Source organism: Cinclus cinclus, chromosome 14 (genome assembly GCF_963662255.1).
Source record: "Cinclus cinclus chromosome 14, bCinCin1.1, whole genome shotgun sequence".
NCBI lineage: Eukaryota > Metazoa > Chordata > Aves > Passeriformes > Cinclidae > Cinclus > Cinclus cinclus.
In genome coordinates, this window is record NC_085059.1 from 10,235,746 (window position 1) to 10,307,834 (window position 72,089).

The window sequence follows — 72,089 nt, forward strand, 5'->3', positions numbered from 1 at the left end:
AGAAATGGAAGTTGTATATCCATCTCTAGCTTTGAAATTTTCATTCTGTATACTAGATTGGCCCATTCCTAATTCAACCTGCCATTTTGCAGAATCCCTCATGGATTCCTGATGGGAACATTTCTGCAATTCATTAGTTAGTTGTTTTTTTTAAGGTTTGTTTGGCTTTTGCTTAATTCCGTGCTTATTTTCAAGACTGAAGTGGTGAGGGGCCATTAAAGACCTTGGAGATCCCAGAGACAAACAGTGTTTCTAACATGTGATGAAACTGTAGCTAGCTATAATAGTATGAAAATGTACATCACAGGCCCTTCTAAAGAAAAAACAGCATCTTAGTTAAGCAGCTGATTAGTTCATTCTGGACAAAGGAAAAGGAGAGTAGAGGAGTGAAATTATTAATCTTCCTTTGACACAGAATGCGGGTTGTTCATTAAGGAAAAGATACATTCTAATTTCTAACTACTTTTAATTTCTTTTATGCCTTTTCAGGCTGAGTAATCTTTATTTTTTCTTTTTGGTGGTTCTGAACAGGTTCCCACAAGTAGAAGTTTTCTGCAGGGAGGTTATGATGCTGCCTCTGGCTGTGGTGCTGTTTGCCACCATGATTAAGAATGCTATTGAAGACTACAGAAAATACCAGCATGATAAGACAATAAACCTCAATAAAACCAGGCTATACAACAAGTAAGTGAGCTAAATCAATTATTTGTTTCATTGCTTCTGTTGTGGTAGAAACTGCTCATCTGATTTTACAATAACTGCTTCACTGACTCTTCAGAATACTGTAAGTATGGGAAAAGCATTACAAAATATTTTTTCTACCTTTAAAAATACCTAATTTATCTCGCTTAAATCATCTCAATATCACTGAAGCTTTGTTTCACACCACAACAGTGTGTGCTGATATATGCAGGTTTTCATTCCAGGTTTTCAGAGCAGCTTGCCAACACACACAACATTCTCTCCTGATAGCAGAAGGATCTGGAGGATAAATGGAATTTACTCAAGTCTGGAACAGAAAACTGGCACTGTACAGAAAATTGGAACAATGTCTTTCAGGTGTTTCACACTAAAACCAGTTATACAGAAATTAATTATCAACTACATTCAAGGTGAATCATAATCAGGACATGAAAAAAGTTCTAGGATCTCCAGTAAGCAGAGAGATCAATACAACCCAACTTGGCTTTGGAGCTGGTGCAATACCTGCAGGAAGCTGTTTGCTCAATTCTGACTCAGAAGGAAGAAATATATTCACTGCAATGCTTATTGCAACATTTTGATTTCATCAGAGTTCCTTGTCCAAGTACTAACTTGAGACTGCTTAACTTGTCACTACATCATGAAGCAAATAGCAGTTTTCATTTAAAATAATTCATTTAAATCTTTGTGTGCTTTTCTTTTTTCACTGCCCTTAAGCCCAGGCCACAGAGAAAAGAGTTGCTATGGTTTACATACATGTCATTAGCCCTTCTGGAAATTAGCCCTCATCTGTGCTGACATCCTTATGTGTCAGAGGAAGAAGGATCAAAGGGGAAGGGGTATCTGGGTGGGAGAGGAAGGTTTGGGGTCTCCTGGGGAGAAGAATCAGGCCAAGGGACAAGTCAGGTACATTGCACTTCACTTGCTTATGTATGAGTCTTCTGACTACAAAATCATAAGTTTACTTAGCTTGAGGAAATGGGCATGAGGAAATGTTTGTTGAATAATAATCCATGTTATGGTCATGAAAGCAAGCAATAGATAGAGGAAATAAAAGAGAAATGCTGTCTGTACTGTGGCTTGTAGAAATCTTTTGTTGACATCTGGGACGCAGAGCTCTGCCCATTACCTTTGAGCTTCCTGGCAACTCCCAGGGTTATAAAGTGATTCTGAAACTCCTGGAGTGACCTGTGAAAATTGTGTGTATGTTCACAGCTTTGCCACTGCTCTGTGTTAAAGCAGACACACTTTATGAGAGCAGAGAGTTACTGCCAGGGAGATGGTCTGAACAGGGCCTCCAGGCATCTGCTGACAGGAAGAACAAAACATTCAGGATGCTTTTGGCATACGTGAGGTGCAGGGTGAAGCTGCCCCAGCAGGCTGTAGGACCTGGTGCAGCTGAGTCAGGATGATCCCTGTCCCTGGGTAGGTGGAAATTGGAGTGGAAGAGGCAGCCCTGGGCTTCGGACATCTCAACTCCTCTCTCAACCATTTGGGAGTTCATTTGGACTATGGAACTCTTCTAATTTCGTTTATTTTCAACTTGAAGCTACTTTTTGAAAGAAAATCAAAATGTCAAGGAAAATTGTTCCAGGCTGCTTCTCTACAATGATATGGAAAAAACATTTTTTCAAGGAAACCTGCTGCCAATGTGGTGCTCCAGACACAGAAATCCAAAATGAGGAGCTGGAGAAGAGAGGAAAAGTAAGGAAAAGAAAGAAGAAAACTGAAAATAAACGAGTGGTCATCTCCAATTTGCCCTTTGGAAGCAAGAAGTGGAAGGAAAATCCAAACAGATACTATGACTCCAATGAAATTAAGACCACAAAATATACCATCTTAACTTTCCTCCCTAAAAATATCTATGAGCAGTTTCACCGCTTCGCCAATATTTATTTTGTGTTCATTGCACTGCTGAATTTTGTGCCAGTGGTGAATGCTTTCCAACCAGAGGTGTCTGTGATCCCAATTTGTGTTATAATGGCCATTACAGCCATTAAAGATGCTTGGGAGGACTTCCGGAGGTATAAATTAGACAAAGAAATTAATCATATGAGATGCTTCATTTACAGCAGGTAAGATTTGTGTTGCTTTTATTACCAAAAAACACTGGCTCAAGGTCTTTTATCAGTGGTGAGGCTTTTTGTTTAAAAAAATTAATAAATAACTGCTGAAAAATTACAGTCACTAGGTGAAACAGGGAAAAGTCATGGCCACTATGTAACACCTGGTATTTGTTCTCATACAGGGAAAGTTTTTTTTAATTTCTTTTTAAGCATTTTTGTACTGGGAAGTTAAGTTTGAGTTTCATTACACTGGTGTGTCTATCAGCCTCTTAGACGTGCAATGCACTGAAAATAGGTGCTTGAAGAGCTACCATTTCTAATTTCTGAATTTCAAAGATATTTTCAAGAGGGTTTAATTCTAACGAAATAAGGTAGCACAGAACAAGATCTGTCATTGGACTTGTTTGTACTCTTAGAAGCTAAGAAATTGCATAAAAACATGGCCCTTTGAACTACATTTTATTTTATACTCTATATTGTTGGCTAGCTTTCAGGGTTTTTTTTCTTTCTTAGGCAGTATGTAAAATGAACTTGTAAAAGGAGACTAGAAATGAAAGATAGTAATATATGCCTCTGTTTAGTCACCTCTAAATGAATTAAATGCATGTGTCTGTGCTCACTTCTTCATAATGTTTCATGACTTCTTGCTTTTAGGACATTCAGAAGATTGAAAATTATGTTTTATTGTATCCACACTGTTCTCTCAGCAAAGTAGCAAATTACTCCTCCCTGATAAAATATCACATCTGGGAGTCAGTATTGCAAAATTTTCCATCTCCGTGAATGTGCCTGTCATCCCTCTAATCAACACTGCTTTATAAAACATGTACTTTAAAGAGTAAGATCTTACAGAACTCTGGCTTTTATCACACGGGGCTGTCAATTCTGTTTCTCCTGCATGCATTTGTCAGTTTTTTTATTTTTATGTCCTGCTGGTTAAACAGGAAAGCAATAGGTTTGTTTGTTTAGGGGCTAAACTTAGGCCCACATATAGATAATGATTTTAAAAAGCAGTCATTAAAAGGCAGTCATTAAAAGCAGTCAGGCACTCCTCTCCTTACCAACTTTAGGAAAAAAAAGCTGGCATTTTACAACTTTCTAAATATTGTGGATTAAAGATCTCCTCTGTGGTGAAGAAAGTAAATAATTGTAGTTCTTTGGGTAGGGTGGCAAACTGCCTCTTCTGCCTATCACTGAAATTTCAGTCTGGTTGAATGTTCTAGTTTTTCCAGTGCTGCATTAGCCTATAAGGCAGTGGATTATTCGTTAATACTTGTTAAAGCCAGTATGGGACAGAATATGTGGGGCAATAGGTGCTAACGAATAAATCCACAGAGGGATCTTACTTATTTCCTCTTTACACACAGAAATCATGTCAGTTTAGATCTGACAGCCTTTTACCTTGGAAACATGAGAAGTGGGGAATACAGTAGAACTTGTTTTGTATAAGGGAAAAATGTCCACCATGGAATTACAACATATATTCAGATCCAGATTCAAGATTGTTTTGCAGAAACACGAGACAGGCCTGACTTCAAATTCGTTATTCCATCCCATAAAAAAATTTTGATTTATGAATCAGTCTTGTCTAGGATCTTGATTTTCACCAGTTTTATGGCCCAAAATGGTGGTGTAAGGGAAAGGAAAATGAGAAGGGCTTCAGACTACAGCATTCATCCTGTCTGGAAAAACTGTGGGTAATAACAACTGCCATCAGATCAGTCACTGCAGCTTATTATATTATGAATAATTTCAATCAGGCTTCTCTGGTGCTTTGGGAAGCTGATATTTCTTGTTCTTCTTGCTAGCTGTAAAGTCATGGAAGGGCATGATGTCTTCTAATTTTCTTCCATATGAATAATGAAAATAGGTAATTGTTTTAACATAAGCGAAAGCCTTTTTGGGATACTGCAAATTTTGTTAGTGTTGTGGCAGCAAAAGGTTATTTCTAATAGAACAACTGATCTTCCACCCTAAATGAAATATTACTTACATTTTAACAGGTAATTTTGGAGTGTATGTTGTCTTTATTTCAGATGTTAATAAGGACTCTGGCACCTGTTCCAAAGGAAAACCAAACTTTTCCCAATACTGAATGTTCTCATAAACTTTCTTGAAGACCAGGGGAAATGCAGTAACTTGCCTTCTTTCAACACAGAGCAGGGGAAATTAAAATTAAAATTAAATAGGCTGGCCTGTAAACATATTTATTCTAATTTTCTTTTCAGAAATCAGTTGAAATGGGAAATCTAGTCTGCTAGTCAAATAAAAGACACTCCCAGTAGTGTTTTAAAGAATGTTTAATTGAAAAAATGAGAAACAATTAATATACACTGTGTATATTAAGTGTCCTGGGGAAATGCAATAACCTAGATGTTTGATTGAGGAGTTTGTACTTTTGGAACCAAAACTTTTTGGAATCATACTCTATAGATAAACTGCTGTGATCTTGGAATGAATCACACAACACCAAAAGGAGAGAACATAAAACTGGATTGCAGATGGTACAGACCTATGTTTAAATGCCTGCTTTCTTGTGGTGTTCTTTAAAATATACTTTGTTTACTTTAAAATTTTCCTAGCAAGGCAGACTTCCATTACTACAAAATGCCAAAGCATCTGATACTATGACACTCTACTTTATTACCCCTCTTTAATTGCATTTAAACTTTTCAAGTCACCTGATTTCATGGAACCATAATTAGTTAGACGCCACTCATAACAGTTAATTATAATCTTCAAATATGTTGGATTTTTATCATGTTCATTTTGTTGCATCCACATGTGGGTGAGGGTCTGTAATGATGCAGAGTCCCCAGGCAGGTGCAAAGGCAAATTGCTTTATTGCAGAAACCAGGCCTTTTTAAGCAGTTAAGCCTTTATCAGTTACGTAGTTTTAAAGCATAACAAACATAATTCAACCAACCACCATACACCACCATGTGAACATGCAGCAGTTATATAACTTGTTTTTCTACCTCTAAATCAGCTGAGTCACTTTCCCACAGTCCTTTTCTACTTAGCCAAAGTAGCAGGCCTGAGCCATGATTTTAAAAGGGTCTCAAGGCCCTTATTTTTAAGGCTTTACCTATATGCAACACCCAGAGACCTTTTAGTCAAGACTGGCACATAATGCTCTTTTCATCTTTCTTGTCAGTCCCTCCATACCTACCATGATTATTTTTCTCTAAACTCTCTTCAGTTTGTCATTAAGTTACTAACAGGGGCCACACTGAATGTGGTACACAAACCTGAAAGTGAATGTCAATGCAATAGCTGCTAAAAGCTAGCATTCAATTTTCTTGAAGTTCTATAATGTTCAAGGAACTAATTGATACATAATTATTATATAGCTTCCTGTGATATACCCCAATGGTTATATCAAATTCTGTAAATACTCCATCACATCCAGAGAGGTTTTTGCATCAATTTCACAATTTTGGAAGATTAAACCTATTTTTTTCTCAATGTTTTAGCAGACACTAAGATACAAATGCAAGGGCTATGCACAGCTCAGTATGGCACAGCAGCAGCCACAAAAACATCAACATTATTTAAGCTATTCATATTCCTTAATTTTAACAACCTAAATTCAGATATCTGAGACAGTGACTCAGAGAAACCTTGTTTATATGTCTTGAATTATCCTGTGGACCTGCCAGAGAAGTAGGTAAGCCAACAGGCATCCTAAATGAGGTGGCCTGATTACTCTTTCCATAGAAAGTTCCTCTGTAATGCTTTCAGCACTTGTGGTTTTCAGGTAGTTCCTAAAAGCATCCATCTCCTCCTCTTCCTCTTTAAGTCCACTGCTGTCTGTGGTACAAAAAATTAGGCTGGGCTTCACTATGACTCTGACTCTCTGTCTGCTTAGTGTAAGGCTTTAGAACATTTAAAGATTTTTACATCAGCACTAACTCTGGGCTAGCCCTAGAGCAGAGGTATAGAAAGAAGGAGAAAACTAAGTTCTCATAACTGTTACAGGAAATCAGAACTGCCAACAGCTGAAAAACTGAAAGTGGCTTAATCTGGACCCACTGTTTTGAAAGAGAATTAAAATTTTTCCGTCAGTTGAAGTACTGTTATTCTGCGCTGCAGTTTTCTCTCTGACAGCAATGGAGATTTGCTTGTCTACAGGTAACCTTACATACAGGGTACTTTATGTTTTCTATGGGAAGCTGGGCAGCAAAGGCAAAGGCTGCCTTTGTGTTTGAACATCCTTCATATGCTCTGTTCAGCTGGATTTCTGAATGGAGGAGAGATCGTACTTCCTGTGGATGTTCCCCATGTCTGGGATAGTGCCTGAGACTGGCCAGGGATGCAGTGATCAACAGAGGTATGGGGCATCTGGAAGAAAGCAGAGAAAAGGGTAGGGGACATGCTTGAAAACAGGAATTGACCTCCTGTCAAATCACAGAGTTTAAAGAAAAACAATTTTTCTCTGGACTCAGAAATATCATATGCAAGTCATTCAGCCCAAGGTGAACCTGAAAATTTGTGAAGTAGAAAGCAGGATGAGAGTAAAATCCCATTCTGCCAAGGGCACAGTGAGCAGAAAGATTTCTTGCCAACATTTTAAATTAAAGTATTGGTCAGCAGCACTGAGTTTTCACTTGTTAGAGAGCCTTTTCTTTATGATTTATTATTTTTTTTTCTGTTTTTGTTTTCAAAGCATAACTTTATAGACTAGGAGCCTGCTGGAGGCTTTAGTGAGTTCATTTTATACACAAAAAATAAGGTCTAAAGCCTGTGTCCCACTCAAAACCTCACCACGGGCAAAATTGAAATCAGTTTTCTTGAGCAAAACAATATCAAGGCTTCTACACCTCAGTGGTACCTTCCCTGAACAGTGCAGGAATATCTTCAGTTGGAGGCTGAAGACCTCCTGAATAAGTTCATTCCTGTGACAGCCACAAATCAACTACTTGGACTGGTTGCAAGCAACTACGCCCCTGCCAAATGTCAAATATGAGTGTGTTGTTCTCTGGCAATGGGAATGCTCTGCTATGTCACCCTTATAATTTTTGTCTGTACTTCATGTACTATAGAAATTTTGTACCTAATTTAGCTGTGGTTACCTGAATTAGCAGTGAGTTTGACTGAAGGCACAAACAGTCCCTTCTGCTTGAGGCATTCTTCAGCCTTCCTGTGAGCTGAGAAAATGTCCTCAACCAGTAGAGCACTCAGGTGTGTTATGTCACCATGACACTGCTTGAAAACAGTGGTACTAATATCATGAAGAAATTAAAACACCTTGTGTGGAATATGATGAATGTGTTGTGAATAATTATGGGACACGCTGAACTGACTAAAGGCAAACCAACTCTCAGCTGGTCCAGGCAGCACCACTTGAAAGTAGAAGAGCAGTAAGGTAGTCATTGTCAGTCAGGGTGTATTGGCACAGTGAGAATCCTTGGTGGAAGAAAATCCATAAAATACATTACTAAAGCTATCGCTGGTTGGTGTATTGCTTGAACAGAGCTTTCTTCAAGATCTGTTACCTGCCAAGGCATTTAAAGCTGCTTTACAGGAAAGGTGCAATGGCTTAGCAGACAGCAGCAGGACCTAATGACTAAACATTAAGACAAATAGAGACCTGCAGAATCATGGCCTCATGGCATTAAGATGCATTCTAACTGCCTGAACTTTTTAAATACCATTAAAATCTGGAAAGTGGAAGGTTTCTACCATGTGACCTCAAGAGCTACATGGTCATATAAGGATATGACTATCAAAAAAGCTGCTGTAGGCTGTGCTTTCCAGAAACTTCACAAGTTAATGAGAGTTCCTAGAAACCAATGCTAATGATTAGGAGACATTTACTGAGTGACCTTGAAATTATCTGTTCCTTCCAGCTGGTGCCAGGAAGACTTGTAACAATAGTATTTTGTTCAAGGCAATAAGAAAAATGACAAAAATGTTTCCCTACATGCAAGAGTCTACAATTTTGAAAATTAGCCTAGTAAGGTCTAAGCAACATGCTCTTTATGTCTATTTAATTTTATTTCTTCAAAGGCGAGTTAAAAGAAATCCAAAACTATTTATATGAACAAATAATATATTTATTAAGTTCTGGGACTAACTTAAAGTTTATGTAAGCTTCAATTGGTTACAGAAGTTGAGCATAGGGTTATATCATTGAGAAAATAAATTACTTGTTATGATGCTACAGGCAGTTTAAGCACATAAGCATATAGGATCTGTTATTAGCATTGAGGAATTTGGAATGCCAGTATGATATAAGTGTATGTACTTGATGAGACTTCAGAAAAAATTGTTCCAGTCATTTTTGAAAGCTGCTTTTACTGTCTTAACATAGTAACTCTCAAATCCTTAACTTTAACTCTTAAATCATGAGAGTTTGGTGCTGTGGGTAAAGGCTGGGGCTGGGTACAGAACCGGTCACTGCTAAATGATGTAGTTGGTGCTGCCGGGCTGATGTGCTGACACAAAAAACCCCTCCTGCTCTGGGATGGGATTGTGGCAGGAGCCAGTGACAAACCCACAAGCACACTATGGCACCTTCCTGTGCTCAGACAGTATCTGCAGCTCAAGAACATTATCAGCCAATTGTGCTGTACTCTGACCTATGGGCAGTTTTCAGAATCAGTTCCTGTCTGATCTGGTGCCTTCCTTGAGTCCTAAATCTGCTCTTTTGTTGTCATTTTTTTTGTTTTGTGGCAGTGGCTCCAAATGGTGAGGTCATGGACATGAAGTGGTCTTTGAAAATATTTTGTGAGGGGTTTGCATATAAAGGCTGATATAATCTTTGATTGCATGAAACTGTGCAAGAATTTTATTTGCAAAAGCAGGCTGTGAAGGATAAGCAGCTGTGTGATTCAACCCATTGCCCATGTAGAACCAGGATCCCAGAATACTGGTGTTTTTTATAAAACAGGTGGTGCTTAAAGGAGGCTATTTTCAAATACAACATTCTAGCAAATTTACATACAACAAAATATAAATATGTAGGTTTCCGTACTGACGACACTGATATGTTTTTCTACGTGCCATGACCTGGTGACAATTTTGGGGGGTATAGTGCGGAACAAATAATATCTTTATTTTGAACTGCAAAGGATCCGAAGATGGAGCTTGCAGTAGTTTTAGGGAATAAGATTCACTGGACTAATTGTCTGATAAAATGTTTCTGGATGGCAAAGATTTCTGTAAACAATCTAGGAGACACACATGCCGTGGAGTGAATGTGAAAAATTGCTTTTATTTAATCTTTTCCATAAAACAAAACAATAAATTTTATTTGCCTCCATTCACCATGTATTTTGATCCAGTTTTTGTTCGAAATTTATCTTTATTGAATCCAAGAAAGTGAAATGAAATTGTTGGCACAGTCAATAATTTATTCAAGTTCACCCATGACCTCCAACTGCAGCAGGACTTTTTATAGTACATTTTTTTCTCCAGAAATTACTCCATAAAATCTGTTTAGTTCAGGCCTTCTGTTCAGATTTGATGAGTTTAATAACAGTTCTGGAAGACATAATTTTGAGTGTTGAAGGCCTCTTCATTTGCGGTGTCCTTTGAGGGGCATAATCATGATATTTATTAGCAAGGGAACAGTTTTTGAATGTACATTTCATAAATTGCCTGGTAAAAGAGAGAAGGGACTGAGGAACTTTTATTTTACATCTTGTCTCCAGTGTGCCATGGCCCTGATACCACATGCTATAAGAATTAAGTATCCAGATTCCCACATATTGAAAATCACCACATCTTGTTTATTTTATTGGTTCAATACATTTACCCTTTTTGTATGTTTCTTGTCAGACCATCTTGGGTTTATTAAGATCCTCTGTTTATTTAGCAACTAGAGCTTCTGCTATTAACTTTAATCACTGAACAGAAAATGGGCAGTGTTCCCAGTTACAGGGATTTCTGTAAGGAAACTGCTTCATCTGAAAAATCTTGTTAGACAACTCGGACAGAGCTGCCATGGGGTGCACCATTTTGATCATTAAATACTTCTCTTCCTTTCATCCACTGGCAATTCTCTACAAAGTTGCAGAAAAGCTTTGTACTATTTTTAATATTTTAAATTATTAACAATATAATCAAAATTTTAATCTTACAGGTCCTGATGAAGAGTTTCGTCAGGAGCATAAAATGTGTATTCTTTGAATACTCATTGGGATAGAGTGACAGTTCACCTGAATGCAGGCTCGGGATCCTAGCAATCCCTGAACTGTAGTCTTTGTGCTAAGTATGGATTTTCCTTGAATCTGAAAGAGGGCATTTGGCTTTTCTGCATCACTGTCTCCTCTGTAATAAGTGATTGGGTAGAACTTTGAAGCTTTACATGTAATGTAGGTTTCATAGGGAGTTATTGAAAAAAATTACAAATCCATGATTACTCTGGCTTTTTTTTGGCTAATCTGGTTTCTGTCAACTGATGTGGAACACAGCCAGCTGGACAAGGCCCTTCTATAGCATTTTATGAGAGGAAAAAATCAGAAATCTGCTCTGTCAGCTTCTGAACTGTGCAAGAGTTGACATATAGAGAGGTAGGATTGCCCTGCAGAAGCCACAGTAAACATTATATGCAAACTCTAAATGACATTCAAATCTCTAGGATGGCAAGACATCTTCTAAACTGATCTTGTACTCTCTTTTATGTTTTAAACAAACAAATTAAGAAGTCCTATTCAAAAGGTATTTGGCACAGAAAGGATTGATACTTACATAGTTGATTTGTTATACTTATTTAGTATCTGCTTTGTAGAGGATTAAATACTGAGCATACACTGGCTAAAATACTTTTCAAATAGAAATATAGCTAGTTTTTGGGTTTTTTTAATGCAGAGCAAGATCTAATTAACTTACAACAAACCTCCGTTCTTCAGTATGGTCTTCTTGGGTTGCAATGCAGGATGAAAACAAAAGTATGTATTCTATCACCATCTGTTGAAACCAGGTGGGGCAGTGATCTTTATCTCCAGGGGGATGTCTTCTGCTAATGGGTCATCTGTTAAAACTGGGTGGCTCAGTGTTCTTTATCTTTTCCATGACCCAGCCTCCCTCCAGGGAGGTATCTTCTGTAAATGGCCCATTGAGTCCTACATTTATGCATGACTGATAAAATTATATCATCCCACTGTGAGATGCCCTACCCAGGGGGAGGAGCCAAGCATTCCTACCTAGATAAAATCTGAGATTTGGAACATAACAGTCAGCCTTTATCCACTGGGTTCCCAGAGGAAGACCAGGGCCATCTTCATCACCACTGGACCGTCAGAGGAAAACTGTACCCTTCTCCAGGATCATTACTTCAACAGAACCACATCTGTCACTTCAGGAGGACTACAACCACCCCTTAATCAGACTGCTACCAACACCCTGACCAACAGGGTGTCAGGTTGTATTCTGACTCTATCAGCGTTTTGGGGTTTTTTTATATAAATATTATTGTATTTTTATTTTATTTTTTCTAGTAAAGAAGTGTTGTTCCTATTCCCATATCTTTGCCTGAGAGCTCCTTAATTTCAAAATCGTAATACTTAGGAGGGAGGGGGTTTACATTTTCTATTTCAAGAGAGGCTCCTGCCTTCCTTAGCAGACACTTGTCTTTCAAACCAAGACAGTGGTCTTTTATGTCTGTTGTTGTGCAAAAGAAAAAGGACATGCGAGTAAGTGGAATCAGAATGAAGAAAAAAATATTGCTACAACCCCATCGTTTAGTAAATGCTTAAAAAGCAGCAGTAAAGGGATTCAAATATTTAGTCTGGGGGGTTGTCTTTTCTAATAAAAAATTAATACCACTGGGAAATGGGCAGAATTTAACTTCTTGCATAACCTGTACAGGTAACTGGTAGTCGATGTTGTTTTGTGGATAAGGGCATAAGCCAAATGTGAGGGTTTGCCTAGAGGCATCATGGCTGGCTCTGCTTTGCAGAAAGCCAGGAGAGTAGGTTGTCAGGATGCAGCCCTTGGCATGGCTGTGAAGCAGTGCTTGGATGTCTGCTTTGAACTGTAGCAAAACACTCTATCCCTTCTATCACTGCTCCCCTTCTCATGATACAAACACTTCAATGAAAGATAATATTCTCCATGTAATAAATGAGGATGATTAAAAACTTAACCAAAAATGAGGCTCTGAGTCATTACAAAAGGACTTTTATTGTCTGTCTGGTAAAGCATCATGAGCATTTTTCCTCTCAAAGAGCAAGGCATAAGATAATTCATTTATTTATACTGAAAAAATAATTTCCTCTCAAGGAGTTAGATGAACCAAGCAATTGTTGCTGTGCATTTTTTTCCATTAACTAACTTTCAAGCTTATTTTGTAGTTTCTGGTCTGCTTAGATGGTTAAGAGTTGTTGAAGGATTAATTACTGAAAATGCAATGCCAAAAAAAGTCTGCTTTTTGCTGAACTTAGTTCCTTGGTGAAACAGCAATTTCTTTTCCTTGAACCCCATAGGCTCTTTTTACTTTATTTTTTTTTTTAATATTTTGTGTTAATTTAGAAGCATTTTGTTTCTCACTTTAACTTTTCCATTAAACTTCGGCTCTGGTTGTATTTTTTTTTTTTTTTTTTTTTTGCTTAATACTAAGGAATCATTTGTCAGTTCTACTACCTTTTGAAGTTGTTTCTGTGCATTAAGCTCAAGATTTGTAACTGCATCTTGCAAATTACAAACCGGAAAGACCTTAAGCAAGTATGGCTGAGGTATCAGTTTGCTTCTTTCAGGATGCATATGCTGATGTTGGAAAGAATCTAGGAAACAGTCACAGTCAAAAACAATAACCTAATTTTCTTCAATAAGATTCTTGAAAATACCTCTGTCAGTCTGAGTTGCCCTCTATATTTTGCTGTGCATATTATAGGACTAGTGCTAAAATGAAAGGGAACTGCTCTAAATTTTTTATTCTATGTAAAGATTTTGTTTGAATGTCGCATGTGGTGAAGTGGTGCTATGGACATGTCTGAATCATTAATTTCTAGTTTCTGTGCTGTGTTCTTTTAAAAAAGGTCAGTGTGCCCCTGTCCCCTATTTTCTCTTTTTGAAGCCCCACAACCCAGCAGTCCTGCCTTCCTGATGTCACTCATCACCCATGATATGCTTTTAATGCCACAGGGAGGAACATGCTTACGTGGAGAAGTGCTGGAAAGATGTCAGAGTGGGAGACTTTGTGCAGCTGCAGTGTAATGAGGTCATCCCAGCAGATATCCTGCTGCTCTACTCCTCCGATCAGAATGGGATCTGCCACCTGGAAACTGCCAACCTTGATGGGGAGACCAACCTCAAACAGCGCCAGGTTGTGATGGGGTTCAGCATCCAGGTCTGTCAAAATGCAACCCATGGGCACATTTGTTTCCAGCTGTTGTCATTGTGCCACAACAAAGCTACTACACCCAGGGATTTATTTCAGCTTGGCAATTTGAAGAAATCTTGTGGTCTCCTGCCAAAGCATCCATGGGTTTCCTTATGGATTCTGTGTCTCCATTCCAGCTGACACACCACACTCACTTCATAGGCAGGTGGAGGTGTGGTAGCTCAACTGGGAGCTGCTCTAGGGCAAACTGGGTTGGAAAAATTTAAAGAATGGAATTCTGTATAGGAGTACATTGAGCAGTTTAATAGGAACTCGAGATAAATTAATTTTGTTTAAGTTATATGTTTGACATCAGTTTCTGATTGATTTTGAATTCTTAAAATCACCATTTCTTTTTCATAGACAGGATTTATTTCTTTTCACACTTTCATGTGGCTTATGTTGGAGAAACTTGAAGTAAACTAGGAAACATTAATTAGGGATAGTTGTTACATTTTCAAGTATCTTTAAAAACAGAGCAGGGCAGTTTTCTAAGTAACTCAGACCAAGTTTAAGGAGTGGTAGCATGTGAGGAGGAAACCTTTGTTCCATTGGAATCACTCCAGCAGACAAGAAATGAAACCTCACAGATAATTCTAGGAATTACCTTAATTTATTTAGTAATTAGTACCAGTGCCACTAGGAAGATCTTTTGGGGTTACTGGTATGTGGGACATAGCTGCCAGGGAGCAACCAGACATTAAATAAAAGCGCATCATTTCCATGGCCAGTTGAGATCAGCTGCTATAATCCAATGTTATTGGCTTGTTGTTCAAATGGAAATCACTTTATAAAGACAATTAAAGGCTTTTTCATAGTGTGGATGCCATAGCATATAGCACAGGCCTTTTCCAGTGCCTTCCAGTGACAATTAGGAAGAGGTTTTGTTCCTGAGAAACACTGGAAATTTTATATGTAGAGAATTAGCAAAGAAACAGTAAACTGGCTACTTAACATTTTTCAAATGTGGCATTTTTGTCATGTAGTTCTAATTTACATGTTAGGTTTTCTATCTATGTTTCCTTTAAGAAGAGAACAGGGTGCTCTACCATTACACAAAATGCAAATTCTTGCCACAGTTGTTTGTAATGTGAGGAGGTCTTCCATCATATCAGAAAATACCCAGTGCTAAATTATGATCCAGATTGCCTATTAATTGTGATTTTCTTTAGACTTTGAGCTGTTATTGAGATAAATTGTATGCCTATGATTGTCTATACTTAAGAACTCCTCTGTTGCATTAACAGAGTGGAATGCAGTTCTGACCATGGTGACAGCCAGAGCTCAGGAAGGTCAGAGCTGACAAAACCACCTGTATCACCCTGTTATTGTGGTGTGTTTGTGTAAACGGTGCGTTGGATTAAAAAAACAAAAAAAAACCAGAATGTGTAGTATCACATGTGCAGGTTTTAGTGTGCCAGCTTCTTCCTTGTTCTTTGAGCTTTGCTTAGTCCTGTGATTTATGAACTGCATAAAACCCCCTCAGATGTAATTCTGCCTATAAAGTGACTCTTTAAACAGGGAGGAAATACATATGAACCGGGAGAAGTTCTTCAGCTTAGGATGCAAGAAAGGTGGAGAGAGACTATTAACAAGAGCATGGAGGGACAGGACAAGGAAAATGGCTTCAAACCGAGAGAGAGTACGTTTAGATGAGATATTAGGAAGAAATTCTTCCCTTTGTGGAGGGTGACGTCCTGATACAGGTTGTCCAGAGAAGTTTTGGGTGCCCTATCCCAGGACGTGTCCAAGGCCAGGTTAAACTGAGCTCTGAATCAGCCTGGTCTACTGGAAGGTGTCCCTGCCCATGGGAGAGGTTTTAACAAGATGATCTTTAAGGTCTCTTCCAACCCAAACCATTCTGTGATTCTGTGATTCTATTCAGCAATACTGAATACAACTCTCTGTAAAGACTGAGAGAAAGGATTTTTTTTCTCCTTCTATGACATTTTCTAAATTGAATTTTCAAACATAAAATTCTTGTCATCAAAAGACAAAAAATTTGAGAAAAGAAACATTCTTCTGTACTCCTTTCTATCTAGAAGCCTAATAGTTTTCTTTTTTAGCAATGAACATTCTAGATGACTTTTTTATCTTTCTGTTCTCCTGTTGTACAAATACTTCTAGCAAAACCAAACATGAACTGATTTTCCTGTTGAGTTCATGGAGTTGAACAAGATTCAGCAGAGGTGTAAATTCTCTCTGAACAGACATTCAAAAATTATTCAGCCAGATGGGTCAGAAGGTATTCAAAATGCCATTATATTCCTGAAGCTTTTATATTTTCTCTGACAATTTGTTATCATATTCTCTACTTTTTTGTATTTACATACATATATATATATTTAAAAAAGGAATATATGTATCATTTCTGAAAAAATAACGAGAGAGAAAATAATATAAAAATTAAAGCACAGTGCTTGATTTAGAAAAAGGTAGGGAGGCCCAGTAGCAGATTTGATTTCCAGATTTACTAACAGAAGATTTTGTATTAAGTGAGCCTCAGTTCTTTTAAAAATTCTGTGCAATAATTATTACCTTTCACATTTCTCGCATCCCATTTTTACTACAATTTCTTAATCAAAAATTAAACTTCTGTGTATTTTTCAGTTGAGACTAAATCACCACTTGAGAGGTCAAGTACCTCTCCTTCTGTCTGCTTTCTGGACTGTTTCATGCAGTGCAAACACTAAGCCGTTTCCCTGAACACTCCAGTAAAATCGTGTGACTCAGTTCAACTCCAAACTCTGAGTGAGCCCTTAGCCTGAAAAGCTTTGTCTCATTTTGTCTCTCCTGGCAGTGTGGGTTTATTCTACTGCCTTCCCTCTTCTGGATTTGTTCATCCATTTTAGGGTTGGGTGGTGGAGGTTTTAGGCTGTTACTATTGCTTTTTGTTTTCTTTGATTATAATACATTAATTCAAATATGCGGTCTCTTTATGATTATACCATCCTGGACAGTAACATAAGTCTTCTAGCACAATCAAAATTCCTGTTAAATCCTGAAATTATTTTCAATTGACCTTGCTCTTGGTTGACTACTGTTTTTTCTTTTATAAGGAATCTGAATACTTCATAGAATTATAGAATCCCAAAATGGTTTGGGCTGGAAGGAACCTTGAAGTTATTTTGTTCTAGCCCCCTGCCATGGGCAGGGACACCTTCCACTATCCTAGGTTGCTCCAAGCCCTGTCCAACCTGGCCTTGAACAGTTCCAGAGATGGGACAGCCACAACTCTGGGCAGCCTGTGCCAGGTATTCACCACCCTCACAGGGAAGAATTTCCAAAAATTTAATCTAACTCCACTATCTTTGTTATATTCACTTTAAATGAAGACAGATGTTTTCATTAATTGGCATGTGTGATGTCTTGTCCAATACAACAGCATTTTCTTTTTTAATTTAACCAGTTGTTATTCCAAGAGGAGGAAATATTCAGCCCTTCTGAAACTTTGCTTCAGGCTGAATGAGCTAAAAAATCTTTTTCTCTCCTAGGGCAAGTGCTCCAGCGCTGGTGGTCTAAATTAAGCTTTTCTTAGTGCTGAGCATTTCAAATACTCATTGGATTTGACACCCATTCTTGGTGTGTTTTCTCTTGTAGGATACTGTGTATGAACCAGAATTTTTCCAAAACACCATAATCTGCGAAATGCCAAACAATGATCTCAGTAAATTCAAAGGCTATATGTAAGTACTTGTTATCCATAAATACGTTTTGAATCTCTACTTTGATATTACTCTTGAAGGAATTGGATGGAAGTGACATATTCTGAGGAAATTGCTGGTTGTCGCTATTATCTATTCCTAGATTTAGAAGTAAATATAAAATGTAGACCTGGACTCTGTTTTGTGGCAAGGTAGAACCAAGGCTTGGCATTATATGTGCAGTTGTTTCATACAAACTATTTTCACAAAGCTTCAGCTCTCTTCAAAACTTCGACATAAGCTCATTTATGTTTGATCTGATGATTGTAGGTGTAGAAGGAATTACAGGCAACCTCACCCCTGATAAGTAACAGTTGTACTAATTACCAAAGAAGCGGAACAGCCTTGCCCTTAGTGGGTCACAGCTGTGACTAATAAAGATAAGTGTGATAAAAGGGTGGGTTGGGTGATCAGGGGGATCTTGGAGGAAGAGAACCTGGAAGAGGTAGAGGAGCCCTAAGGAAGAAGGAACAATCCAGAGAGACACAAAGAAAAAAGTAACTAAGGGAGGGAGTTGCTGCAGTAGAAGATCTGCTATGAGGTCAGTCTGGGTATAATGGCATTAGAGCCTGCTGTCGGTGTCTGCAAACCAATTCCTGCAGTCACAGTCCAGCAAGAAATAGCCAGCAGTCAGACTCTGCAGTTGGACCCTATAGTAGGAACTTGCTTCAGTCAGGATGGCCAAACTGTAAAGAAGCATGAACAAGTACCCTTTTCATGTTGTTGAATGAGAGCCTGTGTCTTGGCTCATTTCTACACTGATGAGGTCTGCTGCAACCGATGACTAGACTAAGGTAGATTTTAGATAAATCCTTCCAATTGTTTAAAGGTATTCAGCTGCATGGCTCTAGTTTTCTTCACATTTACAGCCACAGGGAAGAGGTGTCCAAGGTCTAATAAACAATCCAGGGCTTCATCCTACTAGAAAGGTAGGAAAAGCAAACATGCATGCAAAATGCTATAGAACAACTGCACTAGACTAGTATAAAAAAGTAGGGTATTTTTCTTTTTTGTCTTTCTTCATTAAACAATTCTGGCACAGGCCTAACAGCAAATTAATCAGATTCAACCTCATTCATGAATGATAAGGCAAATTTCTATGTCATGGGTCATGCCTTAAAATTCTCTTACCCTTCAACACAAAGCAACTTTTCCCAAGGACCTCTTCAGCTTATTCCCACAGCACAGAATTGTCCAAAATACCTACTGCCCCAAACCAAATGCATGCCCTATTATTAGTCAAATAATTTAACTGCATGAATGTGACAGTATCCTCATCTATGCCCTAGCTTTGCTAAGTTTGCTAGTAGCTGAAGTAGGAGTTAATAGCGCTGCAAGAAGCAGTGAAAATGTTGTACCTGGAGGAGCTGCAAAGGGCCAGCTTTCTGACAGAGTAAACCAGACAGTTCTCTCCCGTTAGCCCAGACCATATCTAATCTGGTTTTGAGGTTGTGCTCTGTAGGAATGGTGTCTCTCTTAGCAATACTGTTTCTCCTCTGATGCAATATCTTACAAGGGAAAAAGAGGTCAAGTTTGTGTTGATTGCTGGCTGCAGGGACCACTGGGTATGATCTAAACTGAAGAAATCCCTCCAATTAGCAAAGAACACCGAGATTATAGAAATGTAGGAGATATGTCACAAGAAACACACACAAGTACACACCCTTAAGACACAAGACTGGCTTCAAAATATTCAACTCTCAACTGGAAGTCTGAAACAGAATTATCTTTGGTCCATGCCTACTATCTGACTTGCCTGATGGAACATGGAATTAGCTGCCTTTCTCTCCTCTTCAGGGATAGAAGAAAAAATTTGTTGGGGGAAATTACTTGCTGAGAGTTAGTGGAGTTTCTTTTAGTCTTTGGTCTACTGATATTTGAGTTATTTTATAAATACAAATTACTTGGAGCAGGCTACCTTTTCCTCCAAGAATCTTTAATAAATTATTAAGGCTCAATTGTTTTGCTGTAAAATAGGAGGTGTACTCTGTTAATACAAAGAAGAAACAACTTAGTGACATCCATCTGACATGTCAGAAAATTCTGTTCAAGGAGCTGCAAGAAGGTTTCTATTAAATGAGTTCCCCAAGGCTCAATTTAGATTCCATGAAAAACAGGTTCCTGGCATTAAGTTTTTACAATTCCACCAGCTGTAGGTTGTTGGCACTTATACTTTTTCCCTTGTCTAGTTTATGTAATCACATGCTGCTGTACTTACCTCTGATATAACATCTAGCCTTGTCCTTCACTTGAGAGATGAGACTATTTGCTGGTAAGTGAAACGCAAAATGCCAAAATAGCAAGAGAGGATTATTCTAGGAAAAAGTCTTTTTCCCACCCTGACCTTTGCATAACAAAACAAAGTATCTGAAATAGAATCAGCTTTGGTAAAGATCACAGGAGGAACCTATCAGTGTAAAATAAAAGCTGTGGGTAGGGGTAGGTGTGTGCCATCAATTTGTGGAGGCAAGTAAGAAATTCTCTACCTGATGGAGCACTGACCTTATGGTTTTCACCGGTTCTGCAAGCTGAAGGATCTGGTATGTGTTGGGGGCACCTTCAGTCAGGATGAGAAGTCTTCTATCAAAGCTGTGAATAAGGAAGTGCTGTTTTTGCATTAATTGGCATTTAGAAAAGGGCATCCACAGAAGTTTTCTCCTTGAGAACTTCCTCTGTGAGTTGATGGGACCACTTGGAGGCTGGTTTGGTTGTCGACAGCTGAGAAAAACAATTGGAGGATTTGGTCCACCTCTGCGCATTCCCATTTTGAAGCAAGCAAACCCGGGAAGGGCCCTTTTCTCTTCTGGCAGGAGTGCAGCAGCACGGCCCGGGCCTGGCTCCCCTGCGGGCCTCCCGGGGGCAGGCCCGGGCCCTGTCTGGGGAGCCGGCGTGTCCCGGCACGAAGGAGGGGTGGCCATCGGCCATCGGTGGGTGCTGCAGCTGAGCCCCCGGGGGGCTCCCTGACATCCTCGCCGTCCCCACCACCCTTCCCAGAGCGGCCGCTGCCGTTCCCGGCTTGGGCCGGACCCCCAGCGCAGCCGGAGCGTTCTGAGGTCCTGGCGCAGCTCCGGCGTGGCCTGGACGCAGCTGGTGCATCCTCCAAGGGAGACTGCAACCCCTCCAGTGCTCCGATAGGACTTGCAGACCTCCAATCCTCCCTTGAGCGAGAAGAAAAAGAACAGAGAGGATGCGCCAAAGTCAGTGAACCGCGAGTCGGGTTCCAGATGGAAGGAGAATGAGGAGACGTCGTGAATTTGGGCTGAAAATCCTTTTGTAAGAATAGGGATGGACTGTACCACACTAAGAATTCCTATAAACCCTGGAAAAAGACGTGGGGGGTTGGAGCGTTCAAATTGATAGATCATTGAGCAAAAGCATGTGTGTTGAGGATCCTTTGCCCCAAGGGAAGAAGGGGATCTCTGTTCCTAGGGTTGAAGTATGAATAGAGAGAAAGAAGTGAACTTTCACTTTTGAACAATTCATTATCAAAAGTAAATACCCCATGAGTTTATCATGGCCCATAAGCCACAACTTTGGGGGAACTGTGAAGCTGGGAGGAGTTCATGGAAAGTGAAGCCACAAGAGAAGGGTTTTTTTCTTCTTCTTTTGGAGAAATCCCTATAGCCTGACAACTCCTTTACTTAGAGTGAACTGAAAAAGATTATTTAAGTTGGTAACTGACTGAAGTTTTTCTGTATATAGTTCTTAAATGGAGGAAGTAGGGGGTGGTCTTAAGGTTTTATTCTGAATTTATTATTTCTTGTTAATCAAGTTTTTCTCTGTACCCTTTAAATTTTAAGCCTGCCTTACTTTTGCTCCTAATCCTACCTCACAGCAGAAAATTAGTATATTGAAATTGGCAAATCTAAACTGCTGCACTAATTAGTGTTTCTGCCCAGTTTGGAGCTGAAACTAAGACAGCTCCTTGGCCTAAAGACTGCTTGAGTAAACTGAGGTTCACAAAGACCTTTGGTGGCTGGCAGAGTGACAGAGGCTCTTGCAGGGTGTAGATGTGTTTGCCTGAACCTCTGCTCATCTTTCTAAAATAAATTCATTTGTAAGCAGTTGCAAAATGACTCTCATTTTCCTTCATAAAATGTTGAATCTGCCAGGTGAGGTTCCATCTGAAAGCCAGACTTTCTCTGTATTTGCATCATGACACATACTATGCAAGTGGTCTTTAAAAGAGCCTCAGACTTCTCTGTAACTTTTTGATGAAGTCTTCCTTGAAACTGAAGGAAATAAATTAGGGCCTACAAAATTACGTGACACACAGATTTTCTTTAATACTCCATTAGAACAGAAAAATTAATTGCTCTATTTGGTTATATTTCTTCTAGGGAGCTGCCAAACCATGAACAGGTATGTCTCAACATTGAAAACCTCTTGCTTCGTGGATGTACTATCAGAAATACTGAGGCTGCAGTAGGAATTGTTATATATGCAGGTAAGACATACTTTTTAATTAGGTAAACCGTAAGTTTCCTTGTAAAATCTTTAAAAAAGAAGTGTAGTCTAATATTGCAACATAACTTGACATATTGTTTTAATAACTGGTAGTGTATAGAAAAAGTATATAACTTTTTTTAAGTGAAGGTATTATATCCATATCCGAAGCCAGCAAGTCTTGCACTTGGTCTTTGGCAAGTGAGTGTCCTTGTGCATGTCAAATATCTTAAAATATTCAGACAAGTGAATTGCTCAGGTGTATTTAACCCTCAGCACTGGCAATATGACTAATTCCATCTGTCATAAAATCCACTTAGCTGCCCTAAGGGAGGTCTTACTGGCTCCCCAGGGTAGAAACTGGAGCAGCTGAAGATCTAATTAGGAGAAAAAGTAATATCTGAATCTCACTCATCCATTCAGTCTGTGCCAGTGCCGGCACGCAAGAGGTAGTGAGGCAGCAGCTGGACATGACAGAAAAGGCAGCAGCAGCAGTATAGGTTTATGCTGACATAAGCGTAGTGTGTCTGTGTAACCATGAACTTCATGCAGGAGACGCATGGACAAAGAAAGATAATGTTGGTGCCCAGATGCAATGCAGCACTGTCAGGTTTGGCAGTGGGTCAATTCAGCTGTTTCTTGGCATCTTTTGTCTTTGGAGTGTTACCAGTGCTTTTATTCAGTAAGCATGATTTATCACTGGGTTTGCTAGCTGTGCCCTTTCCTGCATCAGATAGTGTATCAGCTCCCCTCTTCTTTGTAGATTAAATAAAAGTCAGTTCAAACACAAAATTAATCCCATTAGCTATTATATTTCCAGTAGAGTTATATTAACTGTTTTATGTCTAATCAACAGCAAGGGGTTCAGTGTTGAGCTACCTAAGAAAAAAGAGAAGTCACATCTTTACAAGTGTCATTTATTACCTGTCAACAGACTATTTCACTACTACACAACTGCACTCTCTGTCCCTCCCATACGTTTCCAAGGTAGCTTTGCAGGTCTTTCATTGCGTGTCTCTGTGAACACCACATGCAAGGGTGGTGCCCACCAGGTAGACGAGGAGAGCCAGAGCCAAACTTGCAGCCATTTTTTGGGGTGTTTTTTTTTTTTTTTTCTAAGTAGCTTAATCTCAGTAGGGATCATTCCTGATGTAATTGAAGTAATTTATCTTCCTTTCTACTTTTGCAGTTCCTAATTTTCTTCTGTTTAGCTCAGATTTCCCAGTATGTTTCCTTGACCACTGGCACAGATCCTAATGTGGATCTCTGCTTATGTTGCCTAAGCTGCCAGTAGCAAAGGTTGTGGTTTTGAAGTTATTCCCAAGCTATGGTGATTTTCATATGAGTAGGTCTGCAGATCAATTTCCTACAGAGTTCTTATTGTTAATGTCAGCATAAAAGTGGATGTTTCGGTTTTTTTCCTAAAATTAGACTGGCTTCAGTCAGTATCAGCTTCATTTTTAGGATTCTCTGACACTGATTATACTCCGGCTTTTAATCATGGTTTGTGACCTTTCCTGTTCAAGGTCAGTCACATAAGATAGCACACTTTCCATTTTTATGACTCTATTGCTCCTCAAACTTTCTTCTAAGGGAAGCCTTTGTGAGGAGTACAGACAGTCATCTCTTAGTGAGATTGTTTGGTCTGTTCAGTTCTCATCTGACCCATGGCTACCCAAATTGTTCTACACAAAGCAATAGCACTAAAATAAAAAAAACTCATTACAGAGTGACAGCCAATATAGTTTTCTTATTGTGATTGGCACAGCAGTAAGAATTATGTTTTTCATATATTAAAGTACTAGAAAAATGTTTTAGATGAGCCCATCAGCATCTAGAAATGGAGAGACAAGGTACCATTGGGGTGGTAGGTAAGGTGCTATGTTTCACAACGTAGCAAAGTGTGAGGATTAGAGAAGAAAAAAAAAGCCGTTTATTCCTCATATTTCTGATTTTCTGTCCTTACAAGGTGATAACTGTGTTACAAAAGTGTCCTTTTCCTGATGATCACCTGAAGTGGAAAGGAATGGTAGAACTAATATTTGGGAAGAAACTCATCACTATTCCTGAAATAAATTCATCAATGTTTCCTTGAGGGTTTTCTGGGAGGGATTAGAGGGCTTTGGCTTGTTTCTATTTCAATATAAAGCATTCTGTTATGCCTGACAGAAAAATGAGGAATAAGATTCATGCAGCTGCTGGAGGAACAGAAATGCAACCAGCAGTGCCCTGCCCTTCACTGTAGCTTGGTGGTCAAGAGATTTTGTTCACCAAAGGGAAGGTTTGGGGTTTGTTCCCAGTTCTGCCTGTATGGGAGTGAACTCACGTTTCCTGCTTAACAAGCTGTACACTGAATACCTGCTTAAGTGGAACAAGAGGGTTTGTACTTATGGGTGAGTTGTAAAGGCAGGAGCACTGGTAGTATAAACTGGTCCCACTGACACAGCTCTAGGTTGTGTAAATAATTATATATTCATTGGAGTAGTAAGCTAGGAGCCCCAGCTCTTGAGTGAATGTCCTGAACATAAGGCTGGAGAGAAGTTTTCTCTCTACCTCTCTTCTTAACAACTGCTCATGTAAACCTGGAATTAATCCAGCAGGTGTGATTGAACTGCACTTCCAGTTTTTGGGAAAAATCACTTCCCAAGAGAAAGCTAAAAGGCAGCTTGGAAAACAGTCCTTGTCGCATGTATCATGCACATACAAATGAAAATTAAATAGAAGTCTGCAGGGTCTGTATTTTCTGGGAAAAGGACTGAAGAAATAAACATAAGATAGCATTCAGTGTAACAACAGATGGTGTCCAGATAATCCTGCTTGTGGAGCCACAGTTAGACAACATTAATAGAATTGAAAAAGTAATTTCTGCTTCTTGACTTCTTGCAGCACCCCTCTTTTTTCATTATTAGTATAGCAGCTCAATTCTAACTCACTAAATTTTAAGGATTCGGGTTTTTTTTCTCATCCTACTGTTTTTCCACGCTTTACAACCAAATAGTGAAAAAGCTAAATATTATTAGTTTTCACTGACTTGTTGAATTTTATTTCATATACAAAATCTATCTAGTGGCTTTTGAATTGCTGATGAAAAACATTCAAATGTTACTTCAGGAATCTGTATAGCACCTAAACAATTTGTTCATAAAATGCAAAAATGTAATACTATTGTTTGTTTTCTTTTTCTTCTCATGGATATTTGGCTTTTGATAATTTATGTAAACCTTACGATCCTACTAAACCTGCTGTGATTGGGACAGGAAAGTATAGGACAACTGAAACCTGTGATATAATGGAGATTTTTGGTAAACCTCAATATTTAGACTCTGATGTAGTCAAATAGGAAGATGGACAAGAAAAATTCTGAATGTCAATATTAGTCATCCTGCTCTCATTTGGAGAGAGATACTTTTGACAAACCAAGTCAAATTACAAAATATTACATAAACGTGATATTAATTTGTGTTTTGAAGGTCATGAAACAAAGGCTATGCTGAATAACAGCGGTCCTCGTTACAAGCGCAGCAGGCTAGAGCAGCGGATGAATATGGATATTTTCATGTGTGTGGGACTCCTGTTTGTGATGTGCCTTGTTGGAGCTGTAGGTATGAAGCACTGACAAAAATATTTTTCCCGAATGGTGACTAAAATTGATGTTACAGACGTGAGTGATATCTATAGCTGAATGTTCTTGGGGTGTTTAGGTACCTTGGTCTTTCCAATAGGTGAGTTGAAATGGCAAATCTTAAGCAATTCATATGAAGACAACACGGCTATAAATATTTCAGATAAGATTCATCCCCATCATGGTACAATACATATAAAGCAAGAGAAAACCATCCTGTGACTGCATTATAGGAACTGATATTTGTCAGCTGAGATCTTTCCTTCCTGAGTGCTTCCTGAGGGGGTGTTTGTTCCTTGTGCATAAGAGCAAAAGTAAAATGGTTTTGCTTTACTTTCATTTCAGTAGCATCTTCCTCTAATATGTTAGGGAGTGATGTTAAACAGACACACACAATTTAGAACCCATGAGCTGCTCATAACTAATTAATTCAGTTTGCATCCTTCATGCCTTCCTTTTCAAATGCCCCTTTACATCAGGCTGTGAAATGGAATAATGGCTTACAGTGGAATAGCCTGCATTTTTCTGAGGTCCTTGCAGGTGAGTACATGTGATTTAGTGTAATTTAGTAACTGGTGTTTGTTAACTGACTGGAGTTTACCAGATTTGGAATCTCAAAAAGATTGTCTTCACTGTGTGAAAGCACTGCTTGCCTTCCAGCTCTGATTTTAATCTGTCCCAGGCAGGCCAGAATTAATAGGATCTCATATTCTGGAGCAAAGGACCAAATTTGGAGTCTACTGACTTTTGAATGGGGCAATGCTTTAAAGAGATAATAGGGGCTCCCATGAGCACCTTTTTCTTTTAATGGATTTTGTTTCAGTGACAACGTGTTTAGTGCTACTGCTCTGATTAAGTGACAGTCAAATCAAGTTTTCCTGTGCCTGTCCTGGAGGTATGTGATGTGGCACACCAGTCAGTCATCAAGTGTAATACCATGGGAAGTAAGGAACATCCAAAACAGATGAATAATTGAACTGACTTGCTCAGTTCTTTAGTATTACTGCTTCACGTTGCAGTGGGGCTTTTTGGCATCAAAATGGGATTTCAGTTTCACAACTGAGCTCTGTGTGAGTGAGAGATTTTATTTTCCTTGTTCCCTGGCTGCTGTCATGTGGATTTAGAGACTTGCCTTGTGTGGTGTGTAGGGGCTCTTGAGTAATGAAGTCCTTCAATTTAAGGTTAAAATAAGTCTCAAAGGGGGAAAAAAAACCCCAGCATTTAAAAAATAATTTATCTGCTCAGGTTAAAGAAAGAATTCATAGTCTAAGCAAAACATGTAGAAGAGTAAAAAGTCCAATTTCTTTCATCCATCCAAAAGGTCCAGAGTATCTACCATTCTCTTGCAACCTTGTCATTCTCATTCAGCCTTGTCTGAATGTAGGATTCTAAGAAAAAGTATCACTGGTGGATCAATTATCAGGATTGTGCTTGCATACAGGGATAAACTGGGGTAAAAAGTGACTTGTAGAGCAGAGGTGTCCATGTAGAGATGTAACTCTGGTCTGAAGCAGCCAAAGAGCATTGCTGAAATAATTTGAATATTTTTGGCAAATGCTGCAAAACAATTACTTGGTGAACTGGTGGTAATGGAAGTTTTATTTAAACTGGGTATTTAAAGTGAACTGATAGAGGTCTTTGGCATCTAGACAAATGATGCAGTGAGGGAAACCAAGTTGTTTGCCTCTGTGGGAAGCTTTTGCTACTAGACAAAATTTATTTCAATAAGAACAATATGGAAAGTGGTAAAGCATTTTTTACATGATGTTAAGTCCTGAAACAGAGGCTCTGTTTTAGCAGTGCAATGATATCTACCAGTATTTAAAACACCGAGGAAGATGCAGTTTGAGATGATTTAATTGACGGAATGTAAAGATGAGTTGCCTGTCCAAAGTGAATTTAGGGGGTTTGTCAACTCTTGTTAACAAAGACAGATTAAAATCAAGAAAGGTCAGGAAGAATAAGAAATATTTTAGTTTGTTTATATTCAAAGGTTCTAAGGCTTAGTTCTGTGAGTCTTCAGCTCTGAGGATTTTTATGGGTAAATGATAGTCTTCCAGTGGGGAAATGCAGAATGAGAAGATCTGTGCAGAGCTAAGAGTCATGGGAAACACCTGATGAAGCAGAGGTGAATGAAAATATCCCTGAATACTTATTTCTCACTAGCATAGCAATTGTGTGCATGTACTACAGAGCTCTGCAGGTACTTTGCATTCTCCAAAAGATTTGCAGCATTGCTTGGGGAGCCTTATTTTAGAAATGCTCTGTTTTATTAGGAGAGTGGTCCATACCTGCACATTGCAGAAGCTTTGTCACTCAGTTCGTTGCTCAGCTAATTTCAATCTTGCATATCATTCCTACAGGGCATGGCATTTGGACAGGAAACTTCAGGGAGCATCCACCTTATAATGTCCCAGATAGGAATGGCAATTTTGTGTCTCCAGTTCTTGCTGGTTTCTACATGTTCCTGACAATGATAATCCTGTTGCAGGTAAAGGACAAAAACCTCTCTCTTACCTCCAAGGAAGAAGCAACTGAAATTTGAGTATAATCACTAATGAAGAAGTAATATCAACTAGTAGCTGTGTGGTGCCTTCTTAATCCTATTTGAAAATATTGCTAGGAGTGTTCAAATAGTCCAAGTGTGAAATAATGTTTTTTTCCTAAGTGCAGATTTTTTTTCTTGCTATTGAAAGCCCACAAGGCTATAGATTGAATGTCTATAAAGTTATTATAGGATGTATAATAACTTTAACTCAGAATAATAGCAGATGCAGCAAAGAAGATATTTACATCCAAATGTCAACATTTTTTCTGCCTGCATCCAGAATTCCAAAATAAGAAAGCCACTTAACATCTCAGAAAAACAGTGAACCAAAAATTGCCAGTTTTCCAGTGGGGAATAATAACTAGATATGGTTTGTCTGGTAGAGGAAAGAAGCTAAATTAGAACTAGGATACTTGTATATGTGGATGTGATTAAGCCTAATTGGGAAAGAATATTCTATTGGGTGAGGAAAAAATTACATTTATTTTTAATTAATTAAAATGTAATTAAATTAAGTTTTTCTGAATGTCAGTGCTGAGACTTAAATGGACAGAATTTCTTTAATAGGAACAAAATCTGAATATAAGTTTCGGACCTGCTCATATTTCTTGAGGGATTAGTCATCATTACTGAAACAGAATATTTGTGCATCATAAAATGGGAAAATCCCATTTGCCCATTCTTACTTCAGGGCAAGGAGACTTGTGGGTGGGAAGTGTTGTGTGCAAAGTAATGGTTTGTGAAACTTTTCTGCACTAAGAGTTAGTCTGTGCTACTCCTTAGTTTCAGAAGGGTAAGAGCAAGCATGATCCTGTCTCCAGAAGTTTGTAAGGGCATCCTTGGAAAGACTCACTTTTGAATTTAGTACTCTAGAAATTTAGTCTTAGGTTTGCCACTTATTAACCCTGTTTCTCCATTGCTATTGTGTGCAGGATTTTTTTCACCCAAGTTATTATTCCTCAGTCCTCCAATATTTCTCTATGAAGAACTGTTTCTTTTGAAATCATTAGTATATCTGTGCCAGGACATTTCTGGTAGAAAGCAGAGAAATGTTTCTCACCCCTCACGAGAATTTAAATTCTCTTTCAGATTTTAGTCCCCATATCTCTTTATGTGTCAATTGAGTTGGTCAAGCTGGGCCAAGTCTTCTTAATTCACAATGACCTTGACCTGTATGATGAAGAAGCAGATTTGCCCATCCAGTGTCGTGCCCTCACTGTTACTGAAGACCTTGGACAAATCCAGTATATATTCTCAGACAAAACTGGGACACTAACAGAAAACAAAATGGTATTCCGACGCTGCACTGTTGATGGAATTGAGTTTTCTCATCAGGAAAATGGTGAGAGACATTCTTTTATATTTGCTTTTTGTCTGAACGATTACATGTTATTAATTTAAATATTAATACCTAAACTTACTAAGCCCTCTGAATGTAGAGTTTTATGGAATAGTCACTATTTTGTGAGGGACTGCTTTTACAGTGATTCACAAAAGTGAAGGCATTTTAAATTATTCAGAAGTCAGATGGGAAAGATTTTCCAGATCCCTCTGCAGGCACCTCCAGGATTTGCTCCGCATTCAAAGAGCATGCAGAGGGAACATTAACTTCTAAATGAACACCAGAAAACATTTTATAAGCTCACAAACTGATATTAGTTAATATTTAAACTCATTGGGTAATTATTTCTGTGAATGTGTAAATATACACTTCTGTGTGATATGAAAAATACAGGTACTCTTTTCCTGGAGTGGATCCTGGTGCAGTCCAGATCTGAAGGATCTTTGCACTCAGTGCTCTCAATTCATGGTATTGACTCAGGCCCCTCCTTAATCATTACTTTCATGCTCTATGTAGTGGAAAGGATCTTGTTAAGCTAGGAAACAGCTGCTGAAAAGATGTCTGTGTTCTGTGACTGAAAATATTAAAAAAAATTTTGAATTACCATAATTCACTCTCCTGTTCCAACTGCAAAAAGCAGCTGAAGAGAAAACATTAAAGAAGCCTGTAAAGGTGATTGATCACTTTGAAGTCACATTTTCATTTTCTTGCAATAATAACACAGGTAATCCCAGAAACTGCTGTGGACAGTGAAATTTTTTTTGGTGATGGCTTTTGAAATTCTTTGGCTTTGTTTTAATTTTTTTCAGGTTTTTTTAACTTATCAAGGAGTTCCTCCCAAACAGTTTTAAGAAAATATAGAATCAGAGATAAGGTTTCACTTTTCTTTTACAGACAGGCGGCTGAAAACACAAAAGGAGCTGGATTTAGACAATGAGGATTTTGCAAAACTCCAGAATTACACTCTTCCTCCCATGAATCTTGAGAGATCAGCCACTTATAAACACAGCACCATAAGACCTTTGAGGAGGTGCCAGAGCGACCAGGCGCGTTTTCAGGGGCACAGAAGGAACAGGTCAGTCGGTCGACGCGACAGCAACGGGTCTCAAGTGGCATTCAGCAGCCCCATTGTGAGTACCGGCAGGCCGAGCTAACACCTTCTAAGTTATCCCTTCTATTGCATTTTGTGATGTAAAGTCAGTAGGTAGAGAAGAGAAACCCAAGCCTCGTTGGAGTTGAGAGGGAAGGGGAAGACAAAGAATCAGTCCTCAACTGGAGCATGCAGTCAGGGAGGAGCAGAATCTGTTGCAATTTAGGTCTGAACCTTCCCAAAGTTGCACACAGTCTAATTAAATCAGACTGTTTTGCTCTTCCCCAATTTTTAACAGAAGTTTCAGACAAGGCTTTTGTGAATACTGAAAGATCATGCACTCTCAAAATTAGAACTCCAATTAAAATTAAAGGCCTGGGAAACCTATTCAAATCTTGATTTTAAAAAATAGTCTAATAGATGCAGACTTCTCAGAACTTTATTTGCTGCAGCTGTGAGAAGATCCTACTTATCTCATTCAATACTGCTGTCATGTAGTAAGTACCACTCAGAATTCTTACTATTCTTGGAATATGGGAGTTTTTAAGTTGTTATCCTAGTATTTTCCAGCCCAAACCTCTTTAGTTGCTGAGAATATCTCTGTGGATTCTTGAGAACCTATGAGTCATGACTTCTGAGAGCTTCTTATAGGTCATGCTATTGAAGGATGATAAAGAAATTTCTTGCCAGTATTTTCCAGTTACATTTTTTTTACCACCAGGCCTTTTTCTTTAAAGAAACATTTTTTTAATTCACTGTAAAGCAATATCTGAGGAACTAGTATCAAATGCCTCTTTGGCTGAAGAAGATTAAGATGCTGTTATGAGCAACTAAGGCTGCTTATTTCCATAGATGTCACTCTATCTAGATAAATTGTTAAAACACCCTATGACAATTGTGAATTTGTTCTAAAAATAGAGACATTTAGATATTGCACAGAACCTGACCTGTATGACCTTTAAATGAGACATAGTAGTATCCTTCTTTTCTACCAGAGCCAATTCTCTATTAATAAAATGCAAATAATAATGGTGTCACTCCTGCCCTTTGGCACTTGCATCACCTCATCTGATGCATTTTTATTCTGCTACAAGTCTACAGCTTCCTGAGTACTCCTGGTATACAAAGTGTGTTTGTAGACCTGTGTGTATGTCAGCAGACAGGTTTCTAAGAAAAATCCATCTTACAACAATGTAATGTGATAGAAAATTAACACTTACTCTCTCTACCTTTAGGTGGTCTTATGAATTAAGAGAGTGACAGTACATTTCTTTCTAGATTTAATAGTTCTGATAAGTAGTGCATTGCTATTAGAAACACTTAATGAAGATTTTCATTGCCCCATGGTCATCAGGTTTTCATGTCATCAAGTAGAAGAAATGCTATCAACTTAATGAGGAAACCTTAAAACTGAATGGCACTAGCATTTTATATCAGCATTTTTGCTAACAAAATTAACAGTGAAAAGGTGGAAAATTTAAGTGATCAGCATCATTAGTGCTGTTTTATTCAGTTTTCTTTTTTGCTTGGTTAGGTTTTTTTAATATATGCTCAGACTAAAAATTCAAGTCAGTGCTGTTTTCACTTAACCTGGAAAAGAAGGTGAGAAATATTTTCTGATAAATACTGAATTTTTGTTTTGTTTTTAAAACAGGTCTCTGAGGCCACAATTAGACTGACAATTTTCAATTTTTCCAGAGGAGACAACTTTGAGTTCAGAAACTTGCTGCTGGAGTTAAATGCCCAGTAGTACATTGTTCTTTTTGAAAAGAATTTGCAGCAGACATTGAGGATATAGATGAAAAAGAAATTTACTGGGATGATGGCAGATAGGAGAGGCTGAGATACACATGAAATAATTTATTTGTGATGTTTATTCTAATTGTGGCAATGTATGAAGAAATTGGATGAAAAATTATGCAAGGTGTTGGTGAAATTCTAATCTTTCATGTTTCAAGTTTAATAGAATTCCCAACATAACTATTTGACATACCTGTTTGGACAGTTTTATCTGTACATATGTTTTCTTCATTGGAATTGTCCTGTTAAGATGTTTGGGATTGTTCTATGTACAAAGTACAGTATTGGCATAGTCCCATCACCCACAGAACTACTGCAGTGCAATACTGTGAAATGGTTCCTTAAAAGCAGCAGCTTTAACTTTTCAGCCTCTGATTCTTTTTAGAAGACCTGAGAAGATAACTTACAAAAATCAGACTTTTCCTTAACGCCTTTTTGTTTGTCAAAGGACTGCATCAATATTGCAAACGTGTCCCTGTATGTCAAGTAAAAATGCATTAAAATACTGAGACAGAAGAACCAGAGCTTTCTGCACTAGGCAAGGTGCAATGCATTTTTCCAGCTTCGGATTTTTTGCAGTAAAGCTGCAAAATGAGCAGTACATTTATTTGCAATTATTAGGATAAGAACTGCTTGTCACGTTAGCATGCAGGAGATGGAATGTAGCATTCGGCTCAGCACAGTGTAGCTGAAAAGGTGCTTGGGTGACTTGTGTTCCAGGTTTACAGAACTTGGAAAAACTGTGCCAAATTAAATGAGGTGAAGGTAATAGCTGAGATGAACTAGGAAGCCACTAAATAACTTTGGCGGTTCCTTAAAGAAGGAATGCTAAACTGTTGGCTCATGGGAAGGCATATTTTAAATTTGGAATTCCTTGTTAAATATAGCCCTAAATTTAACCCTAACAAGATTCTGCTAACATTAAATTTCTACTAAAAGTAATACTCCCATAGCTCTACATATAGTTAAATTGTAGGGAAGTAGCATTGTTAAGTAGTTTGGCTTGCAAATGTAGGTTAGATTAGAGAGTGGTAGTAAAATTACAGAAGTGTTTCAGGAGCAAGTAACCATTTATTTATTGCAAAAGCTGAAGAAAAGTTTGAGAGCACTTTTCTTTCTGCGTGCAAAGTGAAACTGCTCTGGAAACAAAAAGTGGTACTACTGTAACTAAACCATAAGCACAAAACATTTTCTGTTGAAATAACTATCAGCTTCCACACTGAACTGGGAGACCCCAAGTATAGATTCTTCTGGAATGCCCTTTAATTCAGGAGTCAGCCACTTTAAGGGATACAGATTTTTCTGATTTTTTTAGTAGATAGCAAAAGAAATAAAATTGAGATCCTTCTCCTTTTGGAGACTGCTTTTCTTCTAATTATCTAGTTGCAGCTTTTTGCAGGATCTTTTTTTCCTAGATGTTAAGTACAAACAGCATATTCTAGGTATAAATTCAAGAAGTCTATGAAGTTGCCAGTTATTCCTTGAGGATAACAGTAAATGAAAATAATCCTCACTAAGTAATTTCTCTTCCAGGAAAAGGACGTGATTCCTGACAGCAGGCTGCTGAGGCGAGTGCGGGAGTCTGCCCTCCAGACTGAAAATTTTTCTCCTTTTTTGCATAAGAAGACTTCCACATCCTTTACTGACTTTTTTCTTGCTCTTGCCATTTGCAATACAGTTCTGGTTTCCACAGCTACTGAGCCAAGACAAAGGGTAATCTTACTTTAAATACATGAGGAAAATGTATCATGCTTCCATTTAACAATGTAGAGTAGTGTCCAGTGAAAAATGGTTTGAGAGTTGTCCTCTAGTTTCTTTACACTTTCTGTAATATATACTGCTTCCCTGCCTGTGCATGCCTTCCTAGCTATTCTTTGTTTATAAATAGCTATGCCTACCACAGGATCTTTACTTTTTCTTTTAGATTTTGTATAATACATGCTATAAGAAGAAGTTTGTTGAACACACTGGGTTTTCTCTGATCTGCCAGGCAATTGGCAGTACTACAAGGGCTTCAATTACATCTTTGCTTCAGAGGTAGAGATACAAATCACAATCAAATTTGGATGCTATCTCATATATGACTTCTCTATTGAATCCTTCCACCCCAGTTAAATGACAGGAGAGGGGAAAAGGGGAAGTTTCAGTTATTATTACTGTCATTTAGATGTAGAAAAGTAGAGAGAAGGCTGTTGAAATTAATTTATTTATTTTTTAATTTTTTTTCATATTTCTAGGTCACAATCCCACCACCAATAAAATCTTCAGGAATCACCCTGGAGAGAATTCATCAGATATTTCAAAGGCTAAAATTAGCAAGCCTTAGTCAATCTTTTTCATCATCTCAGTCTAGTTCACACCTTGGTGCCAGCTTCAGTGCAAAGAACACTGAGGAACCTCTTGCTGTGCTGGAGAGTTGTGACAATGAAACCAACTGTTCTGCCAGCAGTAGCGGCCAGGAACTCCAGGACAAGGGCAGTATAGATATTGGTACTGCTTCCTTGGATGAAGTTTTTGGGTCTGCAACTAACAGGTCTCCACCAACAGACTTTTGTTACGAGGCTGAGAGCCCCGATGAAGCAGCCCTTGTCTATGCTGCCCGTGCCTACGGCTTCATTCTTGTGTCCCGGACACCTGAACAGGTCACTGTGCAGCTGCCACAGGGCACGCTCCTGACCTTTGATATCCTCTACACTTTGGGATTTGACTCAGTCCGGAAAAGGATGTCTGTAGTGGTGAGACACCCTCTAACCAAGGAGATTGTTGTCTACACAAAAGGTGCTGACTCTGTAATAATGGACCTGTTGGACAGCTCTGCCGAAGGTAATTAGCCAAGGAGCTATTTCTGTTGTGTCTCCTAAAAAAGAAGTTTGATGTACTCTTTTCTGCATTAAATATTTTATCTAGTTATTAGAAGTATTAAAAAAAAAGCTTTGTCTAGTATCATCCTTGCAGATAAAAACAGAGGTATTTATTTAACCTCAGAAGTGCTTTGAATATGGAATAGGATAATTAAAATTCACTGATAATACTAACCGATGTGGATCGTGTACACTTCAATAATATTGTCATAAGGGCCTGACCATCATTTTTCAGTTTGTCAGCAAGAGTGCTATAATATTAATACTTAAATTACTTAAGCTTAAACATTTAAAGTATAAAACAAAAACACAAGTAATAGTCTTATAGGAAACAAGATTTTAGCAAGATTTCTACTTCTGCACAGCCAACACTTTTGAGCTGTTGAAGGACTTGATATTATAATGGAATACACTTTTCCCTAGTGCCCACTCTTTTTTTAATCTTAGGCCATTAGATTGAGAATTATCTGTGCTTAAAATATGGAATATTTCCCTTGTGTTTCACAGGCGACATTAGCACAAAGAGACTGAAAAGAATAAAAGAGAGAACACAGAAGCATCTGGACTACTATGCCCATGATGGACTGCGAACTCTGTGCATAGCTAAGAAGGTGGGACAGCACCAAGTTCAGTACATGTCAATAGAATTACTAGAAAAATATAGTGGTTATAATCCTGCTTCAGATAACCAGCCAGATTTTTGTCCCTCTGCTTGACTTGTCTGGAGTCTTTTTTTTTTCCTCAGCGTGACAAATAATGGATTTTCGTCACTCTCAAAACATTTACTTCTGTTTCTTGTATAGTAACTCCAGCTGACCTACTCTACAGTGCTTCCAAGCAAGAAACAAAGTCTGCAGAGCAGCCAACCTTTTTCTTTTGCTTTTGCTTGGCATTCAGCTTTCAAAAATCTTGCTCTTAGCCTGAGTTAGTGTCATACTTTCATACAGAAGTTGTCAGTGTGCAACAAATAGATCATATTCAAGCTCTGGAGAAATGTAGATCAGCCCTTAGAAATTGTGTGCTCTCAGCTAAGCAAGAGTTGTGTGAGCAGGGGTTTCTCTGCATTGTATTTTTGAGTCTCAGCTGTAGGTCATTTGTACAAACTACTTGTTCTTGCGGTTTTCTCTTGGCAAAGTCTGCGTTATTTTAAAGATGACAGTTCTTTACCAGTTTGGATAAGAGTTAAGTCTCTGTGATCCAGAATGTTGGCATTCCTCTCTTTAATTTCCAATAAGCACTGTTTAAATTGTTATGCAGGTCTTGAATGAAGATGACTTTCAAAAATGGGACAATTTTCGTCGGGAGGCAGAGGCTGCGATTGACAACAGAGAGGAGCTGTTAATAGAGACCGCACAGCATCTGGAGACCAAATTCACCCTGCTAGGTAGCTAAAAATAAGAATTGTCATTACATGAAGTATCATTTGCTCTCCTGTGATAGTCTCGGCAATAAGACAGACAACAGCTTATAGTAATTTATATCTAAAAGACTTCCTCTGTGGTTTGGAAATCTCCAAGCTAGGGAGATAAAATCCAATGACTGGGTTTATACAAGTTCTCACACACTTTGGGCAGCAAAACTTTGTAACTTTAGTAAAAAAAATTCACTAACTTTGAAACAGTGTACTGAAACTATTGTGTGCCTGAGCAAAGAACATGCGCATCAGCTGTTACTGTGGTTTAGCTGACACAGTAGATAATGAAGTTCCCACAATTCAATTGTGCATCCACACCCTCAGATAAACCCATAAGATACTATTAAACTCAGTTTTGAGTATTAATATTGATGGAGTTGTAGTAATTGGTTGGTATTATAAAATCCAGTAACAAAAAATGGAGGTGTTTTGCTGCTGAGTTCCTGCTGTGGTTGCATTGTTGTGCATGCTTTGTGCACGTTGTTAAAAGCTGTTTAGTATTAAAATTTACATTGATTGACATTTCTGCATCATTCATCACCATCATATCTAACTACATCACTCTGTTAAATTATGGAGCACTTCAGTGCTTTCTGTTTGTCCTGGTTTGAAAGACAGGTATTTGCTAAGAAAGGCAGAAGCCCCCTTCTGAAATGAAGGGTGTGATCCCTCCTTCCTACAAATTATTATAATTTTGGAATTAAGGGAGTTCTCAGGCAAAGATATGGGGATAGGAATAACAGTTCTTTACTAGTATATCTAACAAGACAAACAAGAACAACAGCAGCTATGAAATTAGGCACAAGCAGAGCAGTAAGTCAGTGCCAGTCCCTTTCTGGCTGCAGGCACCTTTTCCCTGAGCTGCAGTTCCCGGTGCTGGGGGCGGGCAGGTCCCGCAGAGCTGCAGGAGGGCTGGGGGTGATGGCAGCGCTGTCCCAGGGGAAAGAGAGAGAGATGGAGAGAGCCCTCCGCTCACGGTGTGGGTCCCAGTGCTCAGCAGAGTGCTGGATGAGGGCAGGTTACAGCGAGAAGGCAGCAGGGCAGGGTCCCACAGCAGTGAGGATGGCTCCCGACGCTGGGATGGCAGGGATGGGGCTCAGGCGGCGATCGTCCTTCTCGTCCCAACTCCAAGGGGAAATGGGGAGAGCCAGAGCCTCCCGTCTGCTCTTCTGCCTGTTTGAATCTCCAGGGGTTTCCTTCTTCCCTCCCCTCTCCCCTTCCCCCTGTTATTAGGGCCTAATCAACAGGTATCTTAGCATGACAATGGGGAAAATTCCACAGAGGGAAAAGGGAAAACCAACTCCCTACATTGTTCTATTTTGTTTCCAAACATTTTGTTCTTTATGACTTTGATTTTTGGAGTGGTCTCAAAATTTTCTGACTGCGATTTTTGCCCATACTTTGTTGAATTTCTGCTATTGCAAGCATTAGCTTGCATTATGGTTTCTCATGCTCTCTGTAGTGATTTAAAAAAATTTGAGTAATAATGGTAAATGCCATAATCTGACCACATAAGAGGCAATATAGATCGTGTCAGAATCTGTTACCTTTACTAATTAATAAGGCTCTGTATGCTTTCACATTTTTAGTTATTTTAATTTTTAAGAAGTGTTCCCTTAGCCTAAACCAATATCTATCTTTAGTGTATAACAGTTACAGCATCTTCAAACTGACCTCTAGTGGAATGGATAAGGAGCACTTCAACATTCAGATGGCAATCTCCCAACATCATCAGGCTGAGTGTTGGCATCTGCTTCTAAGTTTGTGCATGTTCATAAAGAAAATGCACTGTATTGTTTCTTCTGCCTTTGATGTTTGAAGCATCTGACTTGAAAATAGGGACTTTAAACAAAGTTCATCTTTTCTGGTTGCTTTGATGGGACTTAATGCAGTGTTTTTAAAATGCATATGGTGTGAGTCCTCTGCCAGTACACTGTCATTTTGGATTATTTTGGAAGAAATGAAATGCATTGTTCTTGCATTGAGCGGAATGAAGGGACAGAACTTACTGCTGACATATTCAGACCTTAATCCAAATGCAAATCATGTGCCTGCATGTTTATTTGTTGGACAAAACCTTGGTTCAGTTCTCTAAGTTCAGCACTGTGATTGGAAAGCGAAGAGCTTTTTTTAAACAAGAAAATAGCAACTTGATTTCCAAGAAAAAAAGGATTATTTCTCTTCTTTTCCTGTTTGCCCAGGAGCAACAGGGATTGAAGATCGCCTGCAAGATGGAGTACCTGACACTATTGTGTCTCTCAGAGAAGCTGGGATAAAAATTTGGGTGTTGACAGGAGACAAACAGGAGACAGCAGTTAACATTGCATACTCCTGTAAACTTCTGAACCAAAGGGACACTGTCTTCACCATTAACACTGAAAATAAGGTGAGTAAAAAAGACAAAATGCACAAAATTTGTTATCTTACCCCTTCTTTGTGTCTTGTAACTTGGCATTCCTTTGCTTTAGACCTCACTTAACAACGAACAGCCCAAAAAATAAACCCAAACAGCTTTAGGCCAGAAACTCTGTGGACAGCACATAACAGGATGAATTGAAATATAAGACACTAAAGTAGAATAGGCTGATTTCTTTTCCAAATGAGAATATTGTTTTTAATAAATACCTGAATTGATAAGTATTACCTGAATTAGTATCTTTAGGAAGAAATTAATATGCAATTTAAGTCCCTAATTCCTTAATAACATGGATATATGGCTTTCCACCTTACAATGGAAATTTCAGTCTAACCCTAAGTGGTATCTGTTAGAAGACATTTGGAAAGTGCTGTATGAGTCAGCCAAGAAAAAGTATGAAGTTGTAGATTTAAGTAAATTCAGAACTTTCTAATTGCATGTTTTGTAGCATGATTAGCTGTAATCAGAAATTTATTAGCAAAAAAATGAATCCAGTATATCTTTAAGCAAGGGCCAATAACAGTCACTTTCTTAACATTCCATGGTGGCAGACACAGTTGCTGATGTGTTCAAAAATTCCCTCAATTTCTATGGGCAACAAGAAGGGCAGGCTGTAGGCAAAGGGAATATAGTCCAAAATATGGATAAATCACTTCTAGGGCAGGTCTGTCAGTTCTTGTGAGCCACTGAAATACAATGAGCAATCTGTAGTGCAGTCTATGGCTCTTCCTGACATCTGAACAGAAGAGAGAAAATAGTCCTAACTTCTAAAGAGGGAAATGCCATTATGGATGGTGAAAGTGAAATGCTTTAGACAAGCCAACTTGGCTTTTGCTGGATGTGGAGCAATATAAGCAGCCTACCAGGAAAATCATGCCTTAATATCAGAGAGTGAGTTGGCCTTCACTATGCACAGCCACACGCCTCATCCCTTCAGGCATCTGGGAGGGATGGGTTGCCCAGTGGATGGATTATGGGGATACCATGTCTAACCATCTGGTTAAACCAGATCCATTTGCTAAGGAAGGTCAGTCCTGACTATTTCTAAACAGAAAAAGGTCCAAAATGCCATTTTGATGCCCTTTCTGCACTTTCTTACTGGTGGCCTCTTACTTCCTATAGAAACCTGGAAGCCCCTGAGGTGCCTCCAGAGCAGCTTTTCCCTGCTCATTTTTTTTTTTTTTGTAGCATCACTCATGGCCCTCACTCAGCAGGAACAAGAGGCACAGTGAGTTCAGCTCTTCCAAGGGCTGGCATGAGGCTGTGGAGGGCAGGCAGGGCTTCCTTGTGTGAGCAGACAAGTCACTAATCTGGGTTGTATCAACTTTTCTCCCCAGGGATCCAGGGTTACTAATACAAGCTTTCTTTTCTCAATAAAGCTGTTGTGGGGGATAAATAAATATTGTTAAAATACTGTTTTCCTTATGGTAGGCAATTGCTTGGAGTATTGAAATAGCCTGCTTTGTAACAGCTTTTGTCTGCAGCTAGTAGCTCTCCAAATGAGAAAAAATCCTATACAAATATGTCTCTTTTAATGTCATGCAAATAGAGAAACATGCAGAGATATAGAATCTGGCACAAAAGCATTCCAATGTGTAATTTCATTTGAAATGCTTATCTGCTTTAACAGAAAGCAGAATGAATACATTTAGGATAGAAATTAGAAGGTGGTTCCTGCCAGAGCAGAGGTGCTACAGGTGAGACCACCCTGACTCCTGGAAATGCTGGCATGGGCACTTACCCACAATAGCCTCTGTGGCAACCTGCATATACATAAGGAGTTGTGGGAATCCCTGGGGTTCAGGGACACTGGAATTTCTTCACAATAAGATTTAGTTCCCTCACTTTCAAAATTAAACCAAAGACAAACTTTTGAAAGATGCTCCCAACAGCAGCAGTGAGGAACACAAATAATATATACAAAGCATTTAACCTGTTAGCTTTGCCAAACTTATGTCGTGAAGTGGCATCCAGTGTGAAGGGCCTCTCCTTACGCTGAGCCCAGCAGATTATTCAAACACTGAAAATGAAATATCTTCCAAGAAGATGCAACATAATTAGGTAGCTTGGTGGATTTGTTTCAAAAGGCAAGTCAAGGCAAACCAGGAATTTCCACTACTGTTTTTGGTTGGTTCACAGAAAGATGATTCTCCTTCAATATTTTTGGGGGTTAAATATACAGGCTAGGTGCAGGTTTTTGTTAGATGTCAGAGGTACACTTGATTCCAAAACCTCCCACTTAAGTGTAATTTAAGTCTTGCAAATATCCTACACATATACCTTATGCTACATAAAGTGAAAACAACATTATAGAACTCAATCATCACTAAAGCTGGCAGAGAAAGGAGTGATTAGCTCCTCAGATGGATGGATGTCACAGAAGGATGACTTTCAGTACTAAGAGGGAGCAAAATAACTTCATCATTTTGGATTTTCTGTGATAGTGATGACCAATTTATGAGATCTAGATGGAGAGGTAAGAATTTCCCCCTTCAATCTGTTTCTGTCTAGTACTGAGTCAATTCCAGTTGTTGGCATTTAAAAGGAGGGACTTGATCCAACATAAAGCAGACTTGCTAAGACAGAAGGACTTTGAGGCAAAGCACTGGAAAATATGGAGGTTTATTGCTGTTCCTAATTGGGACATACGTCTGATATGTGACTTAGAAAAGACAAAATTCTGAAAGTTACTGGATAATTTTGAAAATTTGGAGCTCTTGTTTCTCTTACGCAGTTTATTTTTCATGGAAGCCAATGCTGCAATATCTCACCTCATTCATATCAGAACTATATTTTTCAATATTTTTGAAAGAAAATAATTTTAATTTCTGAACTCTCAGAATAAATGCACCTATGCCTTTCTGATGTAAGGATTTTTATATTTTTTCTTTTAAAATAATTTCTTAGTTAACTGGCTGATTAAATGTGCAGTGTTTTCACTGAGGGATTGGATGGTGTCATATTGAAATAATCTCCAATCAGATTAATCAGTGCATTTTTCAGTAAATATCTCCTAATATTTAGCTGACAGGCTTAAACCCACTGGCATGATTATACATTTGGCAAGGCACTGTGATGTAAAGGGAGCTGGAGATAACTTTCTAGAACCATGTCTGTTTTCTTACAGGAAACTTGTGAATCTCTCTTGAATTTAACCCTGGAAGAGGTGAAGAAGAATTACGAGTGCAACAAACTGAAGAGGAAATTTTTTGGCATCATCCCATTGTCTTTTTCAGTGTCTGAGACCCCCAGCCCCGAGTTTGGGTTGGTGATTGATGGCCAGACACTGAATATCATCTTCCAGGGAGGGCTGGAGGAGAAGTTCCTGGAGCTGACACAGCACTGCCGCTCTGTGCTCTGCTGCCGCTCCACTCCTCTGCAGAAGAGCATGGTGGTCAAGCTCATCCGGAGGCAGCTGAAAGTGATGACCCTGTCCATAGGTACCTCTACTCTTGATCTCATAGGAGACAGGCTCTTTCTTTAAGAGAAATGTGTGGAGCATATTGTACAGGGCAGATTTTTGTGCCTCAGATGCAGTAAGCAAACAGCATTCATTTATCTTTCCTGATCAAAACCCATATAATAGTCCTTCTTCAGCTTTCAGTAAGCAAATCTGCCCCTCTTTAAACAAGATGAAGGCACTCCAAATTCAGAGTCTCCCAGCAGTCCCTTTCATGCACATCAGTACAAACACACATATTACCTCAAAAATGTCCTTGTTTTGGGCCTGGAAATCACTCAAGATTAGTCACTATTTTCTTTTCATAAAGCCCTTTTCCTGTCAGATTTTCCCAGCTGATGAAAACAGAGTTATCTCCAGAGTGGTATTAAGCACTGCCTCATTTGTCTTTTACCACCAACTAATGTGAAATGCTTTGAGTTTTCCACCATGCTTTTGCTAAGTGATGCCAGTAAAATCCTTGATTAATTGATTTTGATGACTCCAAACTAAAAAAAAGATACACCTCTGTGGACAAAACAGAAACAGGAGAGTCTATTGGTTTTTTTTAAATAGTACTTTGCCTTACAGTTCAAGCTATAAGCTTTCAGCCTTCTGCTTCATTTACTTTACGAGCTAACCTAGTTTATAATCTCCAGACTGCAAACGGTAAGCATGGCTGTTCTTTCCCTGGAAATTTGGATACATCTCTAACACATTGCTATAAGTTGAAATGAGCAAACTAATTCTTGAAACTGGCTTGTTTCCATTGTCGTCTGCAATCAACTTTGTTGTAGATTCAGAGAATTAAGGTAGAATACAGTGTTGCAAAGCATGTCCCATGAGCATATGGATTTGGCCAAGCAGAAACAAAATGATACTGATGTGAATGGTGTTGGGGTTGCTGTGTCACCACCCAGCCAGTCCCAGTGCTGGATTTTGCCCTGGTCAAGTCAGGTCTCCTGGAAAGGAGAGAGATCAAGACCAGAGCCTTGATGTCACCTATCAGTTCTCCCGATCAAGATGCATGGTAGTACAGAATATTTGAAATAAACAGCATAGCTGAGGTTGTTTCTTCTGATGGAGGCACTGTTTCTTGCACTGTTATTTTTCCGTCCTGTCTTCCCACTCTAGGGGATGGTGCAAACGATGTAAGTATGATTCAAGCAGCTGATGTTGGAATTGGAATATCTGGCCAAGAAGGCATGCAGGTATCCTCTGAGTTTCTTTCCTCTTTTGTCAGGTAGTCCCTTGAGGTTTAATAAGTTTTATAGTAAACCTACACTCTCAAGTGTCATGTTAAACATGCAAATTGGCATCATAAATTAATATGCAGCTTGTAATTATAGATCTAGCCAAAAAAAGAGCATTTTGAGCCAAAAACTATCAAGTGAGGACAAACCTGTGTTTGTTCACAAGAATGGAAAATTAGCTGATGTCTACCCAGTGTTAGGTGAGCATCTGGTTTCTGAATCTCAGCTGTCAGGTTTCCAGGTTTTGTGGAGTCTTTTCCACTGTTGTTGGCCCTGAATCCTTTCCCACATATCTCCCTTCCTTATTCTCCTTAAATGGAGAGTTCTGCAGGGATAGAAAGTTCCAACAGTATTCTTGAGGTTTGGTTTGTTTCTTCTACAATATTCAGTAGTAGGAAATTATTTCAATGTTTATGTTCAAATTTCCTTACATAACATGTGAAAAGGATGCATTGTAAGTGACCTTCTATTCCTTTTCCCAAAGGCTGTGATGGCCAGTGACTTTGCAATATCCCGATTTAAGCATCTCAAAAAGCTCCTTCTTGTCCACGGACATTGGTGCTATGCTCGCCTGGCAAAGATGGTGACTTACTTTCTCTACAAAAATGTGGTGAGATGATTAAAATAATGAAGTTCTCATTCTAGCAAAAGTTTATTCCAGGTCTGGGGGTCTTCTTGGTTGTTTTTGGTTTTTGCAGGTTATACTCTTACTTTTTATGAAGCTGCAGTTTGTGTTTCTTCACTTTGTAAATTTATAGTATGCCCCTTCCCTCTTAGCAAGGTGCTGCATAGAGCACTGAGGAAAAGACAGGCTCCAAATATATTTTGAAATAATATTATTCCAGAGGGAAAAAGGACTCAAGGCTTTAGTAACTTTATATGGTAGCATAAGAAATTTTATTAATAACATCCATGAGCCTCAAAATAGAATTTGCATAAGGGAGATCAGATTATTAGCATTTAAATGTAGATGAGTTGTGCACTAAGAATTGTCTGCTTGTAAAACCTCTGAATTTTTATAGGAACCACTTGCAAGTAATGATGCAGTCATAGCTGTCATTTTTATTAAAAATTTAATGCATATGCAAATGAGCTTTGCATTGAAGTATGATACAAAGTGGAAAAAACTAAGTAATTCAGTTTCTACAAGGCTGAGCAAACAAATCTATTTGACATGAAATAGACTGAGCATAAAAGGTTTTTATTTAAAATTCAAGGTATCTTTTTGTGGAGTTTTTAATAATTTTCAATAAGGATTCCTTCTTATCACTGTTAAAATTTGTAGTGGAAATGAGCTCTTTCCTTTTTGTGACTGGACATCCTTTTAGAGTTCAAAAGGCTATTTATTTGCAATGTGAAATGGTTCTCCAGACTAGGATGCTGCTGTTCTTTAATCTCCTCCATAGCATTAGGGAGCAGCACGCCTTTGATATTCCACAGGGGCAACTAGATTCTGAAAGGATTCTAAAATCTGATGCTCAGGGCTGTGAACAGTTTACTTAATTATTCTCTGATATGTTCTTAAAGAACCATAATGGCTTTTAAAAAGCTGTATCATAGTGGATCCCTAAGTTTTATTGCCTTATAGAATGAAGTGCAGTGCCTTTAACCAAAATCCTGTCCTCTTAGAAGACTCTTAGTAACCAGTATCTCACAAAAACATCACAGGTGGAACTCTACGTGTTTGTTTTTGCTTCTCCCTAGTGCTACGTCAACCTGCTCTTCTGGTACCAGTTCTTCTGTGGCTTCTCAGGCAGCACCATGGTAGATTACTGGCAGATGATTTTTTTCAACCTCTTCTTTACCTCAGTGCCCCCTCTTCTCTTTGGAGTCCTTGATAAAGATGTTTCTGCAGAAACACTCCTACGTCTGCCTGAGCTGTACAAGAATGGACAAAACTCAGAGGTATGATATGATGGCTGAAATAACTGCTTGATATTCCAAAGGACTACAGGTTTTTTTGTTGTTTAGAAATGAGGGAATGAAGAAAAGAGTTTAGACTGACTTGAAACATTGAAACAACAGGAGCTCAATCTTCTGTGTCTCCAGTATTGCATTCCATTCCATGAGAGCTGTGATACCATACATATACTAGATAAGTATAAATAGGAAAAAAATGGCACAAAATAAGTGTTTCATTAGAATAAAGGATTTTTGACCAATTTTATAACTCTAGAAATAGCTTGGATAAAGAATTTGAGGAATAAGGTCCCTTGTTAAGGGATGTAACATTGGCAAAATTCAGGGGCTTAAATTCTTGGTTGACTTGGTAATATACCTAAGGTCTGTCTGTACTTAACACAAATAAAATGCCTGGTTAGAGATAAGCCTCTGGTTTAATCAGCTGCTCAGGAGGCATTTACTCATGGAAGGAGACCAGTTAGCAATAATTAGACCAAATGGAAGAAAAGCAGGCAGCAATTATGTTTGCAAGACAGGCTAGGGCTGTATATCCCATCATAATGAGTGTTATCTGTAAACTCCTGCAGATATACAACTTCTCAACTTTTATTATTACAATGTTGGATGCCTTCTATCAAAGCCTCATTTGCTTCTTTGTCCCCTATTTGGTAAGTAACAGGCTTGTTAATATTCTTACTCTCCTGTCCTCCTCAGAAGTAGTAAATTCAGTTTTGAATAAACAGGGTTCAACTCAGCCTCTCTGCCTGTTTTGTAGATGTACAAAGACTCTGACATAGATGTGTTTTCCTTTGGAAACCCCATCAACACCATCTCCCTCCTGACCATTCTCTTGCACCTGGCTCTAGAAATGAAGACATGGGTACGTGTTTGACCTGTCCCGTTCACAGCACTGCATCTTGTGTAGGCGTAGAATTCTCTTTCAGAGCCATTTACCTGAATTCTGGGTCACCAAAAGTAAGTAACAGGTACACTAAGATTTCGCAAAGTGCCAGAATTTCTTATTAACCACAGGTTAATACCTTCATGTCCACAGTGACAGGGTTTGTTTCTACCATGCCTTTGGACAGGACAGTACAAGATATTTGCATACCTCAGTATATGAGGAAGTGTTACTTGGAGAATGGTATTCACTGCTGTTTTCTAAATTCATTTCTGGCTATTTCTTCTACTGCAGATTTCAGCAAAATGCTCTGTTAGATGCATTCTATCCAACTGTCTGTCTCCTCCTGTCTTACACCCAATCAGGGTCTCACAGGCATCACTTGTTCTTGCAGACTGTGCTGCAGCTGGTGACAATGATCTGCAGTGTGGCTTTATACGTCATCTTCTCGGTGATCTACAGCGCCGTCTGCCTGGTCTGCAACCCTCCCACCAACCCTTACTGGATTATGGAGAGACAGCTCAAAGACCCTGTCTTCTATTTACTGTGCCTTATTACCCCTGTCATCGCTCTCTTACCGAGGTTTGAATGTTTTCCTCTGTTTTCTTTTTGTGGGTTTGTAGACATGTGAGTGAAGGAACAATAATGATGTGTACAGATATGTAATGTGTCAGACACGTGCTGCATAGTGATAATTGATAAGCATGGAAGTCAGATGCCCGAGTTCAACATTCCAGTTCATGAAATATTCATTTATTCAGTTATATAACCCTAGACTATTCACACTATATTTTTTCCCCATCGGGAAAACTCACAGTTGAGAATGTTGCAGCCTCAGGAGGTTACTGATGTTAAGAGTTATAGATTCATATCTTCAAATCTGGAAAACTGCTGTTCCTTTGTTTAGGTACCCCAGATTATTTTTTGCACAGTCCTTCATCTGCAGAATATCCAGGACCCATTTCTACTACAACTAAGCTGTGCCAGCAGATCACAGCAGTGATCTTTGCTAAAATGCACTAAATTTTAAGTTCCATTCCATGTTCCATCACACTGTGCTGCCTGTTCCCTATCTATTCACTTGGTGTCTTGAGGTTCTGGTTTCCTTCTAACAGTTTTTTTAAAAAATAATTGCTTTCCTGGGTTCTTCCCCTCAGTACTGCCTTTTGAGCTGCAGCACTCAGGGGGAGACTTGGCTTGTGCCCTGCCTGCTCCAGGCTTTCCCTGGAGCACCATCTGTCAGTGCTTTGCACATCTGCATCTCAAAACTGCCTCTGCACAGGGACACAAACTACATAGATTTAAGTACAAAAGCCCTCAAGTCTGAGAAAAAGGGGTCTGAATTTCATGTTTATTCATTGGCAAGAGAAGAGACACTGTGTTTCTTGGAGTTTTCCTGAATGTGAACCTGATTATTTCCTCAGCTGTGGAAGGCAGACTGTGCTCTGCCAGGACACTTGCAGAGACCCAAGAGGTAACTGAGTCTCAAACCCTGAAGAGATCCAAAAGGAAACAGGGCCTGACACCCTGCAGGGCTGTGGGAAGGGCAGGAGCAAGTGAGAGCAGTTTACAGGATGGCAGGCACAGTTCCCCATGCTGTCTTGGTCCTCCTGTCTGGTTTACCTGGAACTTGCACAAAAGATACAGAAAATGAGCTGAGGGGAAAGACACAGGACATTGTGATACATAGCAGACCTACACAAAAAGTATTGGGCTCTCCTGTGCTCTTAACTTCCTGACCAGACCTGAGATGGTTGGGATTGACCAGCCTGAGCACAGGCACAGCAGATAAACTTTATCCACTCCTGTTTGTGCAAGCCCAAGAAACCCATTGCCTTAAAAGCTCTTTCTGTATTGTGTCCCTTGTTAGCCTTTATAACCTTGTAATTCTTGTTTATACATACATTAGCCAGCAGGATGTGAGGATAGCACCTTTCTAAATGCAGTTTCACAGAGTACCCATGTTTGTTTTGAAATATGTGTTGAAGCCACCTATGTAAAGGTGAAATCCTAATAAAAAGATGCTTTGAAAGACACTGATTTTCACACAAAGGTGACATGACATTGGGAGAGGATGTATACTGTCTCACAGCACACAATATTTAGTTACGTGAGTTCTCTGCAAAGAACAGGTAGGACACTTGTTGTTGCTTTCTGAAAGAAATACAAAAGCTGAGGTTTTTATCTTCTGGTTTTCTCTTCTCTAACAAATTAATATCTCTTCTTCAGCCTGTTTTAGCAGTATAAATACAATTTCTTATTTTCAGATATTGTATCTCTTGAGATTTTTTTCTATTTCTTCACTGTTCAGCAAACAAGTAGTTATAAATACTAAAAAGATGCTTGTGTGTACATATAGTTGACTTTATACAGGTCAAGCTAAATATATAGTAACATGCTCTGTTGAGATCCAAGAGTCGACTTTCATCTGTTAAGTATAAGGTGTCTACCAGATGTCTGTAGAGCAATGGAAAATTAGTATCTCTATTTGTGATCTGTGATGTTGATTATGGTGCAAGCCCATATGGTAAAAAAATTCATTCCCTTCTTCCTTCATCAGGCTCTTTATTTTTTCTCTACGAGGAACCTTTGGAGCATCTCTTATTTTGAAAGCACAGCAAGTAGATAAACTTCCAAAGGGGCAACAGGATCTTGAAATCCAGAAACTAAGATCAAGAAAAGAAGCTACTTCTGGTGCACCTGTGGCATCACCTGCATCTAATGATGACCTTGACCAAAGCACCAGCCACTTATGTGTGTCACCATTTCTACATCCAGCAGCAGCCCTGTCTCACAGGGACAGAGAAGATCAGGGAGTTTCTGGCTCTGATCCTCTTGGGAGAAAGATACATGAGGAAGGCTATTACTTCTTTAATAGGTGGGCAGAGGAAGAATCTGCTGCTACCGATTCTTCAGCAGGGCCTTTCTTTGGTCATCATCCCCTTGTACCCAGCAGGGAAACAGCTCCTGGGCAGGATGGTGGCAAACTGACTAAAGATTATCCCAAAAACTTTAATTTCAGAAGCCACCGACGGTCACTGAGTGCAGTGACACTCTGAAGAAACATTCAGAAATGGAACCCACAGCCCATATGGAGAAGGACTCAACAGTGAAAATAAAAATGTTTATGCTTAGCCATTCTGTTCACTAGAAATGGAGAGAGAGGTGACTGGAGTAGTGCGATAGCAACTCCAATATGCAACATGAGCTGAATGCATCAATGTCTGGGTTTATCATTACATGAGCTTGTCTTCCTGGTTTGGTCATTTTACAGGAACATTACCTGAGCATCATGCAGTTGCTGAGAATTGCACAATCACTTTCTTTCAACAAACATTTTCATATCCTATTAATAGGGACTACTTGAAGTTTCGATGTTGTTATTGTTATGCTATTGAGCTAATAGAGAGAATCCATTCTTTATTAAACCAAGTCTTAAAGCAATGCATCCCACTCTAGATTTTTCACTATCAAAATCTTGAAAAGAGCTTAGTAACTTAATTTTTCATGCAGGATTATAATTTTTATAACCTGCAGATAAAGGTTCTTGCAGAATAACAGCAATGGAGAGACATTAGATAATATTGCAGGTTTTAATATATGTACTTTACACATACTACAGTATGAGCTCTGATTTCCCTTCCTAAGAGTAAGCTTAGGATTTTTATGCAGATAGTGGTTTGTCCTGATATTGTTAAGAAGAGGACAAATAGCAAACTGTGTGAACTGCCAAGACAATTTGGTGGTAAGTGGAGTCTACTTCTTCATACCTACAAAAGTAGACAGATGTAACAAGTTGCATTCAAGGACTTATGTCCTAGAATTCTAAAGCTGTCCCTGAGTTTTTTCCTCTAGAAATTCAGTTTCTTATTTCAATTCCTTATATTATGTGGTGCATTCAATCAAGTATGAATCATGTTCCTCCACACAGTTGGTAACATTCATTAGTTGATGGATCTCAATAATGGAGATTTTGAGAAGCCATCTATGAAGGTCACTAATCACATTGTAGTAACTACATGTTGTAAAATGACCAAAATATGCATAATACGTTAACAGTTTTTGGTATCTTGGGGCAAAAATATGCAGGAGGAAACAGTAGGATGTCAGAATCATAACTAATTATTGCAATGCAATGAAAAGTGACTTTGGTATTTCTTATAGAAATGTTGACTAGGAAGGCCATTTCCCAAGCTTTTCTTCTCAATGTGGGTTGAAGTCTTACCTAGTTTAAAATTCAAAGCACCTGTACTTTTGTATATCTACCATTGGTTCTGATTTAATAGGTTTTTAGCCTTTCTTCATACATGCTGTGTTTAGCTATTTGCTACCTGTGACGTGTGATCTTTCTAATAACTTATTTAGCAAAGGCTAATTTGAGTTCTGTATGTTATAATAATTACTGTAGCTAGAGTCTTCAAGTTCTTACTTTGAAACATCTTGGGCAAAATTGAGTAGCATATCTCCCACTGATATTTCTGGTAGCCAGAGCAAGATCATATGTAAGAACTCCTGTTGTCAGAGTATTAATTGTCAGCAGTTAAACAGTTCAGTAAGAGATTGTTTTTTGTTTTTTTTACTTGATGAACAGAATGAAGGAACTTAGGTTTAGATTATTGTTATTAGAGGGTGAGATTGCTCAAATGCTTGCTGAGAATGAACCTGGAGCAATAAGACTAAAGATCAATTCTTTACCATTCACAAGTTTTTTTGTTTTGTTTTTTTTTTTTTTTTACATTAAATAGTCTATTTCCTTTGAACTTAAAGATGTCAATTCCTCACACATTGTGCTACAAAATGTGAAGTGTTTTGTAGAAATAAGTGTGATAAAGTCATGCCTTGCTCTGTTGTTGAGAGGACAAAAGCAGAGGTGGAGTCCTTTTTCTACTGTCACCCATGAGCAGCAAACTCATGTTTCCAGAGGCTGTTCCTCTGCGTAGTAGGAACACTTATCACAAGAACTAGATTCCAAATGTGCAGGGGGCTAAACAGGTTATGTTTAACCAAATCTGGAAGACTTCCTGAATTGAATGTCAATTGTATGCTTTTCCCAAATTGAAAGCCAGGAATTAATCTCATGTTTTCTCATCAGTCTCAGAACAGTTTTCTCATCAGCAAAACAGTTCTTCTGTACATTTTGCCCTGGCTTAGGGTCAGAAATAGCATAGAAGGGAAGGGATCTCTTTAAGAAAGGGAGGGAAAACAGGATTAATTAGGAACTCCAACAAAATAACCCCTAAAAGCTATTTAGTGATGTATTTCTTGCTGTATCTGGGAATATAAGTGGAAGAGTCCTTTTTGAAGTAGTTTCTAGGGTGTAATGAAAAATAGTTATGTTGGTTAAAAGAAAGGAAAAATCCAATTCTGCATGGATGCCTTAAATAATCCTCTAGCTAAACATGCAAACTGATAATTCTCCTGTCTGGTACATTACCGCAAGTGGTCCAATGGATGAATTTATCTAGAGAGTTTGCAACATAGAGGAAAACCATCCTTCATTTTCCTTGATTTTGCGGAGAGAGAACTTAAATAAAGTAATAAACTTTCTGTATCTCCCATCCTGGGTGGCAGTGCTGCTAGCCATTCTCCAAGGAAGATGCTGCCTCAGTTCTGGCCCCATATTAACTGTGGAACAGTATGATCTTCCTTCTGCTCCTGGCTATGCACTTACCATGAACTATCTCATGTTTAAAAAAAAGTCAAACAGGCACTTAGATCCCTTTGATCCTGAGATAATTTAACTGATACTATCCATCCTTTTGGAATGTAAGATCAAGGGAAAACCTTTCTTTTTCAGTGAAAACAAACCTACAGCAAGACAGACAGTCTCCTAAGGAATTTCTTTGGAAGAAGGAAAAGTGTATTTAGTAAATGGGTTATTTAGACCTAACTGGATTTCCAAGGTAACTTTATTTATTTCTTTCAAGACATATTGAATAATACTGTCAAGGTCCATGGTCCATTAATTATAATGTGAATGCTTCATAAAAGAATAGGCATCTCATTTTTAATGTGTCCTCTGGTGATAGTCTGTATTTCATATGCTTGGACAATAGAATATTAAAATTAATAGAGAAATGTGTGAAAATACTGCATTCTTTTTATTCTTGTCTATGATGTTATTTTAATGATTCTGAGCACTTTTTTGAGCTAAACAGAGCTTTACCTATGTGAAAAAGAGGAGGTGTTATCTCACACAGAGGTGAGCAAGAACAACCTGCCAGGTTTGTTGGCTGATAGATGCAGTCTTCTGCTTCTTGCAATGGTCAATGAAGAGCCATCCTTCATGTTCTCAAAACAGGGAAGTTCTGGGCTCTTTCAACATGAGTTGCAGGAAGGGCAAACGTGTATACACTTTGTTCATGTCTGTCTCAATATGGCCAGTTGGAAATGTCTCTGACAGTTATTGCTGATTATCTGCTGCAAGTCAGAAATAACTGTGCAGTGTAAAATGCAGAACTATTCAGGTGTGAGAGAGGAAGGATTCCAGTTTGTTCTCTTTCCTTACGTGTCTTACTTTTAATACTCTGTGGAGATGGGTTCTCTGCTGAAGCACAGTGAGCAGCTACTTTTCCCAAAGATGAATTGCATATACATTCCCACTTTGGCTGATGCTGCAATGTTTAATTCATTTGTTTGGTTGTAGCTTGAGGTGCTGTATTAGTACAGAGCTATTAGCTGTAGGGGTAAGGTGACTGCAGGTAGGATGTGGCATGATTAGATACTTGTAAGCAGCACTGATGAGTAAAAAAACAAACGTGGAGACAAGAGGCTCTTGAAAGATAATGATCACAGAGGGTGAGATTTAAAGAGTTGACCAAATAATACTGAAGAGAGCTATAAAGTGCTTTTGACATTGCCAGTGACTGGAACTTGCTGCAATTATCAGTACATGAGGCAACTGCAACTAGGACTTGCTGTCTGGATCTTTAGTGTAACACCAGTTTATGCTCATTTACATGAAAAAGACTGAGACTGAATAGAGCCTGAATCATAATTTTTAAAAAAACATCTGAGGATGTGTGTTGGAAGGTGTAGAAGGCAATGGTTATTCTCCCATGTTTCCAGTGCAGCTGAAGTGTATGCATCCATGTCCAGTCCTACTTCCCATGTTAGTGCCCAGAGAACTAGTGCTAAATTATCAACATAAATGACACAAGGGTCAAGTTATGGCTCACAGGGACTAAATTTTGACCTTCACAGAAACCATGTCATGCTGATGCTTTCTTGCACCCATTACTGTACACCACCATAAAGCTGAGACAAAAAATTAATGGAACTGGGAGAGGAAGCAGTAAAATTATTTGCAATAATTATACAATGGAAGAAGAGTCTAAGTGGAGATGGTTTCTGCCTTTCATATGCTTGTATTCCTCTCTATTTTACTGACATTTTTCTATTTAACCTCAAACAGATCAATTGGGTAACTTCCAGACATTTATTGGCTTTATTCAAAAAAGGGCAAACAGAAATCAATAAACTGCAGGCAGGTCAGTCAAGTTCATTTGAAATCAGCTGGCTTCCACTGGAGATTTATTAGTGTCTATCTTCTTTTGTTAATACTTTAATTCTGAGGATTTTTTGCCAGGAAGCACAGATATCTACATAAACTCAATCTGAATGGATCCTCTTTCACAATGTTTAGGCAGCTCATGGCCAGTAATTTCAATTTCAATTTGGCCAATTGACTTGCTTAAGTCAAGGTCTGAAGAGCAGGGGGAGACTCTTCATTCTGTTCCTGTGTATGTGGGATGGAATAGTAGATAGATTATCAGTATCAAGCCCAGGACTGTATCATAATGATAAAAGAAGAACGTGAACACGTCCAAGACCAAAAGTTTTCCAAACAAATTCTTGAACTGCTTTCCAACATTGTTCAGATGTCATTAAGGGCTTTAAGTGTCTGTCTAACATGCTTTACGAGTAGAATGAGTAAAGTGCACATTCATGCATGTTCTTGGTTAAGTGCAGAGGACTGTGAAGAATGGCCACGCTCTTGCAGTAGCTAAAATGAACATGGTTTTAGTCATGTTTTTAGAGGAGGAGAAGCTGTAAAGACTGGAATTGTATTTCTCAAAAATTTTAAATGTATAAATACTGGGAATCTGTTCTTAAGATCCTTTGGTCCATTTCATAGTCTTCAATATCACAGCAGGGGGGGAATATAGTACACAGACATAAGAGAGACAATTGTGCCTGCAGCAATTAGTTCTTAGATTAAAAAACCCAAACTAAAATTTAGAGCCAATATGAGCCTAACTCTCCAAAACTCTTCAATAATGCAGTCCAAGCACTGCACCAAATAAACATTTTAAGTCCCTAATACTGATTTTTGAAGGCATCTTATTTAAAAGCAACGTTCTGGCACCACACATGCATTTGACTGGCATTCCTTAAAATTTAAAATTATTTGCAGTTTCTTGAGATTACTTAACATAATTTGTTATTTGTAATATATTTTCATAGAATCAAACAACAGTCCAGTGTCTCAGGGGAGAAAGACAATCCATATCACCTAGTTGTCTTTTTAAGTCTTTATTAAGAAAACCAAACTCAAAACCTCTGAGGAAGGAGATCAGCCCTACAGTGGAGCATGTTTGGGGAGAACCTAGAGTTTTGAAGATTTATCCATTATTTATCATCAAAATAAAAGGGGTTTTTTTCTAGTCTGTACAAAATACCACAATAATGGTAGGAATCCAGAACATGCTCATATGCTGTGATAAATGAGAAGACTTCCAGGGTGTTCAAAGCATTATTGGAATCTATTTCATACCTCATCTGTTATTGTAAGCATAAAACATGCAAATGTTCCCCACTGCTGTAAATGTCAGCATGCTGGGGGCAAATGCTTTGATTTTCTATCAGCAAATGATGTTAAATTATATAGTGTTTAATCATGCTTGGCGAGAGTGATGAACTTTAAGGAATGAATTTCCTTCCAATCACTCCATCTTCAGTTCTGAAAATTATTTATAAAATCCTGAAAATAACTTTCTCAGCCTGGAGGCTTTCTGATGTTTCAAGGCTGATGGTAGAGCACTAAAATGCAAACTATTTAGACATAAACATTACTTTGATTGAGGAAGTCAGGTATTTCAGCATATAATTTGCGAATAAACTTTGAAAATCAGACCTCTCTGATTTTCTGGCTCCTCTAGGCAGTGAAAATTTCTGCATTTATAGAGGAGTATACATTAGGACACAGCCTAAAAACTGTTGATTTCTAAATAAAGTAGTTGTATTTATCAGGCCAGAATATAAGTGGTTGGAAGGTAGGAGTGCTCCACTGGAGTAACTGAAGGTCTGGGGTTTTATATGTGTGGAGAATCTCACCTATACTCCCCACCTGCTCATTCCAAAAGGAAAGGTGCAGGTAAAGGCATGGAGGAGACTTGTATAGGGGTTAAAAAATGGAAAATTTTAAATACCAAAGACATAGTGGAAGATAATACTGGCAGTATCTTAGCAACCTGAGAAACCTCAGGAAAACTATACTGAAAAAATCAGCTATAGCCCATTTTAAGGCCTCTCTGGTTTACATTTGTTATGTGTTTCTGAAACTGGATTTTTAGTCACAGTATTTGGAAATATTTTTTATTGGAGGATTAATCATCTTTGGTTTCTGCTGAGACAAGATGCATTTTTATATTTGGATTAGTAATTACTGATTTATTAGAGCAATTTCATTAACATGTTCCTGCCTTGGGGGCAGATTAGAAGGAACATTAGTGAAAGGAAGGTGGTGTGCTGGATAGAAAACCCCGTGCCCTGTGGGGTCAGTGGAAAAGCCCCTGGTCTTTCAATGGCACAAAGACAGGGTCAGCGTGTCCTGAGGATCAGGAAACTTTTTTATGTGATATATTCACCTTTTTTTCTGACTACAGTGGTTTTTATCACTGTTAACTGCAGACTAGATTTTCGGGATTTCTGTGTCACCCCAATATATAGAGGGCTTTTTCTTTAATCATCTGAAATAAAGATATTTGTTTCATAGCAGTCAAGGGGCTTATGGCAAAAGTTTTATCACAATGCAGAATTAATATGACATCAGTCTGTTTTGAAAACATCAGCTTTCCATTCAGTGCTTTTGGTATAAAAATGCAGAAATCTTGAATGAAAATGGAATTTGCAGAGTTAGTCAAGTATTGGAATAATTGATGCACATAAATGTCACTATATTAAAGATTTATATTCATTTTGTTGCTCTTTGATTGTAGGAGTTTCAGCACCTATTGAATGCTATTATTTCTATCAATAACCTTCATGATAACAACCACAAACATCAAAATTTGAGAACTGTTTCACTGAAAGTAAGTCTCCTTAAATATGTTCTATTTGTTTCATATAATAATATTTTATTCTCATACTGGAAAGTTACAATTACCTAAGGAAAAGCAAAATATAGGTTAAAGTGAAGACTAGTTTTGTTTGATAAACAGCAGTCATTTTGTGGACAAATTTCTGTTTTGCAAATTATTCAGATCTACTTGCTGTTCAGCAATAAATGAAAATCTTCCTAAATATTGACAAGAAATAGGAAATTATCCAGAATCCTCTATATGCTAACCTTCAAGAAATATTTTGTCTGCTTGAAAGTCTTTATATTGCTCTAATCAATACTCTGTCACAATCATAAAGATATTTTCAGTTCACAAAAGGCAAGCAGATAATTTATTGTAAAAACATTGTTATTAGTGTATAGTTCTTTCTTTGTTAAGCCACTACTGGCTCAAGTGTGCTAAATAATCAGACTTTTGGGAGGAGGAAAATAATTTTACTAAATTTCTGATAAAGAAACTGCACATAGGTACTTTTAATCATGTCTCAGTAAGACTTCAGCTATATATTGAAACCCTCTGTCTGTCACCAGCAGTAAGGTCCTATAGGTCTTGCTAGTTACTGAAAATCCATCCTTCTCCAGGGCTTTTTGTCTTGCTACATGACTTGGAGCTGACTCAAGGGCAATTTCTAATCGGTATTTTGAGGTTAAGGTGTCACTTGCTTGCTCCCCAGGCTGTCTTTAGCCAGCCCCATAAGGATGGTCTTCCCTCAGCACAGAGGTCCCAGGTCAGAAAGATGCAGGTGCCAGCAGCAAAATGGATAATTGTGCTGCTAAAACAGAAACAAAATATGCCTTAGCAAATGTCTTTTTCCACAGCTATGCGTGCAACAAATGCTTTAATAGTTTCATCCTCTGCAGCAGCACTCAAACCAAACCAAAATGCATAAATATGTTAAACCCACCAAGTAAGGCTGCCTTGCAGGCTCACATCCCCTAGCAGAGTCTGGCCCTGGGGAGCTCTCCCATAGGTAAATAAATGAGCTGCTTTGGGTTTCAGCAGTCGCAGGTGCCACTCAGGGATTCTGACAGAGGAAAATACCTGCCAGGAAATGGGAGCTGTCTCTCCATGGTTGCCCTCCCACTCTGTAACAGGAAATAATAATCCTTTCCTCTGGGTGGAAAGTGATATAAGAACAAGCAGGCTTTAAGTTGTAGTGGCTGGAATGCTGGCAGAAGTGGGGGATGCTGGGCAGAAAATATTTATGCCAAACAGATCAGATTTATCAGGAGAAATCTCTACTAATGTCTTTACCCTTTTGGGAACTAAATTTCAGAGGGAAGTCTGAAGACACTCCCAAAGTGGAAATTTTAAATAGTACTAATGTCAGTAGCTAACACCTTGGACTTTAAACTGGAATTAGCCTCTTGTGCAAGTACAAACATTCATCAGCACTGTTTCATATCCTGCCATTCTAGCAGCTGACACCCATGACATTCAAATTTATTTAAATCTTTCCAGACAATATTAACAAGACCCTAAATACTCAGATTGCACCTGTCCATTAGACTAAATTGACTCATTTATTGTCTTCATAGTCTTTTGAAGAGTAATAAGCAACTGCTTTGGTTAACGGAGAGGATTTCTGGATTATAGCCTTTAAATCCCTTCTGGGAAGTGGCTGATGGCTGTCCCCTCTGGTTTGCAGGTGATGCTACATGGGAAAACTAATGTGATGGGATACTGGATCCCATCTGGTATATACCATACCTCAATCCCTTTATTTGAGCTTTAAGGGAAAGACTGGCTTGAGAAGTAAGTGAGGTAAGCCCTGTGTTAATACCTGGAGACCAATTAACAGCAGAGCATGAGCTGCTCATTATTACTGAGATGGTCTTAGTATAGAAGATGAAAGTTTTCATCTTAGGTAATTCTGAAATTCCACTCAGAGCAACAGGCAGTTAGCAAGGGGGAGCATCCAAGCTAGCACCCTGTCCTCCAGGGAGACTGTCAAGAGTCTTGTTTGTCAGGTATTAAGTGCTGAGCACTCAAGATGAGAATCTCAACCCTGCCATGCAAAGTACCAAAGATCTATTTTCTTCTGAGAATGTCTATGAAAAGCAATACCCAATAATTGAAAGATTGAATTGTAAAATAACAAGAAATGTTCCCCATCGGTTTTTGTACTATACAGGTAGTATTTTGTATTTTACTGGTTTTTTTCAGCAGCAATGGCTTCCTACAGACCTGCTGCATCTGCAACCACAAATTTTTACCTGCTGGCTTATGATGGGAATGATCCAAAAATCTTAGCCAGCAGTCAAGCGGGCAAGAGTGTTACAAACAGTTTCCTCTTGACCAGAAGTTGAATGCTTTTATCTATGTATGTATGAGTATATATAATATATATATTTATATATGAAGAATGGATTGAAAGATAATGGCTGGACATGGCAGCTTGCTATCTCAAATAAATGTGAGATAAAGCATGCTGAGCCCACAGTGTATTTTCTCTGGACTCACATTCAGCTACAGCCCTCCCAGTGGGTGCTGCAAGTGCCTGTGGCTTCCCAAGCCCAACCTAGGGCAGGGGAGGGAAGATGAGGTAGAGACTTCAGAGGTGAGCACACAATGGCCATAAACAAGTAAAGAGGCTACCAAGTTTTGCACCTTGCTCCAGATGTTGACAGGTTTCTCTTTCTAAGTCACTTGCACAGATGGAGCCCAGATTATGAAAAGCTTCATTAAATGAGTTTCCATTTGCAGTTCCATCCACTTCTTTTCCTTTGCCTTCTTGCTGCTTCTTCTTAGATGCTTTCCTTCTGCTTCTTATTTCTCAAGGAGATTTACAGGCATGAAAACAAGAACAAAACAGAGCTGAGCTAATTAACAGCTGCTCTAAGCTACTATTTGCCTTGAACAGGAACACATTTTAAATTAATGCCAGTTTGGATCATGAAAATTATGCTGGAAGAAACAGGCCAAAGCCTTGAAAGCCCATTGACAGTCTCTTTTTAAACTCAATATTTTGCTCCAGAGGAGTCCACTAAGAGACATTTCCTGACTCCATAGGTACCTGCCTGGAGGAAGATTTTTAGAAACACATTTCTTACCAATTCCAGGTAAGGGAAATGACCTTGTGAACAGTCTGAATCAGTGCAGCATAATCACTATTTCAAAACAAGGAAGAAAGAAATAAGGAAATATTTGTTTTAAGGAAAAAAAAAAAAAAGGACTTTTGCTCTTTTCCTCCTTTTCGGTGTATAAAGTTCTCATATTACCTATTATGGTTCCAGCTACTGGGAAAGAGCCAGAAAAAACTATGCTGTTCTGGTTAGGATATATATTTTCATCATTGACTCAGCTGTCCTGAGCACACAAGCACATAATGCACATACATATGTTTGCATTACACAGTCTGGGTTCGTGTGGCTTTGCAAGTGTTCTGACTGTGGAGGAGGTTGCAAAGATGCACTTCAGCTCATCTGTTCTGCATTTCAGAGCAGGCAGCAAAACAAGAATAAATGCAGTTCAGGTTCAAAGCTGTGAAATTTCTTAAATTTTCTGGATCACTCTATGTTGCTGCTCATGCAAATATATTAATTTGATCTGATTTCCATGAAAGCAAAATGGGAATATTTGTATTGGCTTCATGAACTAAATCACAACTGGAAAAAAATATAAAAGAAACTTGCTTGCAGTTCATAAAAAATATACAGTGATTGGCAGAAAGGAAAAAAGCCTCTGTCCAAATGAAAGCAGGATGTTTGGTTGAACACACTGCATCAACACTGCGAGCTCTCATTTGTCCAACTGAGGTATGACAGTCTCACCTAGCAACTTCTGAAGAGCATTCAGACTTGACCATGCTGAACTCCACAGAAAAGCCTTTGTACATTAATTTATAAATCAATACTTCTTATAGATTTGTCAAAAGCATCACATTCAACATGAAAAAATTAACACTGTACAGGAGGAAAGTAATCAAAAAATCATTGTCATGCTGGCAATAATGCAGTGGGAGGAGTTGAACAACTAATCATGAAAGGCTGTAATCCCAGGAAGTAATGTCCAAAGTCTGTCCTCTGAAAGGTATACATGCACACCCAGAAGATTTGCAGACATGTATGGATGCATGTATCAACGTTCATTACTTTAGATAAGTTCCATGTTTTTCCAGGTACTTACATTAACAAAGAGGAAATATTATATTTGTTAGGTTTTGTCCAAAGTACTTAATACTTCCTTGTATGTACAATTCCTTATTCTTCAGTACGTCTATACTGATCTACTCTCAGCTCACATGAAGATCAAGGCATGGAGCACCATGGTGGGCTGTGCTGTTAAAATACAGTAACTTCCCATGGCATTGGCACTACCAAGACTGATGGAGAAGGTGAGTCCCTCTGTGTGGAAGAGTACAGCCAAAATGAACAGGCATGGTGGTCAGCAAACCTTAGGCTGATTTTGGCTGATGGATCAGCTATGGTGAGGATCAAGTCAACCACTCAGTCCATAGTCTGTGAACTTAAACTATGAAAAACCAGAATTAGTAATAGTTAATTTATGCTTATATAATTTTTAATAGGGTATTTTGAGTAGTTATACATGAGGCAGGTGTAGGTATTCCTCTGCACAGCTGATAATAAAGTGTCTCTTGCAGTGTTCCTTTTATATATATATATATTTTAATTATTAAAAGCTTTCAGAGAAGGAAAAAGAAGGATAATTTCCTAAGAATTTTCAGACTTGTAATGCACCAAGCATTTGCTAAAAGTAAGAGAAAGAAAAATTCTGAAAAAAATAGGTGTGGGTGCACATTGCATTGCATTGTCTGGCTACTTGTGATTTCCATTCACCCACACAGAGTCTGCAGGTGAATTAGCTGATTCCCTGCAGCTCACCCCTGCCGTTTGGTTTTCTCTTGAGTTTACACTTGCAGCCATTCATCACCCTCCAGGTCACACAGAGGGACTGCTCCAAGGTGGGGAAAAAAGCATTAGATTTTTGCTAATGGGATCTGCCTGCAGGTTTGTCTAAACGTTGCTATTCCAGAATACATCTAAGAAGTCTACAATGATTTAAATCATATGTGAGCCCAAAAAAGAGAAATAAGTTTGAGTGTGGGAAAAAGAAAAAAAAAAGAAACTGAGATGGCAGCAAGAGCAGAAAAATCTTTTACAATAATTCTTGAATGACTCTACTCCAAAACTTCTCCTCCATTGCTTTCCTCCTGTCTCCTGTGACTCTTGGGCTTAGTCTCCTTTCAAACTCCTCACACCTGGACAAGCTCTGTGCAGACCACCTGGTTTTGAGACTTTTTACACCAAGGTGTCTGGTCCCTCCCCAGGGCTGGAAGGGCTGGCAGGATCAGATTTGCAGAGCAGCAGATTTCACACTACAAACCTAATTGAGGACACTGATTATTCCTTGTGTCCTCTGTAATTTTCATTTATATCTTCATCAACTTCTCTTGGGCAATGGGCAGAGCTGAGGTACCCCATCCAGCAGAGAGCTGCTGGATCCACACCCTGCAGCCTCTCCTGCCTGGCAGGCCTGCAATGTGGGGGGAGGCTGGCAGCATCTGGGAGTGTCTAGTACAAAATAAAAGCACAGTTAATACTACAGTGGGTACACACTAAATTATTCCTCTTTAATAACATGTATGTTCCAAGGTCTGACTTCAGTGTCTACACATTAATGTATGCTGAATCATCCCCATGGCCTCATAAAACATAATTTTTATTGAGCAGTATTTCTCTTACACAGCCTATATATATATAAAACAATTATATATAATAAATAGAAGTGATTAAAAACTAAATCTGGCCTTGCTGCCTCCAATCAGAACATTTTCTACTCCACGGGCTAAGATGAAACCATACCAGATCAGTGAGGCAATTTTTAATCATAACAGCACTTGTTATTTCCCTGTTCTTTCCTCAGCTCCCTTCCAAGACTGATATTTTCCATGAGAGAACATAAGCAACTTGTTTTCTCCTCAAGTCTCCTAACTCCTAGACTGCCCTGTGAAGAACAGGCAAAAGCCTTGTTGCCTTAGAACTAAGTGTGATAAAAGGTGAAGTGATACCTCTCACCAACAGCTGTTCCCACAGAATACAGGGTATTTTGTTATCTTCCCATGCTCTTGCTGAACAGGAACAGCCTGGAACCAAGCAGAGGACACCAGAACAAAAGACTGTCCAATACACAGTAGCAGAAGGCTCCCCTTGGGATCAGCAAGAACACAGCCTAGGATCTAGCAAAAGAAAGAGTAAAAACCATTTATCTAATGGGGTTTTTTTCCTGACAAACTAATTAATAAGTGGTGGAATCTATCATTGTAACATATGATGTGCTTTTCCAGAGTTTTTGGTTCTACCTTCCATCTGTAGTAAAAGCTGTCTCTGCCTTTTTATTATTTAAAGCTTCCCTTCAACTTCACCATTACTTTCACTAACAAATAAATTACACCTTTCTACTTCTCCTATGATTACTTTGCTCTCCAACTGCTGGAGAAAAGTTTTTGCTGAAGCAAAGCTGTAATCCCAGAAGTTTGGACTTCTTCATCAGAATGAAGTTCCCGTTTAGGAGATAGAAAAAATGTTTAATTAATTGTATAAATACTTCACAACCCATGGGCTGATGAGGTGATGAGCTTCAGTTTAATGCTTTCTCCTGTGTTTATGTTATAGCACCAGCCACTTGCATTTCTTCTCATTGATAGAGGGAAGGTGGTAAGAGTTCACAGAAAATTCTGCATTGATAAAAAGATTGCTGGTGGGTGGGATAAATGCAGAACACCCTGGAAAGTGCCTGGCTGACAGCACAGGGAGGTACTTGTGAACTGATGTGCACCAGCCATGGGGTGGGAGGGAAGATGATTGAAAGGCACAGGCAACCCAACACACCTTTCTCTCCAGGCATCCTGTGTGCAAATCATGTAATTTAAATTACTATCAGCTGTAATGGGCTGTAGAATGATACTCTACCAGTTTAAGTGGGATTGGGAAGGTAAGCAGATGTCAGAGCTGAAGAAAGAGCTCACAACTGAAGTTAAAGGCACAGAGACAAAACAGCCTCCCTTTGAGGATCCACAGAACTAACAGTGGTGGGGGGATTAATGGGTCTTTCCTAAAGAAGCCTCCTATTGATACGTCCCCAGTTCTGCTCCTAAAAGCAGGGCTGGAACTGTAGGCTTTTAGTGACTCAGAAATTCCCAATTCTTCATAAATTTGTCTTCAGTGGTGGAAAAGGCTACTTTCTTCTACTGCAATAGTAGCTGTGGTCTGAAGGGTCCTTCCTGGAAGCTGATTGAGAGGGTCTGCCAAAATGCAGACACTATTTCCATCCAGAGCTTCGATGCTGGGCTGGAGTTGCAGTCACACTACACAGAGGCAGAGGAAAGAAACTCTCTAGTGAACTCCCCAGAGAAGGAGCTTTCCCTTCCAGTTGTTCTTGCTTTTACACACACTCCTCCTTGATCCATCTCTGGACAAAGGCACACAGGCTGGTTTCATCTGCCAGTGACAATCAAGGTCATTATTTGACACTGACATGCAATGGTATTCCTGTGCCTAATCAATCCCCTGAGCACGTGAATCACACTGCAGGTGGCTTAAGCTCCTCCCCAACCCTGAAGGATGACCAGCTCCCATGTCTCTCCACCTTCCTGTCCATGCACTTTGAGGCCTGGGACTAATGAACTTCAGAAAGCACTGCACCTCCCAGGAGGTTGCAACCCCCACTGGGGTTTAACACAGAGAGCAGTGGAAGTGAAGGGAAATGTTCAAGGCACTGGCTCAGGTGGGAAAAGAGGGTAAAAGGCAAATAAGAACACTGAGTACAATATCAGTTCAAAAGAGATGAATAAAGCTGTATGCCATGAACAATCCTTTTGGCCCTGCAGAGAAGACTTCTGCTGTGGTCTGTTAGGTAACTGCTGGGCACGAAAAGCTGTCAGAAAATAGTTTTTTATGCCAGAGAGGAATTATATCTTTAGCCACTGTCCCCCATCATTCCCCTGAACATTTCATTCAAATCTTTTTAGTTCAAGGACCGTTCACATGACACTTCACAGATTCTAACCTCTGAATATGAAGTCCAGCTGAAGCATCACACTGTAGTTTACAGATCCCATAGTGAGTAGAAGGACACCACCGTCCCCCAGTTCACCCTCACATCAGTTTCCCTAGGGTTTCATAATAAGAAAAACACTTTAAAGACAACATATTATATTGAGATATCTTGCACCAAAATAATTTAGCATTTTAATGCTTAATTAGGTATTTGCCGGATTTTTTTACACCACTTTGTAATGTTGGAACAGGGCCTTTTACAACAAAGCACATACAAAAAAGAAATTGTGCAAGACAGAGGTGTGTTGCATTTAATGTAATATTTTAAATGAAGAGAAAGACATTCTGCTTAACTTTATTACATTTATTCCAAGCAGACACCAGAATAAAACTTTACTTGTCTTTTAAGTAAAGAGCATCTGCAACATATTTCTATACCACAGCATGCTAAAAGCCTCTCTGCAGCTTGCTACACTTCTGCATTTCTTTCTTTATGGGAGAAAGCCTGTTGACAGAGAGAAGATAGATCACAGAGATGATTGTTTGTAGCATGGCTCTAACAGAAGTGTGTCCCCAGCTGCTGCAGTCACCTTATCAGGTGTGTTTCCAGCTAGAGGTGCTCTTGACCTCTAGGAAGGAAGGTACAGCAGATGTCTACCTGGAACTCCTGTATGTGTCACTCGGCACTGGGTGACAAACAGGGAGACTGGCACAGTGTGGGGCACAGAGGAAACTGTAGAATGACTTGCTCAACCACACACGTGCCCGTTTTATCATTACTTGGGTAAAGTGAAAGCAGTAAACACGGCAGGAAGCAGTCAAAAGCACCTATTCTCTCTTTACAGCCAGAGTCTCACAACACTGAGCAACAAGAGGTTCTGCCCTTTGTAAAAATGTTAAGTCCAAGTGAATAACCCCTCATACTGGCTAATTTGTTCACCTATTCCCATTTTGTGTTTCCAAAGCATAAAAGACATCAATGTAAATGTCTAACACCTGAGGAATCAGGCTACATTTGTCACTGTTAACTGATGTACAGTTTGCATGGGTAAGTTTAACTCCAGCAGCAGGATTGAGATGCATGTGAAGAGGTTTAGTTCCGTGTCAGACCATGATGAGAGCAGGTGTCAGGAGGGGGGGTGAGCAGATCCCAGGTACTCTCAACACCAGGGTTTCCCCAATAACAGAAGCCTTTAAGCTCAGCCGAAGGGCAGATAAGCAACACACCCCACGTGGCAGGAAGCTCTGTTGAAGAGGTTGGAACCTTCCCCCTTTCGTGACAGCAGTTCAAGTATCTCAGAAACATCTAATCCAGTCCATGTTGCTGCAGTGCTACCCCCAGCACTCTGCAGGCTGAGCTCTGGCAGGATTTAAAACCCCTTTGTCCTCACCAGCGAGTCAGCCAGGCACTAATCCCTCCCTCTCTTTCACCTGAGCTGCATTTATCATAAGATCATAAGTAAAACTGCTGTAAATGAGCCCTCTCAAATCTCCCTTCCTGCCTTTGTAGTGCAATAGAAAGCCAAAATGAAATAATTTCTCTCCCCCTCCTTTTTTTTTTTCAATTGGGAATTTTACATCTCAAGCCCCATATCCATAATTCCTTCTGACATGGTTTTGAAATGCACCCAAAGCCATACCTAAAGCCCAGTGACAGACTGAAGTGCTCTGTGCTCCTGCACATCAGACACTATGAGGAAGGGAGACACGTGGCTGTCATCTCCTCTTATTACAGCTCTAGTATCAGTTAATCTCTAAATCAAGCAGAAACAAAACTTAGAAATATATTTCTTTAAAATGTTTATTAAGTCTTCCCTCCTTAGTCTTAGTTCTTGGGGAAGATGAGTTGCCTGCCCTAGAGGGAGGAAATTATAAACTAGAGGGCTTGTGGCAATCTCAATCAAAGTAAATAATTTCAATTTGTTTTAATGAGCTGCCTCTGAAATCATGGAGGTTTTGGCAGTGCTTGGAAGTATTGAGCTTCCAGTCAGTGTGGCTGAGGCACACATGGACATGCCTCCTCCCCTGCTTCTCTATGTCCAAGCCAAAGAGAGCTTTGTGCCAAGCCAGAGCAGTCTAGACAGCCCCAGCACAGCTGCAAATTCCCACATGTGAAGCCAATTCTCCACCAGCAAACACCAGCCTGGGGACCATGGACACCTGCCTTCAGTGCCATTCACCCATCATCAGCTTCTCCTGAAGATCAGTTCTTCTGAATTCCCACACAGCTACTTGCAGACAAAATAATTAGCTCACAGACATTTTCTTTTTAAGAAATATTGTAGTATTACAGATAGCTCTACTATTCTCATTTTATTAGTTTTGCTCTGGTCAAATGAAAGCTCATAAACTAAAGACTGCCATAAGGCCCATGGAAAATTAGGTTATATAACATCATTTTTATTTATTTAGCTTAATATCAAAGCTGTTTCTTGTAGGTGTCAAGATGGACACGACTGACGCCCTCATCAGTCCCTTATTATCTTAAAAACTTCTCATGCCTTCTCTCTGTAGGCTTCCAACAGCAGTCCACACAGCACTGACTCCTTTTCCTAATAACAGCTCCACACAGCACTGACTCCTTTTCCTAATAACAGCTCCACACAGCACTGACTCCTTTTCCTGATAACAGCTCCACACAGCACTGACTCCTTTTCCTGATAACAGCTCCACACAGCACTGTCTCCTTCTCTCTGCAAGTTTCCTTCTTCTTCTGCATCACTGGCTAACTCCATCCTGTCTGTCCCTCACACAGCATCTTACCTTGTCTGTCCCTTGCACAACCACATTTCTCTTCCTCCTGACAGCACAACCAGCAGACTCCATCTCAAACTGCAGCAGGCTCCAACTAACTGATGGACAGCTAACCCACTCTTTCATAACACTCATCTTCATTGGACAAGCAAGGCTGCTTCCACTCCTCAGTAATCAGTACAGTTGTAATTAATTGAGGAAAATTACCTTCAGCACTACCCTTACAAACTATCCTCCCACCGTTTCTTATCATTCTTCAGGGAGCTGATTTTTCTACTGCTGATTTTCTGTCTTTTTCTGAATTCTCATGCTATTATTGGGAGAAAATAACAAGCTTAGCTGGAGCTGGAGGAACTCTTCCAGCTTTGTACATCATGCCGTGCCATTCCTCACACAATCCAAGTGGTCCACGTGTTGGGCTCTGCTCGACAGAGCAAGCATCCAAGTCAGTACAGTGATGCTTTTCTTTACATAGTTACTTGCTGATGCTGACAAATGAAGTGACAGCTGTATCCTTTTCAGGGTGAGATTTGCGCAGAAAACAAAGTCAAATAAATAATTTGTTTGGGTGGTTTTTTCCCCCCTTCTCCTGTTCCTGCATGCTCTGCTCCTGCAGTCCCAGCTGTGCTGAGCTCCCAGGAAGCAGCTAGCCAGGCTGAAGCTGTAGATGGGCCCCAGTTACCCAAGTGCCAAATCCTGCTCCTGTTGGTATCCATCATGTCTTGAAATGCTTCCACTGCAAAATGGGCTTATTTTACATAAACTGTGATGAGAAGAGTGAGCAGAAACCTCTACATTCCCAAAACTGAAAGAAAGAAGGAGAAGCAGGAGGGTAGCTGGAGACAGAGCTACCTCTTGGGAAGCCCAGCAGGCCTGTAGGGTTTGGTAGGTTTTGACCCCTTCCAGATTTACACCTGGCAGTTCCAGGTGCAGCAGGAAGAGGAGCATTCATCCACCTCTGACTGACACTCACTGGAAAAGCTCAAGGCTCCTGCCATGCTGGGTTTCTGCTGGAAGAATCCAGCAAGGAAAAACAAAAACCAGCAGGGAAAAGGGTTTGGGGTGCAACAGAAATGTCCTCTCCCCACTCTTTTCTGTGGCCACAGGCTGAGCAATCTAAGCCCTTTGCCCTGCTTTCCCCAGTCAAGCTGGAGACAGCATGACAGTTGCACAAGAACTGTCCGTACTGATTCTCTTGCAAAGCACAGAAGTACCAAAAAACCTTAGGAAAATCCACCTCTGCCTCTTAGACTTCATAGTCACCAGAGTAGGTCTTCTAGAAACCACACTGTTTCTGGGGAAAGCAGAAGTTAAGGTGATTTGCTCAAGGCTACTAGCCCAGTGGTTACTGGTGGTTGCAACCACTGCAGACTTCATGTTATAGCTATGTTATAATAAGAAACAAAGTCTCAATATTTAGCAGAATTTAGATTGCTTTATTTGATATATATGGAGCAAGCTGCACTGGGGAATGTGAGGGGTCACTGCCCACTCCATGCTCTGTTAAACCTTGGTTTGCAGCTCCTTTTTATAGGATGGTTTTCCTTGTAGTCTCTGGACAGTTTGTCAAGCAGCCATGTGGTCTTGGTAAATAAGGAACAGTAGACATGGGGGGTCTGGTCTTAACAGATAGGTTGGGATTGATTACACCAAGGCAGGAAATCTGGTATTCCAAAATCTTTCAGGTTTCAATTGATTATACAAAGGCAGGAAATCCGATTTTGCAATATCTTTCAGGCCGTGGGAAACCCCCGTTTTACAAACTGGTATCAAATACAATTTACTAAAAAACACAATATTTATAACAGGGGGATTTAAACAGAATGATTTAATCATATATATTTTTCTCTATCTAATGTCCATGCTTCATTTCAAACCTAAGTATTCTGGTTTATACAAACCCCAATACTTTTATGATTAACACAAATCTTTTATCAATTATCACAGCTGTCATTTTATGGTTCCATTTTACCCAGAGAGCAGCACAGGCAGCAGCATCTCAAGTCACACAGAGAGGCATGAGGAGAAGCTGGAAGTCCTCATGGGCAGGCTGGCGTTTGCTGCCCACACAAGGATTTGTGATGCTAGCTAAGACCAAGGCTTATGGCAAAATGTAAATCACTGGGAGCAGGGGCAGCTTGATGTATGGACACCTGAGTGCTTGTACACCTGGGAGGGCCTCTTGCTGTGCACTGAAGTGCATGGGCAGTTCTCCCCAATGGCAAAGTGCTGCAAATGTGTAACTGTGAAATAACTAATCAGGACCTGACACTGCAAATAGAAAAGTAATTGCTGGAAGGCCCCAAGGTTCAGCTCCTGAGCTAATGCTCTAACTGTGTGTGTGAATTTCAGTTAGATAAAAAAGTCTATACTTACTGTATAGACTGTAATTGCAATCTTGGTATTTGATGAGTGTAACGGAAAGGGACAAGTCAAGTAATTGTGTGGGTGACACTACTGAGAGATAGCTCAGAGTACATGGACACAAAAGTCCTTCTGTCCTTTTTGTTTTTTAATAAAAACAGAGTATGACAGCAAAGCTTCTGCGTCTGTCAAGAATCTGCCTTCACTGGGTGCCACAGTGCTGTTCCAGAAGCACCTGAGTCAGCAGAAAGGGCCATGAAGGTCTCAGCAACCTGAAAATTTCAGGACATCCTTCCAGCATTAAGCTGGAGGACACATGGTGTCTAACTGTGAACACCTGGGGCACAAGGCAGGTGACAAAACAAATATGAATTGCTGAGGAAGGAAGGAAAAGTGGAAGCGGAGAAGCCAGTTGTTTCTCGGCCCAAGATGCACGGTATCAGTAAATTTTTTCCCACCCCGTAGAAATGAAACACAATAGGAGAAAAATACTTTCTGTGTCTGTGAGTGTTTACATGTGCTTTGGGGTATAAATGCAGCTCGAAATGGCACTAACATCACACTAATCAGCAGTGATTTTCAGTATGACTTTCCTATTCTGTTTCTTCTTCACACTTACTGGCCTGAAAATGGCAGTTCACCTGATCAGATTTCATCACAAGCTTTGCAAGTTACCAGGTTTGTGCTTATATAAAGGTTATAAACAAATTCAGGTCTTCTGTTTAAATAAAAAGTAAAATAAATCCTAACATTCCCTTTTATTTTTTTTAAATTACAACAAAACTGTGAACACAGGCAGGAAAATAATTGATGCATTCTAAGGAACTGTCAGGTGTGAAAAATATTGAAGGTTCAACAACCTTACTAATGCTATGAAAAGTGTTAGACAGCAGATTTATGTAGCAGCACCTGCACAGTATAAGATATATGTGACAGAAATTAAGACAAGAAAATCCTGTGCAAACGCCCCAAATTTTTTTCCTTCTAGAATTAGTGCTGATACCCAGCAGCTGGCAGAGGGGATATGGGGCAGGTCCAGGTCCACCTAGACAGAGAGATCAGCAGCAGCAAGTAACCCCCAGGCAGTCCCACAGGGGTTCTGGGAGTACAGCTGTCCATGGCAAGAAAAGGGCAGAGTTGTTTCTTCCCAAAGACAAGTGGGCTCCTATAGCCATGCTCCTTTATGAATCTGAATATGAACGCCCCTAAAAAAGTCAGGTCCTACTTGTTATCCAGTATCTATAACCCAGCTTAATGAGCTGGGAGCACTTTTCAAAGATGATCTATGTGTGCTGACTGTGGTGCTCCCAGGGGAGTTGTTTGCAGTGAGGACCTCTTTCCTCCTCCCTACCCCTCAAGACTGTGTCCTTTAACTTGAAGTGCATGGTACCCTGCCTTAGCCAAGTTTAGGGAAAAAGGCACTTTGTTCACCCACCTGTTAAGCCCAGTGAAGAGTATCTGCTATGTCAAACGATAGATAAAAGACTGTGACAGAAAAACATACTTTTTTGTAATAGCCTGAGGTTTTTTCTTTTAATCAAAAGCAAAACAAAATCCCTGAAATGCATCAATTTCTCATTAGAACTGGAAATGTACTGACATCTTACGATATTGCCTTTATGTTTTAGTCTTCCACTGACATTTCAGGAGTTAAAAATGAAAAATTAGCTTTCAAAAAGCAGGATCTTCTTGATTAGAAAAACTTGTCGAAATTGTAATGGAAAGATCAGAACAATTTCATTAGTCTTCATTAAAGAAAATTAATATTATTTCTA

At 39.2% G+C, this 72,089-nt stretch overlaps 1 protein-coding gene across 1 annotated transcript; it reads left to right on the forward strand.

The window, feature by feature from the left end:
- Positions 1-2,310: 2,310 nt before the first annotated feature.
- Positions 2,311-49,894, forward strand: ATP10B (ATPase phospholipid transporting 10B (putative)). The gene is made up of 21 exons (XM_062501970.1): positions 2,311-2,777; positions 13,860-14,064; positions 17,698-17,783; positions 22,142-22,248; positions 25,718-25,849; positions 28,233-28,360; positions 29,507-29,759; positions 30,654-30,889; positions 34,183-34,362; positions 34,887-35,472; positions 36,018-36,121; positions 36,768-36,894; positions 39,126-39,310; positions 42,468-42,780; positions 43,914-43,990; positions 44,517-44,642; positions 45,737-45,937; positions 46,522-46,602; positions 46,710-46,814; positions 47,230-47,417; positions 49,396-49,894. Exons 1-21 carry the CDS (start codon positions 2,311-2,313, stop codon positions 49,892-49,894), a joined length of 4,386 nt encoding a protein of 1,461 aa, XP_062357954.1.
- Positions 49,895-72,089: the final 22,195 nt, after the last annotated feature.

Bases quoted from the DNA above. Each gene is read 5' to 3' on its own strand.
- ATP10B (XM_062501970.1), top strand. From the start codon at position 2,311: ATGATATGGAAAAAACATTTTTTCAAGGAAACCTGCTGCCAATGTGGT. The intron at 25,850-28,232 runs GTATGAAGCACT...TCATTCCTACAG, and splicing joins GTGCCTTGTTGGAGCTGTAG to GGCATGGCATTTGGACAGGA. The intron at 46,815-47,229 runs GTACGTGTTTGA...TTGTTCTTGCAG, and splicing joins CTCTAGAAATGAAGACATGG to ACTGTGCTGCAGCTGGTGAC.